The 72089-nt window shown below is 35.6% G+C and overlaps 3 protein-coding genes across 6 annotated transcripts; 1 reads left to right on the forward strand and 2 right to left on the reverse strand.

The window, feature by feature from the left end:
- Positions 1-14983: 14983 nt before the first annotated feature.
- klf2b (Kruppel like factor 2b) lies at positions 14984-17902 on the forward strand. Its single transcript, XM_067362638.1, has 3 exons — positions 14984-15338; positions 16199-17057; positions 17143-17902. Exons 1-3 carry the CDS (start codon positions 15270-15272, stop codon positions 17316-17318), a joined length of 1104 nt encoding a protein of 367 aa, XP_067218739.1. The 5' UTR covers positions 14984-15269; the 3' UTR covers positions 17319-17902.
- A 3093-nt stretch (positions 17903-20995) lies between these two features.
- Positions 20996-60568, reverse strand: eps15l1b (epidermal growth factor receptor pathway substrate 15-like 1b). Of its 4 annotated transcripts, none has more exons than XM_067362229.1 (24): positions 60533-60568; positions 59048-59089; positions 58748-58837; positions 58607-58654; positions 58251-58346; positions 57930-57995; positions 57692-57817; positions 56928-56987; positions 56299-56571; positions 52338-52498; positions 51968-52124; positions 50316-50378; positions 49594-49679; positions 49387-49459; positions 49004-49165; positions 48431-48628; positions 46988-47137; positions 44582-44696; positions 42803-42903; positions 42409-42469; positions 39710-39792; positions 37432-37525; positions 24766-24782; positions 20996-22288 (listed from the first exon to the last, which is right to left on the reverse strand). In XM_067362229.1, the coding sequence occupies exons 1-24, from the start codon at positions 60557-60559 to the stop codon at positions 22142-22144; spliced, it is 2496 nt and encodes an 831-aa protein (XP_067218330.1). In that variant the 5' UTR covers positions 60560-60568; the 3' UTR covers positions 20996-22141. The 4 variants fall into 4 exon arrangements, with proteins under 4 accessions (XP_067218330.1, XP_067218329.1, XP_067218328.1 ...); XM_067362228.1 differs by lacking the exon at positions 24766-24782 and adding an exon at positions 28936-29096 and having other exon boundaries at positions 20998-22288; positions 58281-58346; XM_067362227.1 differs by lacking the exon at positions 24766-24782 and adding an exon at positions 28936-29096 and having other exon boundaries at positions 20998-22288.
- A 1930-nt stretch (positions 60569-62498) lies between these two features.
- calr3b (calreticulin 3b) lies at positions 62499-71144 on the reverse strand. The gene is made up of 9 exons (XM_067363391.1): positions 70961-71144; positions 69700-69801; positions 69412-69615; positions 69232-69326; positions 66879-67088; positions 66677-66790; positions 66419-66562; positions 64094-64186; positions 62499-63877 (listed from the first exon to the last, which is right to left on the reverse strand). The coding sequence occupies exons 1-9, from the start codon at positions 71055-71057 to the stop codon at positions 63680-63682; spliced, it is 1257 nt and encodes a 418-aa protein (XP_067219492.1). The 5' UTR covers positions 71058-71144; the 3' UTR covers positions 62499-63679.
- Positions 71145-72089: the final 945 nt, after the last annotated feature.

The raw sequence follows: 72089 nt of genomic DNA on the forward strand, positions 1-72089 counted from the left end.
ATAACTCAAAATTCTGTCTTTTTTCCTCAGAATTGTGAGATTTAAACTCTCAATTGCAAGTTATAAAGTCAGAATTGCATGATAAAAACTCGCACCTGTGAGAAAAAATTCAGGATTGCGAGTAAAAAATTCAGAATAGGGTGATATAAAGTCAGAATTGCAAGTTATAAAGTCAGAATTGGGAGATATAAAGTCGCAATTGGATGCTATAAAGTCAGAATTGGGAGATATAAAGTCGCAATTGGATGCTATAAAGTCAGAATTGCGCGATATAAAGTCAGAATTGGGAGATATAAAGTCAGAATTGCAATTACAAGCAGCTTGTAGACCGAGAAGCTACAGTTTGAAAGCAAATAAGTTGTGACCGCATTCGGAAGCACTTTTTTGACCGCATAAACAGTGATTTAATCGAAATAGCTCTGTGTATTAAGTTCAAGAGTTGTTAAGGCGTTAATACAGCTCTTGTTGGATTATTCAGTGCAGGGCGTGTCGGCTGAAAGCGACCGTAGCCACAACCTGCACCAGCTTCCTGTTGGTGTGAACCCAAAGCAACGCTTCCTATCATTACCTGCACTAATCATGAAAGTGAAAAACTACATCAAGAGCAGCAATAGCAACCACACGACCACAGGAGCTCAGCGCCTGACCAATGAAAAACACAGCTTTGATGGAAGCGCTCGCGACGGCGCGTGTCAAGAGCTGATATCGCGTGCTCACACCTAAAAGTGCATCTCCAGATCTCCGTTAAATTAAGCGACTTTTCAACTGCTCTGTGGCCATCGTTACAGCCAAGCCCAAACTTCGTAATTAGTCAGTGGGGGTTACACCCTAAAACAGGTTCGCTAATTTACTCATGACTGTTGAACTGTTTAACAGCTGACCTAACAAGCGCTTCTACCTCTCGTGTAGTGATTCTCAGAGAACCTGGATGGATGTTCAGCACTAGTATGGGCCTGTTGGTATGAATAACACCATCATCAATATGATGGTCATTTGCACATGACAACTCTATGTGAACTCCCAAGTTAGTGTATTTTACTATACTGAGAATTGCTCCACTTTCCCATGATTCCTAACTGATTAAGATAAATGGAAAAGACAAGATGAGGCACATGACCTACTACAACGTACAAAAGTTATGTGATAATGTGATCCATCTCATCTGCTTAACGTTCATTTTCACTAACTTGCTGATAATGCAGTTGCTCTTAGGTTACTTCAGTTATGTCTCAGCTTCTCCTCAGATGTTTCTCCTACAAATACAGACAGACCCACATGAGTCAACAGTCATCATCCAGTAAGAGTATAGAGCTATAAAATGGTAAAACTGTGTAAAAAGGTTAAACATATTAACCAGTATGAACTAACTTTGAGCAAAATATTTTTACAATATTTATTAAATTTCTGTTCATGTTAATTAATAAAAAAATGCAATTGTTTATGGTTTGTAAGAGTGGCAGAGCGAGTTTTTACATTATTACATTAAAATGAAAACTAAAAGACTTTCAAATCACATGAGCCAATATTTTATTCACAACAGAACATAGATAACATAACAAATATTTAAACAGAGACATTTTACACTTTTATCCACTAAATGAGCTCATTTCAAATTTGATGCCTGCTACAGGTCTCAAAAAAGTTGGCAAAAAAGCTTCAGCTGGGAGAACATCTATCAACTAATTAAGTTAACTGATATCAGGTCTGTAACATGATTATCTATAAAAGGGATGTCTTAGAGAGGCAGAGTCTCTCAGAAGATGGGCAGAGCTGTGAAAGAGTGCCTAAAAAGATTGTGGAAAACAATGTTCCTCAATGTCAAATTGCAAAGGTTTTATAATCTCATCATCTACAGTGCATAACATCATCAAAAGATTCAGAGAAGCTGGAGAAATTTAGGTGCGTAAGGGACAAGGCCGAAGACCTTTATTGGATGCGACACTGCATCACTCATCAGCATGATTGTGTCAATGACGTTACTAAATGGGCCCAGGAATACTTCCAGAAACCACTGTCGGTAAACACAATCCGCCGTGCCATCTGCAGATGCCAACTAAAGCTCTATCATGCAAAAAGGAAGCCAAATGTGAACATGGTTCAGAAGTGCCGTCGTGTCCCGTTGGCCATGGCTCACTTAAAATGTACACTTTTCAAAGGTGAAAAGTGTTCTATGGTCAGACTAGTCCAAATTTGACATTCTTGTTGGAAATCACGGATGCCGTGTCCTCCGGGCTAAAGAGGAAGGAGGCCTTCCAGCGTGTTATCAGCGTTCAGTTCAAAAGCCAGCATCTCTGATGGTATGGGGGTGCGTAAGTGCATACGGTATGGGCAGCTTGCATGTTTTGGAAGGCACTATGAATGCTGAAAGGTATTTAAAGGTTTTATAGCAACAAATGCTCGTCTCCAGATGACGTCTATTTCAGGGAAGGCCTTGTGTATTTCAGCAGGACAATGCAAAACCACATACTGCAGCTATTACAACAGCATGGCTTCGTCGTAGGAGAGTCCATGTGCTGAATTGGCCTGTCTGCAGGCCATATCTTTCACCTATAGAGAACATTTGGCACACAATTAAATGAAAAATACATCAAAGATGACCACAAACTCTTCAGCAGCTGGAAACATATCTCAGGCAAGAATGGGACCAAATTCCAACACCAAAACTCCAGAAAGAAGAGGAGATGCTACACCATTGTAAACATGCTAACTATTAGCATGTCCCAACTATTTTGAGACCTGTAGCAGACATCAAATTTGAAATGAGCTCATTTTTGTGCATACAATTGTAAAAATGTCTCAGTTTAAACATTTGTTGTTATCTATGTTCTATTGTGAATAAAATATTGGCTCATGAGATTTGAAAGTCTTTTAGTTTTCATTTTATTCAAATTTGAAAAACGTCCCAACATTTCTGGAATTCGGGTTGTAGATTAGGATGGATAAAAGGATGGATGGATAAAAAACTAAGATAGATAGACAGACCCAGCTCTAACCAGCATGCATATTTCTAGTGGTAATTTCCAGTATGCAGCAGTCCGTACTTAAAAAATGAAACATCCTTTGAATGACACATACTACTGCTTTTGCAGAGTCACATGAACTGGTTCAAGCCGGTTTACCTCTATCAGCATTTTTAACCAGATGCATCCCACTTTTCCAGTCGGTAGCTCTTGACCAGCGTGACCTTAATGACGGAATCCACCGCGTGCTCAGGAAACTGTCCGAAGCGTAAAAGGCCCAGAGGGATATCATGATGATTGTTAATGGAGGAAAAACGCAACAAAGAAACGGGGCAGGTGTCACACCTTTGGCCTTTCTGTTACGTTATCATCAAAGGTGCAACACGTGCTCAGGTGGACCACAGATCATCTCCTGTAACATAACCAGGAGAAACAATAGATGCCTGGATCCAGAATCTGCATGTTTAGGAGTGTTAAGCGTGATTGTGCGTACCTGCGGTTGAAAAAATAATTTCAGGACTGGCGTGTGTTTGAATCACAGTAACGAATGATTATGTGTAATCTCCAAAAGAAACAGAAGAAGAGTCATGACAGCTTGCTTAAGAGGATGATATAATGAGAGTAGCTTCCCAGTTTATGCAAAGGTCAAAAGGTCATGATCTTCCTGAGAACGTTTGTATATTTAGTGAAATTAAAATGAAACACACCCAACAACCTCTAACCTCAGGTATAACAGATGGATATATAAAACACTTGATATTGAAATAAGATCCATATGTGCAACGGTACGTGTTTTGAGTGTTTATAAAGTCAAACTTCTTTTCCCCTTTGGGGTTTATGTAGGTAGATACTGATGGAGTGTGTGGATGTCTGTGGTTAACTGCTGAAGGATGTAGTAAGAGCGTTAGAGGCGTCTGAGTGTGAATGAAGAGATTGTGCGGGAGATTTCTGTTTAAGTGTAAGATGTTTACTCAGCTGCGAGAGTTGCTGGAATGTTGAAATTCACTTGCTTCTGTATCTTAGGTTCCAGAGAAGAAACACAGACATGCGTTTGATTCATCGACGACTGCTGTCCGAATGACCCTTTGAAATATCATTGTAAAACCCGATAAGTTACGGTAACTCAAAAAACCATTTGAGGAAGTTTTAAAACCAATAAATATGAGTACTGTAAACTCATATACATTAAGTTAAATCCACTTATATTTTAGTGTTGGTTTAGTCAATCATTAGAGTAAACTCAACTTAAAAATGTTAAGTTTATTCCACTTATTCAGTTTGACATTTAACTCAATCATATTAAGTTCAGCTTACTAAAATCAAATTTTAAGTTCACACAACTTGTTTCTATTAAGCACAATGAACTTTTTTATTATTATTTAAATGGATAATAAAAAATAAGAGTAGCAGAGCAAGTTTTGATTTTGATAAATAAATTGTTTGGAATAATATACATCAATAAATCATACAGAATAAGAGCAAGAACGTGTATGAAGAGAGTAAAAGTTTATTTATTGGAATCTGTAGATTTGGCTTAAATATCATAAAATATGGTTTAAAACACATTATTAGCCTGGATATTTTTTAAAGAAACATACAATTTACGCTTTAAAAAAAAAAAAAAGATTCCAAAAGTTTTTTTTTTTCTTTTTTCGCAGCAATGCCATAGAAGAACCACTTTTGGTTCCCCAAAGAACCTTTCAGTAAACAGTTCTTATTGTTTTACATTTTAATAATCTACAGAACCTTTATCCACTATAAAGAACCTTTTTGCACAATGAAAAGGTTCCATGGATGTTAAAAGTTCTTTAAGGAATCGTCGAGTCCAATAAAGAACTTTTATTTTTGTTGAATTCTATGGCCGTAGATGCAATGCCGACCACAGAAATCATTTTCAACAGCTGTGTTTTTAATGAAAGAAAGTCTGTTATACACTAAATTTCACAATTTTACTGCGAACCATTAGTGCTCACATAAAAACATAACATCTGCCTGAAAGTATTAGTGAGCATTGAAAAGAACAAAACAGAGTTATGAGGAATGAAACCAATAGCGCAGCGCTGTCTCTCTCCTTTACTGTTGACACAACCCACAGTCACGACGTTAAATGGCACGCAACTACACCATTCCGCTTCCCCTAATCACACAGAAAGCACCTTTCACGCTCTCATTTTGACAATGAAAACACTTTAGGAGGCCGTGCTGACATGGTTTCGCTGCGCAGCCTGAACACAGCCGTGATTAGGTGCGAACAGCTAATAAATGAGAACCACACTCCCCGCTAGAGTCCCAATTAGATCCTTATGGACCCAATATGACAAACCCAAGGCCTTCAGCCAGCGCTCTGTCATAACAGAGTTCAGAACCACTCATGAAAAGGTGTTAGTGGAATGCAACATGGTTAGCGTGACGCTCTGTTTGGAACAAATGCCTTATAGTTCTGTGCGCCATTCCTTTCGTTTTAATAGAAAGCAGAAAGTAATAAATGTTTTGATACGCCACAGGTGTTGATGCATGCTTCTGTGCATCCATTATTCTGTGCATATTTAAAGTCTACAACTAATGTAACTGATCAGGGTTATTATGGTTAATTAAAACTAAAATCTTTAAAAAAAATTATAAAATAAACATTAAGTGGAATTATATAAATAAATATATATTAAAATAAATATTACATTTATTTCAGCTAGTTGCAAATAGTGATTTAAATAAGTTTTGCATTTGCATGTTACTAAGTTTCCAAGCATAAATATACATAGCAAACACAAAGAGTATAATAGTCTATTTTTATTTTTTATCAATACTTTCTAAAATGCATTATAGGATTACGTTCTTCATGTAGAGTGCAAAGCAAAGGTACCTTAGAAGACAGCAATGCAAATGCACCTATTTTGCTTGCCATTTCTTGTTTTGTGATGAGACGTGCACTTCCTTTAAACGAACATGTTATATAATTAGTAACATGTTAGGTAGATTATGTAATTTGATGCTATAACAGTATTATGTAACAATGAGCCGAACCAAACAATCTTGTTTAATAGGCCTGTGACGAGCAGACAATAACTCATCAGATACTATCTGCTTCTGTTTGTGGTGCTTTGTTTTAATATGCGCATGTGTACACTGCTGAAAACGGCGGTGCTGTTCTCAGGTGCACGGGGTGGAAAAAGCCCATTCTTGTTCCCAAACTTTCCACAAATATTTCAAGTGCACTGAAATTAGAGCTGGAGTCTATCCAGGCCTTTGAATTCCTGCGAGCACGTCGCACGTGCCAGACTAACTCTGTTTTTAATTTTTCACCCTTCTTGTGTTTTCCTTACAGAGGCCGTGCGTCTCAATGCAATCATTCTCTGATTCCTCGCGAATCTGTCCGCGTGTGTGCAGGAAACGGGGCCAAACTGGCTTCCTGAGTGGCTCAGGAGGAAACACGGAAATAAGAAAGGGGTGTGTGTTTAAAAATAACTCGGTATAAAAGGTCCAGGCAGGATCCCACTCACTCTCAGACTCACACTCACATACTCACTGGCGGGATGTTTCTCCAGCGTTACACACTAAAGGATCCTGCTTTGGGCTTCAGGCACGCAGCCCTCTGTAGAGTCACGCTACGGATACTACATGAACGAATGGCAACAAATCACACACATTTGAATAAAAGAATCACATACAGCAAAAAATGGATCAAAACATATATAATATTTAAACTACAATGACGGTAGACGGTTACAATGATGATGTCAGATTCAATGTAAAATTTCCAAGACATAAACTGCGTCCCAATTCACATCCATCCTAAATAGTATTTGAAATTACACTCTAAAAAATGCTGGGTTAAAAACAATCCAAGTTGGGTTGAAAATGGACAAACCCAGCGAATGCGTTGTTTAACCAAGTGAAAGGGTTGTTTAACCCAGCGAATGGGTTGTTTAACCAAGCGAAAGGGTTGTTTAACCCAGCGAATGGGTTGTTTAACCAAGCGAATGGGTTGTTTTAACCCAGCGAAAGGGTTGTTTAACCCAGAGAATGCATTGTTTAACCAAGTGAATGGGTTGTTTAACCAAGTGAAAGGGTTGTTTAACCCAGCGAATGGGTTGTTTAACCAAGCGAATGGGTTGTTTAACCCAGCGAAAGGGTTGTTTAACCCAGCGAATGCATTGTTTAACCCAGCGAATGGGTTGTTTAACCAAGCGAATGTGTTGTTTAACCAAGCGAAAGGGTTGTTTAACCCAGCGAATGGGTTGTTTAACCCAGCGAAAGGGTTGTTTAACCCAGCGAATGGGTTGTTTAACCCAGCGAATGCGTTGTTTAACCCAGCGAATGGGTTGTTTAACCCAGCGAATGGGTTGTTTAACCCAGCGAATGCTTTTTTTAACCCAGCGAAAGGGTTGTTTAACCCAGCGAAAGAGTTGTTTAACCCAGGGAATGTGTGGTTTAACCCAGCGAATGGGTTGTTTAACCAAGCGAAAGGGTTGTTTAACCCAGCGAATGGGTTGTTTAACCAAGCGAAAGGGTTGTTTAACCCAGCAAATGGGTTGTTTAACCAAGCGAAAGGGTTGTTTAACCCAGCGAATGGGTTGTTTAACCCAGCGAATGGGTTGTTTAACCCAGCGAATGCGTTGTTTAACCCAGCGAATGGGTTGTTTAACCCAGCGAATGGGTTGTTTAACCCAGCGAATGCTTTTTTTAACCCAGCGAATGGGTTGTTTAACCCAGCGAAAGGGTTGTTTAACCCAGCGAAAGGGTTGTTTAACCCAGCGAATCGGTTGTTTAACCCAGCTAATGGGTTGTTTTAACCCAACAAATGTGTTGTTTTAACCCAGCGAAAGGGTTGTTTAACCAAGCGAAAGGGTTGTTTAACCCAGCGAATGGGTTGTTTAACCAAGCGAAAAGGTTGTTTAACCCAGCGAATGGGTTGTTTTAACCCAGCGAATGCATTGTTTAACCAAGCGAATGGGCCGTTTAACCCATGAAATGGTTTGTTTAACCCCGCGAATAGGTCATTTAACCCAGCTAATAAGTTATTTAACCCAGCAAATGGGTCATTTAACCCAGAGAATGGGCTTTTTGTTTGAGTATTCCGGATGGCCTACTTTTTCCAGTTAGAATCCGAAGTGCAGATCAGTGCACACTCTAATGACTAATATTGCCCACAACCCATTGTGTGTTGGACGAGGATTCCATTGGAAATACAAACATTAATAAAAAGTGATAAAAACTACAAACATGGTGGATGTTATAAACATTATAATTGATCTGGAACAACATTGTGAACTTTTATAATGATACGTTTGGTAACTTTTAAATGCATCATTATGCAAACACATGAGGAGAGTCTCCACATGAAAGACCCACAACTGGCAGACTGAAAGACTCCTATAACAGTAGGATATTAAATTAAATTTAATGTGGAGGATTCCAACTGTGACAAGAAGATCGACAGGGCCGTTTAAACAGTGACAGGATGAACGTAAGTAAGTGACAGAGCGGTCTGTTAAAGACACAATTATGTCCCAAAGCTTGCATACTATTCTGCTACATACTTTTAGGGCATAGTATAAGTAAACCTTGTTAATATCATGCTACTTTTTTGGCACTTAATACAAGAAAGCTTTCTAGACAAACTGGTCTATCTCAAAGGCCTAAAGTTGGATATATAACATTGTCAAACTAATACTCGCATATATTATCACCTAGCTCTAATTTGCTGAATGCAACTATAAGGCATGAAGATATTAAGATATGATAAACATTAAAATCAACTGCTTTGAAACAATGTGTATTGCGAAAAGCGCTATACAAATGAAACCGACTTGACAAAAACTGATGTGCCTGAATTCTGGGGAAGCATTTGTCTAGAGTTTAGATACATCATTTTAGGCCATAAATCATAATTACAAAACCAAGAATGTAAAGTGGGTGTAATGTATGAATTTCACACACACATATCACCTGAAACGTGACATGAGATTGACATGAGCTGCTGTTTGTAAAATTCCAGCTGGAAGAATAATAGGGTGTTGTAATGTAACGTTTGTCTCACATGCAAATCTAACATGAATGCAATTCATATACTGTAAGTCATAGCCTCTGCTATAACACAATGTTTTATTAAGACAGATCACAGATTCAGCCAATTACTGTGGTATCGCTGATTGTTCTTGCGTTTTCAGGACTGTTTCAGGACTGCTTATGTAAAAACATGTTTTGCAACTTTCACATGCGTTACCCAACCACTACAAAATTGTGCAAAAAAAGTCATTTTGAAAGATTAAGAAATCATTCTCCGAAGTAATTGCTCATTCTTAGAGGACACATGATTTGGCACGACTTAAAATCCAGCATTAAAGGATGCCCATCTCATAATAATTTCTTTTCGTATGAATCACTTGGATAGAATGAGAAGATTTTGGTTTCAATCCTTAATATAAGAACGGTGACTAACTCGAGCAATGAAAACAAGATTGTTTTTTTAAAATAAATCACACTCTCTATGTATCAAACAGAAAAAAGATTGCAAGTTTCATATCTACAGTAATTGTTTAAGTCAAATGAGGTCGTTTTCTGCCAAATACATTTTCCCGAGAGGCATAAACATACAGACAAGCCCCTACATGCAGGCTGGGATGGAAATAGCAATTCATTCATCACAACGGCATGAACACACTTGCACACTGACACATCATTTAGAAATGATGCATGTAATGCAGGCTGGAACGCTGCCATGACAGTCTGAACACATGTCAAACTCTTGCGCATACATGACGTCTGTAATTGCTTTCATTAGTGCAATGGAAAAAATGACCGATGTTCGTCTGCCTAAACATGGCGACTGTTACCACAAACATGTGCCGTTATGTATCGTTTACATCCAGGAGATGACATAACATGTGTAAAGACGAGAACGAGAACTGGTTTTTGAATAAACAAGCAATTTGAGGTGACATTATGCAAATTTGCATCGACTAGCAGTGTTGCCCGCTCCATGAAAAGCCCAAAACATCCATGACACACTTGCGAGTGCAAATGCTTCTAGTCATGCAAGCTCAATTTTCTGTGTTATTGTTCTGAAATGTGTCAGAATGCAATTTCAGGTCAAAGACTGCAATACCTGTATAACTACACGAACATTTTACTTTTTGAAAGAAGTCTCTTGTGAGCTCCAGAGCCAGTCTTCAGTGTCACATGATTTCCTTCAGAAATCATTCTAATATGCCGATTTGCTGCTCAAGAAACATTTATGATTATCATCAATGTTGTCACAGACACGTCAGGTTCCACCCCACTGCAGTACCCACGCACTCAATCACCAGCCTTCTAATCACCGCCACCTGCACGTCATTACTCTTCAATCACCAGTACCATAAAGCCACCACACTCACACACACTCACTGTCCGGTCTCGTTCGCACTACATGATATGTATGTTTACCTTAAGGACTCCCTAACTACTTACCCTTCCTGCTCCAGCGATCTCCTTCATCTCCTTCGTCTCCTGGTCTCCCCGTGTGCAAACCTACCTGTGTGTGTGAGTGTCTCCATCAACTGCATCTCTCATCCATCATCTGCAAGTTGAAAAGGACAGTATTATACCCTATTCATCTCTCATCACGCCATATCTGCCTGTTATCATTCTGTGCTCTACTGTTTGTAAATAAATACTTAACTGGATTGCTTCTACTTCAGTCTCCGTGTCTCTGTTGTAACAAATGTTTAAAACTTTAGATTTTTGTGGAAACCGTGATTCATTACCATTCAAAGTAAGCTTTGAATACGAGGACATATTAAATTGATCTATTCTATTCATCACAAAAACCTGCAAAAAATGTATCACGGTTTCCACAAAATTATGAAGCAGTGTTTTCAACATTGATAATAATCAGAAATGATTAGAATGATTTCTGAAGGATCATGTGACACTGAAGACTGAAGTAATGATGCTGAAAATTCAGCTTTGAATCACAGGAATACAAGTATATTACGATAGAAAACTGTTACTTTAAATTCTAATGATACTTTACAATATTACTGTTTTTACTGTATCATCGAGCCTTGGTGAGTGTGGAAACTTATTTCTGTCACTAAATAGAAAAATAAAAAATAATAATTGCAACTCTTTATCTCACAATTCTCACGTTTTTCTTAGAATTGCGTAATATAAACTCGCAATTATGTTTATAACTCGCAATTCTGACTTTATATCTCACAATTCTGACTTTAAACTCGCAATTCTGACTTTATATCTCGCATCTCTGACTTTATATCACACAATTCTGACTTTATATCTCGCAATTCTGACTTTATATCTCACAATTCTGACTTTATATCTCACAATTCTGACTTTATATCTCGCAATTCTGACTTTATATCTCGCAATTCTGACTTTAAACTCGCAATTCTGACTTTAAACTCGCAATTCTGACTTTATATCTCACAATTCTGACTTTGTATCTCACAATTCTGACTTTATATCTCGCAATTCTGACTTTAAACTCGCAATTCTGACTTTAAACTCGCAATTCTGACTTTATATCTCACAATTCTGACTTTATATCTCACAATTCTGACTTTGTATCTCACAATTCTGACTTTGTATCTCACAATTCTGACTTTAAACTCGCAATTCTGACTTTAAAACTCTCAATTCGGACTTTATAACTCGCAAGTCTGACTTTAAAACTCGCAATTCTGACTTTATATCTCGCAATTCTGACTTTATATCTCGCAATTCTGACTTTATATCTCGCAATTCTGACTTTAAAACTCGCAATTCTGACTTTATAACTCGCAATTCTGACTTTGTATCTCGCAATTCTGACTTTGTATCTCGCAATTCTGACTTTGTATCTCACAATTCTGACTTTGTATCTCACAATTCTGACTTTGTATCTCACAATTCTGACTTTGTATCTCACAATTCTGACTTTGTATCTCACAATTCTGACTTTGTATCTCACAATTCTGACTTTGTATCTCACAATTCTGACTTTAAACTCGCAATTCGGACTTTAAAACTCTCAATTCGGACTTTATAACTCGCAAGTCTGACTTTAAAACTCGCAATTCTGACTTTATAACTCGCAATTCTGACTTTATATCTCGCAATTCTGACTTTAAACTTGCAATTCTGACTTTATATCTCGCAATTCTGATTTTATAACTCAGTTATCTCACAATTATGAAAAGAGTCAGAAGTCACAGTTACCTTTTTTATGTTTTATTTCATGGCGGAAACAAGCTTACAAAGGTATGGAGACTTCTTTGTAAAAACATTTAAAAAATCTTAATTATTCCAAACCAGTTTGGATAAATTGCATTATGAAGCATTTCTGATTTCGCCAACTTCAAAGTTCACTTCACCTGAGCACACGGGGGAGGAAGCTCTATCAGTCCATCTGATCAAATGACACATGCAACGGACACACTTCCTGTACAGTTCTGTGAAACTCAGAATGACGGCATATTTCTCAGGCACAACCGTGCTCTTCCCAACATCTGTGATGACAGGGAAAGCTCATCAACTGCAATAATAGAAAAAGCTTCAATATCTCTAACAGCAATGAAATTAGATGGAGAGCACGTAGAGACGTTTTTAGTGTCTTTCATCTTTCATATCAGAACTGTGCTCAGATTTACATCAAAAGATCCCAATATGACCAAATTTTCCCAAGATCATCCAATCAGAGCTGCTCTTAAGGAATTTTAGGAGAAACTTTTGAGACAACGCTGATAATAAAACGACACATAACAGATTACGATTACACAATCTGATGCGACTTTCAATAGAAAGTTCTAGCATGCATGTAGATGAGCATGTCTTACTTTATTCTTAATTAATCAAAATTAATGAATCAAATCAAACCAGAAGCACAAGAAACTGTGGTTTGCAAAGAAAATCTAGTTTGCATAATAGATGACACGAAACGTATGAGCCAGAGTGAGTGAGCCTCCTTCAGTTCCATTGAAGATTTGTGACAAAAGAGATGAGAAACATCCCAAACGCATTCTTACTCAACACAAACAGCACATAGAAACTGAGGCAGAACATGCGTATCCAAGTGCTTTATCAGACTCATGACTGTTATGAGCTATAAAACTCCACTGAGGTTAAGAGGTCAACTCAATATGAGCAATTAAACATGCTTAAACTACTAAGCTTAAAACATTTTTTTGCAAATGTACTATATATAAATATGTTTGTGCGTGTGTGTGTGACCCCGGACCACAAAAGCAGTCATAAGTCACACAGATATATTTATAGCAATAGCCAACAATACATTATATGGGGTCAAAATTATTGATTTTTTTTTTTTTTTTTGTATGCCAAAAATCATTAGTATATTAAAAAAAAGATCATGTTCCATGAAGATATTTGGTAAATTTCCTACTGTAAATATATCAAAAATGTATTTTTGTGAGAGGATATGCATTGCTAAGGACTTCATTTGGACAACTTTAAAGGCGATTTTCTCAATATTTTGATTTTTTGCACCCTCATATTACAGATTTTCAAATAGTAGCAGACAAATATTGTCCTAACAAACCATACATCAATGTAAAGCTTATTTATTCAGCTTTCAGGTGATGTATAAATCTCAATTTCAAAAAATTGACCCTTATGACTGGTTTTGTGGTCCAGGGTCATATACATACATGCATACACACACATTATATATGGAGTGCCACTATATCAAGGTTTTGTATACTATATCTTGTATAGTATCTTGTACCATGCACATATCAAAGTACATAAACATTAAATCATTCGGTTTCAGTATCATGGTAAATATCTAAGTACTGCCGCTCATGGGAACCAAAGTGCAAAGTGCATTAACCATTGAAGCTGAATTGTGTATTTTTCAGGCGTGAACAAGTAACCTGTCCAGTTTTTCTTTTCCTGTCAGTTTCTTTAATGGCGGGTCTCGCGCAAACAGTCGCGGCGCGTCCTCGGGACATCATTAACGAAACTAATGGCTGTTAAAGCAAAGCCAATAATTCCCACACCATCGGCATTCCAGCCATTTAATCCCCCCCCCCCCCTCCATTTACACCTGAATGCGGCGAAAGGTAAGGCGAACATCTGAGAGGAGAGAGTCAGGGGATCAGGTGAGACTGGCGCCTGCTGTCCGCGTTTAGACAAACCCGCTGCGCGCTCACAATCATCATGATAAAGCGCCTTTGAGGGCTCACAATGTCTCGCGCTTTCACATTAATTACGCTTTACATGCATTCCTCGAGCAACAAGTCTCACTGAAACCATTTTCTACAGTAAACACGGTAAAACTCCAGTTCTCATGCTCAGTGATAATATCCGAGAGGAAAAAAAAAAGATTTTTTTTTTTCAAACATGAAAATTATTTAGAAATGTTTGTGATGTACATGCAACATACATAATAAATACAGATTTATAAGTCTATGGCAGTAACCATACCACAATACTTGTGTGCACACAACTTAATGCTTAACTTAAATAATCACTTCTAATCTAGTAATAATCACGTTTTTATTCAAACTTAAAAAAACCTGAAAAAATATTTTATCACCAATACCACTATTTTTAGTTACATTTGAACTGAAAACGTGCATTTTCATAAACAGGTCAAAATATGTAGTCATGAGGGTCATCTCTGTTTTATGGCTTTCTTGTCATGTGATTATATATACACATAATGACAGGGGACACTTGACTTTTGGATCACCTACTAATCTATTGTACAGAAAATTGCCATATCAGCATGCAAAAACAACTTTATTTGACTTCTAAAGTCTAAATGTAACCTTATTGTGTAGTCACTTGCTTTCATTGGAAAGCGCATATATTTGGAGTCTAAATTACGCATGGGTGAACGTAGGCTGTTTGAAGACTGGAATTACACTTGGATCAATTCGAGCTTTTGTTGAAACGCCTTGGTAACAGTTTTGTATGTGTAGTACACAGATGATAGTGACATTGCGAGGGACACGCCTCCTCTCGGCCGCGCCCCCGCGGGGGGACGGGCACGTGCGTCACCAGCGCTTAAATGAGAGAGCGAGAGCGCAGTCCAGCACTGAGACACTGTGGACCTTTGGAGAGAGCGCGCACGGTGCGTTATATAGCGACTATACTTGGGAGCTCTGAACGTTGTTTCCTTCACTCACACAATTGGTCCAGGAGCAGTATTCATTAGGTAGGAGGCGCTCCTGCCCGACACACTTTGTTCATGACTCTGGAAGCTCAATCGAGGAAAAAGCGCACCGACGATTGACATCGCTTCAGGAGCAAGTGCAACAAATACAGACGAAAACTACAACTCAACACGCGCATTGACTCTTGGAAATGGCTTTACCTTGCCTTTTGCCTTCGATTTCAACGTTTGCAAACCAGAAGGAAAAACTTTGGGAGGATGTAAGTATCTGACACTTTTGTGCACTTCTAAATTGGTGAAACTAGGGTGAATTAATTTGGGCGATGTGGGAAACCTAACCTCGGACGCGGTTAAAAATGTGGTAGAAACACATTCTAAGCGAGTATTTTGTTTTCCACGTTGTTTTTGCACAAGTTTGCAATAGACAAAATATTTTAAGTTGTGCTTATAAGGTACATTTATCTTGTTTATATATGTTTATATTATATATATATATATATATATATATATATATATATATATATATATATATGTGATAAATTCAGGTTGATTGGGACACTTTTTCCAAGTCACCCTGAATTTTATCCCTCTGTGGTAAAACAAGATGAATTTACCTCTATATGGTGAATTCAGGTTGATTGGGACACTTTTTCAAATTAATCTCAATGGCAAAAAGTGTCCTAATCATCTTGAATTCTCCACTATATAATAAAACAAGATAAATGTACCTCTATATGGTGAATTCAGGTTGATTGGGACACTTTTTCAAAGTAATCTCAATGGCAAAAAGTGTCCTAATCATCTTGAATTCTCCCCTATATAATAAAACAAGATACATGTTCCTATATTTGGTCATTTCAGGTTGATTAGGACACTTTTTCCAAATTATCTTAATAGGAAAAAGTGTCCAAATCACCCTGAATTCATCCCTATGTAGTAAAACAAGATAAATTTGTCATATGCATGCATGCTTATAAGGTATCTGTATTAAAAAGAGATGCAAGAACAGTTTTTAGCAGATTGTCTTGTGATTTAAGGAGCTGACGACTTTGATGGTTAACTGTCATAAAATGCTTTCAAATTGAAGTAGTTCTAAACACCCTCCGTTCTGTTTTTGCAGAGGTGGAAATGTGAGGAGGACAAACCACTGAGCGGCAGCTGCCCTCCGCTCAACGTGGCACAGAACATGGACATTTGTCGTGGCCGCAAGGATGACGAGGATCTGAGCAATTATTTGGACCTGGAGTTTATCCTGGCCAACACAACAGGACCTCTAGAGGCAGGAGCCGAATACGTCTCGCACGCAGAGCCGTGCGGCCTGTACTCGACGGGAGCGTATGGATCTCCGGAGCAGCCGCCTCCGCCGCCGTACGGGAACAGCCTCATGGCTGAGCTTCTGAGATCTGACATGGACAATGCCTACGACGGTGCAATTCAGGGAAGATTCGTCATCAACTCCACTGGGTTCCCCAGACAGGACTTTGTTGATATCAAAGTCGAGCCGCCGATGGACGGTTACGGGCCGGTGATGGGCATGGTGCCGCAAAGCTGCCAAAAAATCAAACAAGAGGGCAACGTTTCATGCATGATGTCTTTCGAGCAGCCCAGGCTGGCCGTTTCCCCGCAGGCGACGGGGAATATGACGCCCCCGTTGAGCCCGGACGACTCCCATCTGCGCCAAGCCGCGTTTCCGCAGGGCTTCCATCACTCGCCTCCGGCCTACGCTCAAATTCAACTGCCCTACACGGCGCCGCACCAGTACGGCATGTTCGAGGAGGCCATCGGGATGCAACCCAACATGCAAAGGGCTCTCCTGACTCCCCCGTCCTCCCCGCTGGAGCTAATGGAGTCCAAACCCAAGCGAGGGCGACGCACCTGGCCGAGGAAGCGCACGGCGACGCACACCTGCACCTTCGCTGGCTGCGGCAAGACGTACACCAAGAGCTCGCACTTGAAGGCGCATCACCGAACCCACACCGGTAAGAGCGTGTCTAACTTCCCCTCTAATCCCCGTTTGTGTTTTTTAAACCCCCTAAATGTGATCCTCTCGCTTTGATTCATCAGGTGAGAAGCCGTACCACTGCAACTGGGAAGGATGCGGATGGAAGTTCGCCCGCTCCGATGAGCTGACGCGTCATTTCCGCAAGCACACCGGCCACCGGCCGTTCCAGTGCCACCTGTGCGAACGCGCCTTCTCCCGCTCCGACCACCTGGCTCTGCATATGAAGAGACACCTGTGAGGACTGGATCCACATTAACTGCCTTATTTAATGACTTTAAGACAAGCGCCTGTTGTCGATAAAGAAATATATATCATCATACTTTTGTAACAAAGTAGCTGGTACTACATAGATTATGCAGAGCTCTTTTTAAAGGTCTGAAGGGCTGGTCCTATGAATCTGTGTCCAATTGGGAGACAGTACGGTGCCTTTCTGAAGCCACAACGAGTGCAAAGCCTGACGACTAGCAAACCTCCAGTGGAAAATGCACGATGACAATGTTTTGCTCTTGAAACTGCCTTGCTATCATGCAACAAACAGCTGTGTGTTTGTTTTTTTGTTCATTTTGATACACTCTTAATTGCATGTGTACTGAAAGAAGCAAACGTCGGTAACACTTTACAATAAAGTCCCATCAGTTGACGCATTTATTACTCGTTAATAACGTTAACTGAGATGAAGAAATGCTTTAGAATGGTTATTGTAAAGTGTTGCCCTGTTGTACACTAGCACCGTATGCACTGGGGCTTGAAGTCCTGGGTTTTTATAAGATTGTGTACATACATTTTATATTGTAAGTACTGTATTTATTGTAAATATTAAACTAAATTTGAATATATATATCTCTCGTGTCATTGCCTGTCATGTTCCGTCTGACCTATTGGATGTGGGTTGCTTAGTCTCTTATTATGGGCTCCTTTGAAGCGACTGGAAAACGAAGTCCCCAGAAACTGGAGACGCTTATGGCGAGCGAGGGCCGCTGCACGAGTGCTATTCTTGAACCCCCACTCAAGCTTATAGTTTAGACCAAGATGCTTTCCAGCTGCGTCAGGTTGAGGCCAGCAGCCTGTGGCTTCTGCCTATAAATACAAACACTACATTTACATAATTACAGAGAGAGAATTTAGATGCGTCTGGACGGAGGGGCGCTCGGCTCTCTGCTGAAGATCCCAGACTCCAGAGACGCAGAAAAGACACGGACATCAAAGAGACTCCAGTGGTGCTTTGATGTCAAACGTGAAGGATGAAATACAAAATCTGCATATTTTGTAAAAATATTTGTTCAGCATCAACTCATTTCGCTCTGGGGTGGAAAGAATGGAAAAAACATTTTGAGATTTATAAAAAAAAAAAAAAAAAAAAAATTCAAAAATATAAACAGTACTGGTCAAAAGTTTAGACACACATATTCATGGTATATTATATGTTTTATATTGTAGAATAAACAAAAAATGAAATGTATATATAAATATTTTAGATATGGTGCAGTTCATCAAAAAATAAAATGCTATATAAATTATTATTATTATTAAATTAAATTACTCAAACATGCATGCAGAATATATTAAAATACATATTTTTTTATGTGAATATATATAAAATAAAAAATATTAAATTATTCAAATATCATGTGCATGAAAATACATTAAAAAAATTGTGAAAAAATATATATAAAATAAAATGTATTAAATTATTTAAACGTGCATGCAAAATATATTAAAATATGTAACATTTTATGTGATTACATATATACATTGTATATAAAAAATTTATCAAATTATTCAAACATCCTGTGAATGCAAAATATATTAACTTTTTTATATACAGCTATGGAAAAAATTAAGAGACCACTCCAAGTTAAGAAATCAATGTTAAGTGGTCTCTTAATTTTTTCCATAGCTGTATATATATATATATATATATATATATATATATATATATATATATATATATATATATATATTTTGTATGCAGATTATATATATATATATATATTTTGTATGCAGATTATATATATATATATATATTTTGTATGCAGATTATATATATATATATATATTTTGTATGCAGATTATATATATATATATATATTTTGTATGCAGATTATATATATATATATATATATATATATATATATATATATATATATATATATATATATATATATATATAAAATCTGCATACAAAATATATTAAAGTATATTGCTTTATTGCTTTTGAAGACGTGTTGTTCTGCATGCAATATATATATATATATATATACATATATATATATATATATATATATACACATACACACACATACACACACATACACACACATACACACATATACACACACATACATAATGAAAATGCTAAATAAAAATATAATGATGCATCAAATATGTATTATGTGCATACAAAACATATTAAAGTATATTAAATTATTATTGAATGTTAAGATTGTAAATAAAGGATCCAACCCTGTTCTTTTGTTTTCTAAGAGTTGTACTTGTTCTGCATAAGTGAATAATGTGTGAAAACAGGATAAGAGTTCCCTTTTTACGCAAATTCAAGAAAAAAAAAAGAAGAAACGTGATCCTGACTATTATTAGCCGACTCAGTGAAGTGAAGCAGAAATCTCATTTCACTTTTGTGTGCCGATGATAGTAACTATTACTACCAATCTGACATGAACAGAAAACAAGCTTCTCCTTTTTCCCCTTCAAAGCAAAACGCATATAAAGACTGTGTGTTTACTGTGATTACTGTATTTAACAGATTCCAAAGTAGAAATAAAGATTCACGTCTGTACAAAAACTATCTATTAGAGATGTGATATACTGCCAACTGTTTAAAGAAATATTACGTGAAACAACACGCAATGGCACTTTTTAAACTATGCAAATAAATAGTGATTTTGAACGATTATAAAAATGTCTGAAACACACATCCGTAGAGTTGGTCGTTAATCCCTGACCCCACTATTCAACCACTCAGCACTAAAACCACAACTAAACCCAAAGACTGGACTAGAATGTCTGGCAAAGCTTCTGAATGAAGCGCACGTGTGGATGGTTAAGTGATCGAGCGCAAAGAAAAACACAAATGAGGAACGAGCTGGAGCCTTATGTTTCTGTCACCTGAGCCCTTCTCATTTGTCCATCTTAAAATCAGCCCTTTCAGCGGCCTTCAGTAAATAAAATCTCGCTCAGGAATTTCCTGTTATTCCAAATGGGGGTAATTAACATACCGAAGCTAAAATTCATGCAGCTGTTAAATTATTTTCACACTTAGATCTCAATCTTTCCAAGGACTCCATTTCAGTCCGGCTCGAGCTCGGACTTCATTCTTCCAGCTTGAGTTACTCGACGGATCCAGGAAAAACAGCAATTTGAAGCAGAAGCCGTTCACAGAGCATTTGCGAAAGACAAAGGTCTGATAGACGCACAAGAGCGAAGTGAATAAGAGCTCATTGATGCCGACTGTCACGACGTACAGGACGCTCGTCCATCACAGCGGGACAAGTACAACAGATTTTGCATTAGTAATAGTTAAACTCAACATCACTAACATGAACATGAGCAGATATGAAGTGTAGCAGGTGCACACAGATCTGATCTGAATGCTTCTCAAGCCGTCTGGTTTTGTCAACCGGTGGATCTGAGGGCGAACGGCCTAATGCAATTAACTTGGCAATTATAGGCTTATTGGCTTTAAAGTATAATTATAATAATATAATTAAAAGTTTATATATACACACCAATCAGGCATAACATTATGAGCACTGACAGGTGAAGTGAATAACACTGATCATAGAGGAGTACACCTCGACGAGTCAGGGCTGTTTTGGCAGCAAAAGTGGACCAACACAATATTAGGAAGGTGGTCATAATGTTATGCATGATTGGTGTACAAACTTTTGTTAGATGGGATTTGACAGCGATAATTTCTTTTGATTCTGAGAAGAAATGGTCTTGACACTCCAAGAAGAAGAAAAAAAAAAAAACAATTTCTAGTGGATCCAGATAAATATATGTTTGACATTTATTAAAACACTGAAAAGCAGCACATTGTGAAATCGTTTTCAACCCTTTTCCACAAAAGAAACAAAACATGTAAAAACAATGAAGGTCAGTAGAATCTTAGACTTGATAAAAGAGAGAAAATCAAAGCCATATAAACACCAAAAATTCCTTCTCTAGCATAAAAACAATCCATAACCTGCTGATTTTAGTGTTGAGTATCACAGTTGCAATAAATATATGAATATATAAGAATGAGCTCAATATACAGTATAAGGCTTCACTATGCTTCTCAAAACGATTTCAAAAACTAAATCAAAGTGGGCAGAGGTCCTTCTGTGTGCTGGTTTGTGTGATTTGGAGTCATCTAGAGTATCTGATTAAGATTTAAAGAGTTAAAAACAAATACAGCTCAAAGTGATTATTACAACATCTTTGAAGAAACATGAATAGTGCAAAACCCAAATAAAAGCATCACGGCAGATTCCTTCAAAAAGTATATATGCTTCATTTGATCTTGATGTGGCCAATGACACTTGTGTGATATTAAACAGTACGTGCAACCGGGATGGAAAATGGGATCCAGAAGGATTTGTTGGGAATGCATTGATTGCACAGGTTTATATGTAAATTTAGACATCAGATATGATCATATAATGCACTGACGGTGGGTAAATTTCACGGATTTAGTAATTCATCCATCTTATTTAAGCAAACATCTGATCGAGACTTGATGAAGCTGATTGTAACCAATGTATAAAGCACTTCGGATCAAATCTGACATACCGTCAGAGGCTGATATTTATTAGGATACTGATGATGTGCATAAATAAATGCACAAGAGACCTCGCTCATATGACCTACAGTATTTGGTAAAGCTGTATATAATCTTTGCAAAGCATAAGCACTTCATTGGTCCAGGGTTCTTCAAAGGTTGATGTGCTACAACAAATAGCAAACCTGAGTGATCTTCAGGAAGAGCTTGTGATGCAAAAACTTCATCTGAAAGTTTAAGGTGTTGTCTCGTTGAAGGATTGAATCCAAAGTGTAGCAGATTCACGTTCTGGGCATTTCAGATCGACTGAGGGCGAGAGCCAGTTCCAGGTCTTGTTGTTCCTGTAGGCGGAGCTTCCGGATACGCTCCGCCTCCTCTCTCTGGCTCTCACGTTTGGCCCACTCGAGCTGCTGCGTCTCATTTCCGAACTGAACCGGAAAATAAACGGCATTACAGAAGTTATAAATCATCACACAGCAGAATGCATCACTGTAGGGCTGGGCGAGATATCACAAAATATATATATATTAACATTTTTTAGGCTTGATGATCTCAATATTTTTGGCGTTTGCTCTGAAATGTTTTAAAAGAGCGATTATTTTTTTAAAAAACAAAATTTGCAAAAAAGTAAATTATGACAGCAATTTTAAAAGGCGATCAAAAAATTCTAGGTTTGCTGTGCTTGCTTGTAGGGCTGCACAATTTGGCCAAAATGTTGTTATTAAATATCAATATTATTATTATTATTATTATTACTAAATAAAAATATAAAATAAGAAATATTACTCTTGTAATATTTCACTGTAAATTTAAATAGAGTATACATTAAATCTGTAAAATTACACTTTAGTTTAGGGTCCAGTTCTCACTATTAACTTACTATTAACTATGACATTTGCCTCAAACTCCTAATTACTGCTTAATAACAGTTAGTAAGGTAGTTGTTGATTTTAGGCATTGTGTACGATTAAGAATGTAGAATATGGTCATAAAGCACATATTAATGCCTTATTCTGCATAAGTCCTAATAAACAGCCAATATCCTAGTAATATGTATGCTAATACGCTACTAGTTAAGTGAGAATTAGACCCTAAACTTAAGTATTTCCACTAATATTTATGGCTGTCTTTATTTCTTCATTTTTAAATGGTAAACCATGAAACCGCAGGGAGTTTAAAGGTCTGTTCACACCATGGATAATAACTATACCATTAACAATAAAGATATAGTTCTAAAAATCGTTCTGAATATAAAAGAATAGCAGAATCCACACAACTATAACAATATTGACGGCACAGAGAAACAATGTTTTTGGAATCACTTTAAGAGCGTTTTTTTTCCAGCTGATGAATAAAATAAAACCATCTCGAGATTAAAGTTGTTACATTTGAGAAAAAAATTGTTAAATTTCAAGAAAAAAGTCGAGATAAAATGTTGAGAATAAAGTCATTAAATTACGAGAAAACAATTGTTAAATTACAAGAATAAATTCGTTAAATTATGAGAAAAATGTCGTTAAATTGAGAAAAAAGTCAAGATAAAATGTTGAGAATAAACTCATTAAATTACAAGAATAGTCATTAAATTACGAGAAAAAAGTAGTTTGAGTTGTTCAAATGGAAAAAACTACTTTTTCAAGATTTGATCCAGTCCGATAGCCGAAATCCAATCAGATTACTTTTAAACAACCGGCCATTGGTGATCAAAGATGAGTTTTAAGGGATAAAATTATTGACTACAGGGGGACTTTAAAAGAATTAATATTCAGTAATATTATCGATTTTAGAGCACTAACCCTATCAGATGAGAAAAAAAACTAAACTTGAGCTGGATAATGTCAGCATGATTCGGAATAAATTGAGAATTAATTAGTTAAAATAGAGATCACAACTCTCCCACGATTCTGAATAAACAACGAAACAAATGTAATTTAATAACTCACTAAGCCATATCGCGATTTCAGTTTTATTTCGATTAATTGTGCAGCCCTACTTAATAGCTAAAATAAAAGCGCATTAAAATCACCACAGTATTCGTGATATTGCTTGATTTTACACCGCCAGTAAAAGCCTCATGAATACAGACTATTCAATATATCGCCCAGTCCTCATATCAATCACATAACAGGGTGAATTTAAAAAATAATTTGCACACAATTATGTAACATCTAATCTGATGTGACTTTTTCATTTTCATTTGTCAAAAACAGCATAATTTACATCATCTGTTGTGCAACCAGCGATTGAAAGCAAAGAAAGAAACCAAAGTCGTGAAGCCTTTGGTTTCCATCAAATGTAAGTTACCTGTGGCCCAACACACAGTGAATGAAGTCAAATCATCATCAACTAATTATGTTTATGAGATTCATTACAAAACAACATATATTAGAGGAAATATACAGAGGGCCTGGAAGTATTTGATCATTGAATGTGCTTGCATTAGACAGAATATCAAATCAAGTGTCATTTATTGAAAAGAAAGTGTACAAACACACTTTGCAATCAAAAGTAAATTCAACCAAGAGTTGTCAACATCACATATTGCTTAAAAAGTGTATTTACAATTATTTTAGTGATAAACAGCACAACTAATACTTGATCTAATGCAATGGCATTCAGATATTTTCAGTGCAATATCGGTGTGTAAATACTTTAAGAAAATATTTTCTAATGCCCAACATGAATGAAACTATGTCTTGTCTAGCCTAGTCTTTTCTCACTGTGGTTGGTCTACCCGTCTTACATTTGCTGCTGATGTTTTAAAGAGCTCCAATATGAGGTCTGATTTCTCAGGGTGATTTGTGACGGGATTTGTGTGCACGCAGGGTGGAGTAGGTGTTTCATGGTTGATACAAACACATGCAGAGCGCTCAGATGTGGTCAGCAGACCTGTGATTCACCTTACCTTCATGTGTTCAGTGCCTGGGAGAAAGACAAATTACAGCACATTTCTAAAGAGAAGCACGGCAAACAAAGCCTCATGCAACATGCAAACTGCTTCTGCACTGCATGGCACAGCACACAAAAACAAACACCGCACCGCAAGACAGCTAATGGAGCAAAGATGTGGTTTTAGGTCAGTTGAGCCACTTGTGGCCTGACCTGGATTCGCCCCTGATGATATTTCAAATTCAGATGTTGAAAATGCCCCAATTATGCTTTCTGGAATATTACCTTTCATGTAGTGTGTAATATAATGTAGCTGTTTGTGAACGTAAAAGGTCTGCAAAGTTTCAAAGATCAAAGTGCACAGCAAAAAAAGTTATCAGGCCCCATTTTAACGGTTTATGCGCATGAAGCGCATGGCACAGGTGCACTTAGGGTGTGTCTGAATCCACTTTTGCCAGTTTAACGATGGAAAAAATGGTCTGTGCACAAGATGGGCGTGAATGCACTTGCTACTTAAACAACGGGGGCACTGGACATGAAAATGATAACTGCGCCGGGCTGAAACTAGCAAAAAAAACGCCTAGCGTCGCATTGAGCCGGGTGTATGATAAGGCCCTGAATCTTCAATCGAACCATTTTCAGACTCTTTTAGAAATGAGGTGATGTTGCAATGTATATTATGAGAAAATTAAAGTGTTTTTGCCCTTTGATGCATGCAAATCTATTGTAGGGGACTCCAAAACAAATGTAGGACTCTTCAAAATAGTATAATGGGGCACTTTAACTATTAAAGATCTTTACTGTTTAATCCTCATATCGTCTAAGAAGTTGTGCAAAATAAATGCAGCAGTGATACTTGTGCACTTTTTTTTTTTTTAATTGTGGAGCAATGTTTTTGGCAAACATACTTAAGTCATTTGAAATTGATTTTATATTTTCACCCAAAAAGCGTTTAAAAAATTTGCAAAATGAACAAAGTAACTGTGACACTGTGGTGAAAACAGTTGCCACTGCATGTCAGAAAACAGGAAGTGTTTTGGTAAATGCTTCTCACTTTTCTAGACCAAAGTGTCATTCTGAGGTCATATTATCATGATGCGTTGGTAAGGTCACTTGTACGCATAGTGTAGTTCAGGCATATGAAAGGGCATTTAAAACCATCAAAAACATTTTTACCACAAGATTAATGATTATCCAAGTTTTTGGTGTCAAACATGCTAAAGTAGTTTTCATATATAGATTTCTGGATCAAAGTTGGAGAAAATAATATTGCACTGGCTAGAGTTGCTGCAGAAACCAGTGAAGAGCTAAAATGTTATTTTATTTCCTAGTAAAAACAAAAAAAATAAATTAAAACAAAATACATTTGCTTAAAAAAAATGTAAGATAACATAGACTTTCTTGTTTTTAGATTACATATCTGGAATTAAATGTATTTTTGTGCCTTATTAACAATTTTTTTGTCTTGTTCAAAGTATAAATTTATCAAAGGTTAATGAGATTTATGGTTAAAACAATTTTAAACTGATTTTAAACTTTGTTATGGATGAATATGATGTTGAGTGTGATGTATGACCTGTGTGAATATGATAATGAAGGATGCTTGTTAAACATCAAACAGCTGCTGCTTATGTGTCCTTCAAACCAGATTAGTGACTACCAATATAAATTGTATGGAAATTATTAAATTTTTTAACCAGGAATTGTGCATGGAAATATGCATTCAAATCAGAATGTAACAAAATTGTTATCTTCCACTATGTTGTCACAAAAACCAGAAATTATATTATGGTGAACTAACTTTAAAAAGTCTGACCCATGTGTGTTCATGAGTGAAATCAAAGGTTTGGTCCAATCTTCAACACCAGGTTTGTTTCACTACAGAACTTCCTCTTGTTGTTCCTGTTCAGCTGCATCTTCATCATTACGCACCAAAGACCTAGAGTAACCTAAACCTAGAGATCAGTGTTTTGCTTTCATGTCATTTCAAACATGTTTTAAACAAATCTTGGGGTTTAGAAGACCATTAATATTCAGTAATATTATCGATTTTAGAGCACTGACACTATCGTAGGGCCCTATGAAATCCGTTTTATTTTTTCCCAAATTCCGTTTTTTTCCGTTTTAATTTTTCTGGATTCCGTTTTTTCTGTTTTTATTTATTTTTTGACTCCATTTTAATGGTTAAATTAAATTTTAGTAATCAAAAAGCATGTCTAATTAATTGAAATAATGAATCTTGTCCAATTTACCAACAATTATATAAAAGTTTAACAAAAAAATTAAATTTTTTTTAGGGCCCTATGATAAACGTTTTATTGTTTCCCTTCAAATTTTATTTTTACCAAATTCTGTTTTTTGGATTCCATTTTAATGGTTTAATTCCATTTTAATAATCAAAACACATGTCTAATTAATTGAATTCTTAAAAACAACAATATTTATTAATTAAAAATACATTTTTATGATTTTTTTTCAGAAGTTCTGTTGTGTATTTAAATTTTTCTGGCAATCAAGTTATCTTTTAATCATGAAATTAATCTTTTTTGTCAAACAATGTGCTGCACAACAGAGCTTTACTGTTAAAATTAAAACATGGAAGAAACACTGAGATTATTGTTTAAAAATATATTTTAATAATTTATTGTTAAATTAATTTATCTAAATTCTACTGTACAACAGTAATATGTTTCTGTCGAGCTAAATCGAACTTGCCAACGATTTGCCAAGAGCTTTGAGTTTCTCTGTGTTTATGATGGCAGTTTTCTCAAATGAAGTGGTTAAATGCTGACGAAGTGACTTTCAGAGCAGCTCTGGAGATGAATTTGTGCATTCATAGTGAGGCGACAGAGGACGAAAACACAGCGAGCGTCACACGTGCTTCAGCGTGTGTGCGCCTGCACGATTGTGTGTGAGGTAGATGAAACCGCGCACACAGGCATGCAGGATTCATGTTTAAATAGTCTTTTTGCGGTTTAATATTCACAGACACTAGTCTATAGCGCAATTTAATTTAAGTGTACTGACCTGCTTTTAATTCATTAATCAAAAATTTGACAAATTCCGTGACATTCCGCATTTATTTTTTTCCATTATATAAATTCAGTTTTTATGAATGGATTCAGCGATTCCGTTATCGCGGAAATTATAGGGTCCTACTATCGGATGAGAACAAAAGTTACTAGAGGTTCCATTTAAAAATATTTTATTAATTTTAACTATTTATTTATTTTTTAAATCAGTTTGAATGAATGATTCAATGACTCTCATAAATATTTCTGGATGAATCAACTTTTTTGAACGAATCTCTTGAATGAATGATTCAATGACAAATAAAGTCACTTGTCGCCACCTACTGGTGTAACGATGTAATCATTGTTTGAAGCGTGAAGTTACTTTCAAACGGTGATTTACTCTATTTTGATCACTTCCGTAGACATCAGTGTTTATATGCAAACTATAAACATTTATCTCAGTACTTCTGTGATCATTTGAATTACTGTAACACAGAAATAACAATATTGTGTGGTTGAAAAGACTCTTGTGAAGCCGTTTCATACAGTTTCATGGCAATGGCTCTCTCTGGTTCAGAAAGCAAATATGAATGTTCACTGTGATCGTACTTATCAAAGGTTTGAGAGACATAGACGAACTGCTGTCATAGCTGAACTTAACTTTTTTCGTAATTGACGAACTTTGCAACAGACACTATTTTTGAACTTAAGTTGAATCAAAACTGAATTAAATTGAACTGAATAATGACTCTTCCGTAGAGCTTCTTTATAGCTGAAAATTAAGTTTGAAAACTTTGAAACAATATGTACTGTTTAAAGTGCGATATAAAAGTGTTCCTGGCAAAGACATTATAGTCGTATGGACTAATATTAAAGTACAAATACATATTTTGTGTTCCACAGAACAAAGAACGTCATACAGGTTTGGAACAACACAAGGGTGAATACATGATAACAGAATTATGTAAAGCGAGGCATGATTTTGGCATTAACATGTGCAGGATGATGCAGACAGGCAAAACGGCAGCGAAGGAAGCAGCGACGGCGAATATTGGCATGAAGCGGAAGCAAGTACAACTACAAGCTGAACAGAAATGGGGTGCTAAACGATGACAGCAGAAAGAGAAACTAGCTAGATGGAGACGATTTAGATGGCATGATGCTGGACTTACAGCTCTTAAGTCTGTAAACCCTGTGGACGGGTTAACTGCAGATCGTAACGAAGAGGACGAGGAGACGGGTCCTCTGTCCGTATGTGTCTTTCGAACAGCTGGAGCACCAAACCCTTGATTATGAACCACTGAACCGCTATGTGTGACGGCCGAATTCTTGCCTGAAATAGTGTCAAAGGAAACAAAGATGACTCCCAAAACACCAACAAAACAGTTCAGGTACAGGACAGATCAGTAAAAATTACAAAAAGTTCATTCAGTCCTGTAGAATTTGGTCAAAAGCAGCTGAACTTTATTTTTCTGATTACTTGACATTAAAATTGAATCTAATATAAGCACTAATAGGTGTGACTGACTGGCTATTTATATGCAGTTGCTTTAATAAAGTCCAGTTGCTTTCGTCTCAATTCTGCAATGACTTGAAAAAGACCTTCACAAACTGATTAAAAGGCTCTAGATGCAGGACACCCTTGATATGTGAGAGAAAGTGACAGCAATCAAGAAACAGAAGAAAGCAAAATGTAAAAGTCAGTCTGAGAACAATCACGTGTGACTTACTTTCACATGAATTCAGCGGCTTCATTTACCTCAAGAAAATATCTAGAGAAGAGGGCTGACGTATGCGCAAATCCAAATATTGAGAAAATGGTACATTACTGATTATATTAACTTAACTATAGAGGGTGTGTGTGACGTCACCGTTGGCCAGAATGACTGCGGTTACGCCCACTCTGTGGCAAAAAGACTCTGGCAGCATTGGTTTTCAAAGTGATTACCACAAAAAACACACAAAACACGTTTAAAATGGGAAAAAGCTTTGCGATTGACTGTACAAATAGATTTGACAAGAAATCTGAAGTATATTTTTACAGACTGCCGAAAGCTACAAAATAAGAAGCAATGGCTCGCTGCAATTGACAGAAACAACTGGACTCCAGGCAGCGAAATGTGGATTTGCAGTTATCATTTTGTGTCAATATGTTGAATTTTGGGGTAAAATCACACACATGTACTGTTATATATTGTATTGACAACTCATCAATCAAATATTTATTATCCTATATTCTGCATAACTGGATGTTTTTAAATAAATATTGACAAAAACTATACAAGTTTTAGGGTTGGACGATATGCCGATATATATAACATGGATTGCCTGGATTTAGACCTACCATATTGTATTCATATAACGTGTTCACAGGCAAATTTGCTTGATGTATTTCCCTGGCATCAAAATAAGGCACATATAAATGTCAGAAAACAAGATTCCTGGCTTCATGTCAATATCCAGGGATTACTGGATCTTTGGTAAGTTGTAACAGGAACACTATCGAATCCAGCTTTAGTTTACTTGTTTGTTTTACTCATGTTTTCGCAGTTTCCCCTATTAAATTCAGTCATGCAGCGGCTCTTTTGCCACTCAGTCCAACTGAGGGGGCGTGTTCTGGCAGGAAAGTGAGGTCAATGCATTCTGTGTTTTTCTCCACAAAGTACCCATGCAATGCTGATTTACAATTTTTACAAAATAATGCATCTTAAGCCCAAAGTATGCATCAGTTTTTACATGTACACAAGGATCCATGTATAAATTTCTTCACCAGAATAGCCATTATGTAATACAAAGACATTTTTATTGGTCGTAACTTCTGGAGAAAAATAGCGCAGACACTAGACAAAGATGAAACTTTCTAGAGCTCATGTGTCGACCGCCTGCATTCGCACACGCTATGAAATGGAGTATACTTTAAGAAGGCTACGCATTTGACTGTACGCATATGCTAGCGTTCGCGTTAAAAAACAAAGTATAATTTGGTCACTGTAAAATTCCAACCTACCTTTTGGAGCAGATGTTTAATTATCTTTGATTAAATGAGTGCTTTAGTTGCACAGAAGCCCATGAGCCCTGCAGCGACTGACATCTATTCTATTAGGCCCATATTCACCAGCGGTGCACCAACACAACTGCAACGGTTTCACTTCTTCAAAATATGAGCAATATTTACAAACCATTAAAAACAGCCAACAGCAACCACAACCCACTACACTATCCAGCCAGATTTAAATGAACTTAAATGTGATTAAAAGTGAATCTTACAAAACCTGTCAAGAGCGAGAAGCAAAGAAAAAAACAAAACAATATATATGCAATTTACATTCTCATTTATGCATTTGGCAGATGCTTTTATCCAAAAAGACTTACATTGCATTATACTATACATTTGTATCTGAGTATGTGCAATCCCTGGGATCGAACCTATGACCTTGGCATTGCTAGTGTCATGCTCTAACCACTGATATATCTGATATATACACATATATCATATGTGTGTGTGATAAAAAATGTTTAATTATCAGCATAAAAACATTACAACAGGTATTTTTCAATTAATATATAACGATTTTATGCTGATTAACTTTTACATTGTGACATTATGGCAATTAAATGCATTTTATATTATATTATATACATTTAAAATGTAAAGAAACTATTTTAGGGGTTAACATATTTAAAAAAGTTTAAATGTCACAAACCAAAACAATCTTAATGGCAATAAAATGATTTGTCTTTGGTGTGATTTTCATGAGATTCACCTGAAAAGAAATGAAAGAAAAACTGAAATAGCTCACAAAGGAATGATAGTAACATTTCTATCCTCCAAATCTGCACTATTAATATGTTGAAAGTGTTCAACAGGATCATTCAAAGTGAAAATGCAAAAAAGTCTAAACTGAGAAGCTACAAAGGGTCATATAGATTAGAACTGTTCTGTATTTACAGTTCCAGAGGGGTGTGAGAACCTGGCATAAACATATTTAGCCAACCGTGGGAACACTGGTGCTGAGTTTAAGGGTGTGAACCGCGAACTTTAGAGGAACTCACTTCTCTACATCTCTCACACCACTACACAGGCTTCTTATGCCATGGAGAGGAAGGGCTTTTTTCTTTCTTAACTCAAGAGATAGTAGCGAAACTACCAACGCCGCACCCATGCCCTTTCTGTGCTGTTATAGTAGAAAACAAACCACAAACAACACTAAACAATCCCCTGCATTAAACACAAGAAAGAATTATTAGTGTAAACACCTCGTAGTAAAGGTTAAGCATCGGAATATTCTTAACCTAAAAGCGCTGAATAGAGAGTGTAAACATGTATGTTGGTGTTAGAGGTGACTTTATGAGACTTCTGCACCATGTTCAAAACAAACTGAACAAGTCAGATCTCCATCTTAAGATGTATTTGTGCCTGAAACATATGAGTGTGTGAACACAGACACTTCTAATGACTTTAATTAAATTAATAACAACTACTATATCCATCTTTATCTTTATGTAAAACTTGATTTCATTCACAGCTATATTCATAATTTTATTGCATAATCAACATTGCAAGGGGCGAAGATGTAAATCTTCGATGAATATTCTGTTAAATGAATAAAAGATCTAACCTACCCACCGTCAGGTAACCACTACACCACTGATTACGCTGCAGCAAACAGAGATTGACAATGTGGACTAAAACAGCAGCTGAGAACAGACTTTGATAATGCGATGCATTAAGATGAATGGGTGATTCGCCTTTTATACATGTGGATGCAGGTCAACAGCTGAGTTTAAGGCGGACTACACAAACATAGACATGTGAACACATATGAATGTGTGACAACAGACTTTCTCACCAATGCACACCTTGCAAATACACACAAACACAGAGTGTAATCATTTACTCTATCAGTTAGTTAGCCTCAAAATGAACATTTTGTCATTATTTACTCACCCTAATGTCATTCTAATCCTGTATTTGTATTGCTACACTACTGTTCAAAAGTTTGGGGTCTGTACGATTTTTTATTTTCTGTTTTTGAAAGTCCCTTCTGCTCACCAAAGCTGCATTTATTTGATAAAATCAAGTACGAAAAAATATTGTAAAAATTGTGAAATATTATTACAGTTTTCTATGTGAATATATTGTAAACTGTAATTTATTTCTGTGATGCAAAGCTGAATTTTCAGCATCATTACTCCAGTCTTCAGTGTCACATGATCCTTCAGAAATCATTCTAATTGATGATTTGCCGCTCAAGAAACATTTCTGATCATTATCAGTGTTGAAAACAGTTGTGCTACTTCATATTTTTGTGGAAACCATGATATATTTTTTCAGGATTCTTTGATGGATGTCTTTACTATCACTTTAGATCAATTTTATGTGTCGTTGCTGAATAAAAGTAAAAAAAAAAAAAAAAAAAAAAAAAACGACCCCAAACTTTTGAATGGCAGTGTATATGCTTTCATTGTATGGAAAAGAGCAGCGTGAACATTCTGCCAAACATCTTTTGTTTTCCACAGAGGAAAGAAAGTCATACAGGTTTGAAACCAACACAAGGGTGAGAAAATCTTCATTCTGGGGTGAAATATAAATATAAACCAGCTGTCTGTTCTTTGACTACATAACGCTGCAGTGGCTGATTATCTCGTGCCAAGGCCACTCTTATCTTCCCTGTCACAGCTGCCCTATGATGATCACAACACACTGATGCGTTTCGATATCGCCAAAATGGGGAAGCATTTGTCTTTCCATTATCAGACTCACAGTGCATGATCTGTCATATTATTGAGTTTGTTGCCGCATTATGAAATATGATGTGGGTTGTGAAATGCGGTCCAGGTCTGAAGGTGTTTATAATTAAAACTTTAATTATTAATTGTAAGAACACTCCAGGTTCAATATAAATCATGCTTTACCACAGAAAATCATTTTATCACTACAAGTTGTACAAGCAAAAATTGTGCACTTACAACAGAGCTAGTCTAGACATTAAACTAGAATCTGAAAGTATCGCCAATCGACATTGTATGAGTTAACTAGTAGTTGGACCAGTGTGATAAAATCACTAAATAATCTGGTTTGCACAAAGTTATTAACTAAAACTATTAAAAAATAGTTTTGGTCATTGAAATAAAATAAAATAAAATAAAATAAAATAAAATAAAATAAAATAAAATAAAATAAAATAAAATAAAATAAAATAAAATAAAATAAAATAAAATAAAATAAAAAACAAATCTTAAATTAAACATGCTGTATATAAAAAATTAAAGCTAATTCAAAATATTAATAAATACTATAATAGTATAGAAATAATAGTAAAACAACACTAACATTACATTAACCAAATAATATATTTTTAGGAAGAATTATTAGAAGGACATTACAAACATATTTGTGTTTTAAAACTGAAGGACAAGTTTTCTGAATATTGAGTTTAGATCTGAATTAACCTGTAATGTTTTTGATGGTTAGCATATAGTTCGTGTCTGCAGAGGTGGGTAGTAACGAAGTACATTTACTTCGTTACATGTACTTGAGTAGTTTTTTGGAAAATTTTTACTTTTTAGAGTAGATTAAAATGTGGGTACTTTTACTTTAACTTGAGTACATTTGTAATGAAAAATCTGTACTTTTACTTCGCTACAATGGACAACGTTCCTGTCGTTACTTTATTTTAATTCAATACTGTAAATGTTAAGAAATGCGTAGTTTATTCCATGTGCGCTGTCTCTTTTTTCATGAACGATGCCCCATTCAGAAATGAATCACTCTTTTGAGTCGATTCTGTTCAAAGACTTGATCAAACAAGTTGGTAAAGCTGTCTAAGTTGATTCGCGAATCAGTTTGAATGATTTGTTCAGTTCCTGCACGCGCTGAATCGTTTGAAGCGGTTTCTCACTCGGAGCGGATGAAGTGGCAGTGGACCTAGTCAATTAAAAGCAAATCTGCAAATGCATCCAATTGTTTGCCAGCGATGAAGACCTTTATTAGTTGAGCTGCGTATGCTGTCTGTGAACAATTCCACAGGTAGGCCTATCGATTTCATTTGATTTTACTTCATGATACAGCCAATAGCCGACATTTTACAACCAAACAGATTAATACGTCACTATAACAAAAGTATATTTCTTTACCGTTTTTATGGGCATATATCTTAATTTATACATTAATTTATACATTTACTATTGCGCAATGGCGGCGCCAGCGACCTGTTCGTCTTGAAATTTAACGCTTTGCGTTGACACAGTTAAAGGGATAGTTCACCCAAAAATGAAAATTTGATGTTTATCTGCTTACCCCCAGTGCATCCAAGATGTAGGTGACATTTTTTCTTCAGGCGATCACAAATGATGATTTTTAACTGCAACCGCTGCCCTCTGTCATTCAAATAATTGCAGTAGATGGGAACTTCATCTATAAGAGTGCATAAACCTTGCTTAGACAAATCCAAATGAAACCCTGCGGCTCGTGACGACACATTAATGTCCTAAGACACGAAACGATCGGTTTGTGTGAGAAACCGAACAGTATTTATATCATTTTTTACCTCTAATACACCACTATGTCCAACTCCGTTCAGCTTCCGGCTAGTGAGGTCTGATCGCGCTCTGACAACGGAAGTGATGTCTCGCGCTCATTGAAGTATATGGGCGAGACATCACTTCAGTCATCACAACACGTTTTTTGACCTCACTAGCAGGAAGCTGAACGGAGTTGGACATAGTGGTGTATTAGAGGTAAAAAATTATATAAATACTTTTCGGTTTCTCTCACAAACCGATCGTTTCGTGTCTTAGGACATTAATGTGTCGTCACGAGCCGCAGGGTTTAATTTGGATTTGTCTAAGAAAGTTTTATTCACTGTTATAGATGAAGTTCCCATCTACTGCAATTATTTGAATGACAGAGGGCAGCGGTTGCAGTTAAAAATCATCATTTGTGATCGACTGAAGAAAAAAATGTCACCTACATCTTGGATGCACTGGGGGTAAGCTGATAAACATCAAATTTTCATTTTTGGGTGAACTATCCCTTTAAGCAGTTTACACGCACCTGCTGAAATATACATTTGATTACATTTTGTAGAAGAGACCGAAGAAGATCCGTCAATGTGTATTTGATCATTGTTTGTGTCTAGTTCAGATATGAGCGCGAGCACATGTAAAGAGTTTTCTCGCTTCTTTAAAATGTAACGTTAGCTGTATACGTTATTAAAGGGATAGTTCACCCAAAAATGAAAATTTGATGTTAATCTGCTTACCCCCAGTGCATCAAACATGTAGGTGACTTTTTTTCTTCAGTCGAACGCAAATTATGATTTTTAACTGCAACCGCTGCCCTCTGTCAGTCAAATAATAATAGTGGATGGGAACTTCAACTATAACAGTAAATAAAACTTGCTTAGACAAATCAAAATTAAAACCTGCGGCTCGTGACGACACATTAATGTCCTAAGAGACGAAACGATCGGTTTGTGCAAGAAACCGAACAGTATTTATATAATTTTTACCTCTAATACACCATTATGTCCAACCTCGTTCAGCTTCCTGTTAGTGAGGTCAAAAAACGCGTTCTGTTGACGGAAGTGATGTCTCGCCCATATACATCAATGAGCGCGAGACATCACTTCTGTTGTCAGAGCACGATCAGACCTCACTAGCCGGAAGCTGAACGGGGTTGGACATAGTGGTGTATTAGAGGTAAAAAATTATCGCACAAACCGATCGTTTCGTGTCTTAGGACATCAATGTGCCGTCACGAGCTGCAGGTTTTAATTTTGATTTGTCTATGGAAGTTTTTTCGACTCTTATTGTTCAAGTTCCCAATCACTGCTATTATTTGACTGACAGACGGCAGCGGTTGCAGTTAAAAATCATAATTTGCGTTCGACTGAAGAAAAAAAGTCATCTACATCTTGGATGCCCTGGGGGTAAGCAGATAAACGTCAAATTTTAATTTTTGGGTGAACTATCCTTTTAATATAGTAACGATACATTCGGGTTACAGATGCTAGAAATAATGCTTGTCTCTTCTATGTTTGTTTGTTGCAAAGATATCTAATTATGATAATAAATTAAATATCTATTTAAATAATAAACATTAAATAATAACATGCTATTGTGTGTGTGTGTGTATATATAATAAAAGTAACTAGTAACAAGCTACTTGAGTAAGATTTTTATTGGATACTTTTTTACTCTTACTCAAGTAACTATTAGGATTATTACTTTCACTTTTACTTTGAGTAAATATTTCTATAAGTACTTGTACTTTTACTTGAGTACAGATTTTGGATACTCTACCCACCTCTAAAACCTTCTGACATTTCGTCTCTGTCTAGAAATAATAACAAATCAAGCATATATCAAAACATCCAAAACCCATTCTAAGGATTTCATTTAAAATAAAGATTTTCATCTAGACATTACAGTTATTAAATGCAGTTAGTTGTTAATGTGCTGCTCACAACAAGCACTTATTATAATGAAATTACTGTACCATATAAAAATGTCATTCTTTGTTAACCACATAAGATAAACGTCATAATGCATGTTTTATATAATTAAAACTCACACGCTCACACTCTCACATGCTTATCTGATGAACTAGATAATTAAATCACTAAATCACAAACACACTTTCATGTTGGCTGAGATTTTCTCACCGTAAGGAGGCGGCGCTGGTCTCTGTGGTCCGGGTTTTTTTGGAGGGGGCAGTGGGTACGTCGGCTTTCGGCTTGTCGGCTCTGAGGTTGAACTCTGAGGATGATTTTTGGATCATGCAAAAAAGGAAATGCTTATTGCATGTTGAAAGTATATATTGCCTATATTTTTTAGTAAAACAGTATGTAGCATTGGACCCTTTTCACATTTCCATGGTTCTCGAAACGGAAAAGGACAATATTATATATATATATATATAAACGTAACATAGAAATGCATCATCACAAATCTGTCAAAAGGGTCCATGTTTCCTTTGAGTTTTCACATATAAATCAACATCTGCGCATGTACAGAGCATTTTCAATCTCCTCGCCCATGCTACGCTACGCTACACTCACCGGTCTCCATCGTCTTTATGGATTTTTACCCTAGTGCTCGATCTTTTGACCAAAGCAGATGTGCTCAAATTCTACATTGTGGTCGACAAAAATCTCATACTTCGAGTCAACTTCTATTGAAAATGTCCATGCCTACAGATTATTTGACAAAGCATCTCAACATGAATGGATATTAACAAGGACAACTTAAGGAAGGTTGTATTTTTCTTTTTGTTATATATATATATATTACATAGATGTCCTATGGATTCATTTTTCTACAGTGTTTCAAAAAATGAACTTGTTAAGATGTTATTGCGTTGGAGACTAAGAGCTGTTTTATTCATTTGTATGTTTGATATATTAAAATTTCAATAAAATGTTCAAATAAATTCATAGTCTATTGGTTTTCCAAACATGTCTATAGGTTTATGTTTTAAATTTTATCTGCATTCCTATTTTAAAATAACTATTTACAATATTTTCATTAAATCAACATTAAATAAATACACTGGGTGTGTGGGATTAATCACCATAAAGTGTTAAATGTGTATACTTATGAGTAATAATTTCTCAACACCTTGAGTGATTAAAATAAAACACTAACACAGCGTTTGTATGATAAACACTTTCGTCAGTGTTGTTTTAACACTAGCAAAGATGGACCCCCAGAAAGTGATCATTTTAACACCCATGGTGTCAAATCTCCCAACATATTTTTGCTGTGTACTGTTGTATGCTAGACTGCCATGTGAACTCAGTACATTGCTTGTTTAAGTGACATCAGTATTGGAAATGAATGTTTATTTTGCATATTTAAGGTACTCTTAATCATGGTTGTCAAAAATTGTATGCATTGCATTGTGGGATACTCTAATCGAATGCAGTATGCTCTAGTTGTATACTGCACATTTTGATAAATGTAGCAGATGATCCAGATTTTCCATGAATATAAAGTTTACATACTGCTCAGTGTGTGCATAATTTGTACTACAAAATAGTATGCCATTCAGTTAAAGGGTTAGTTCACCCAAAAATGGAAATAATGTCATTTATTACTCACCCTCATGTCGTTCCACACCCGTAAGACCTTCGTTAATCTTCGGAACACAAATTAAGATATTTTTGATGAAATCCGATGGCTCAGTGAGGCCTGCATAGCCAACGATGACATTTCCTCTCTCAAGATCCATTAATGTACTAAAAACATATTTAAATCAGTTCATGTGAGTACAGTGGTTCAATATTAATATTATAAAGCCACGAGAATATTTTTGGAGCGCCAAAAACAACAAAATAACGAATAATTTAGTGATGGCCGATTTCAAAACACTGCTTCAGGAAGCATCGGAGCACAAATGAATCAGTGTGTCGAATCACGATTCGGATCGCGTGTCAAACCGCAAAACTGCTGAAATCACATGACTTTGGCGCTCCTAACAGCAGACTCGATACACTGATTCATTTACGCTCCGAAGCTTCATGAAGCAGTGTTTTGAAATCGGCCATCACTAAATAAGTCGTTATTTTGTTTTTTTTGCCGCACCAAAAATATTCTCGTGGCTTTATAATATTATTATTGAACCACTGTACTCACATGAACTGATTTAAATATGTTTTTAGTACATTAATGGATCTTGAGAGAGGAAATGCCATTGCTGGCTATGCAGATTTCATCAAAAATATCTTAATTTGAGTTCCGAAGATTAACAAAGGTCTTACAGGTGTGGAACGACATGAGGGTGAGTAATAAATGACAGAGTTTTCATTTTTGGGTGAACTAACCCTTTAACAAACTGAGTATCTCAACTTCAATGTCCCAAATTCAGTGTAAACTTGTTGAGCTTACATTGATCAGAATTAACTACTGTAGGTTTCTCTTTTGAAAAACTCTTGAACATACCTTTGACATTTGAGAAAAATCAGCAAAACCACCTTTCCCTCCAAAAGAGTCGCCACTGAACGGGTCTGACGCAGCAAACGGATCTGTTTATGAAAGAGAGAAAGCACAAGCAAATTGATGGATTTGATGGAAACATCCAGTAACACGGCCGTAATAACCCACAACGTTTCAACCCACTGCAAATACTCAGTTATGTCCTTTTACTGAAGAGATGGGGCACAACACAGGTGCTATTTTAAGAGAGCGGCTTGTATGTGGCCAGTGTTTCTCATTTTCCATGACTTTTCAGCTCCTGAAAAGTGCACATTTTGTTTTCCATCTGCAGCGTGACGTATGTTTCTGATTAACTGAGGACGATGTTATGAAGGTTTACTGTGCATGAAAGAATTGTATACTTGGGCCATTCCTACTCTGAAGCACATTTGCTCGTCACCGTCTAAATATAGAGTTAAAATAAATAAAAAAAATCACAGGTGCAACTTATATATATATATATATATATATAAACTATTTGTTCAAAATATAGAAATATTCAAGATATTTTTTCATTTGTTTCTTTTCACTTTCACAAAATGTTTCCAAATTTTCTTGGAAATAGTGTTTTAACAAAAGCCAGTTCCTTAATGACATCATCCTCTAGCAGGAAGTGACATCATTTTAGAGGGTAATCAACAGCACAAACATCAGTGCTTTTAGTGCAGTCAATAGATCTGATGAATTATGGGATGTTTTGTGTTGTTAGCCGATTTGTGTCTCTAAAACATTCATCATGTTTGATCAAACTACCCCAGTTAGTTTCATTTTCATCCTGAAAATAATCTAATAAATCTAATAGGAACCAAAAGTTTCAAAAGTTTGGGGTCAGTGAGATTTTTAATGCTCAATGTCACCAAGGACGCATTCACTGAATCAAAAATACAGTAATATTGTGAAATATGACTGCAATTTAAATAAACTGAATTTTCAGCATCATTACTCCAATCTTCAGTGTCACATGATCCTTCAGAAATCATTCTAATATGCTGCTCAAGAAACACTTCTGATTATTATCAGTGTTTTTTTTCTGGATTCTTTGATGAAAATAAAGATCAAAAGAACAGCAATAATTTTAAATCATAAATGTCTTTACTGTCACTTTTGATCAATTTAAAAGCCACAACAGTAATGACCCAATTATGAACACAGACAACAATGTTAATTTAAGACGCGTGTAATGAAGAGTGAAAAAAGACGAGCTATTGTAAGTCAGTTTGTTTGCTGTGAGAAAGCTGAGCTAGTAAAATGCGTGTGAGTTTCCTGCATGCATCTGTAAGTGTGAGACCACTAACAGCTTAGAACACACTCTCTAGTGTTCCCGTAAAAAGAGTTATTTCAGGAGCACGTCAGTCTGCATGTTTCCCATAAATGAACCCCGCTTCCTCCGACGGGACGCGCAGAAAGAGCTTACCTGTTCACCATGTGGGGTGGACATGAGAAAAACAAGACCAGGGCATAGAGAAACACAGAGAGAGAGAGAAGACCGCTGTCTGATTCCATCCTGACACTCGGACTTTTCCGTTACATTCAGCATACAAAGCATTCCCTGTTCGGACAGGACTATTTTCGGAATGCCTGTAGCTAAACGTGTACGTAAACGAGCTATTAATAGAATCACTCCTCTAGTGCCTCAAAAGAAAAACAAAAACGCTGACCGCTACCTTTTAAAAATAAAATTATGAAACATGTAGCTGTTTTTCATTAGTTAATACATTCTGTATGGTTTAGTAAAGCCTTCAGTGTAAATGTAAGAGCTTTTACTGCCACGATTCCTCTGAATGTAACAGTTATTTCAGTGTTCAATCAGAAAGTGGCTTTATCGTTTGTTGTTAAAAACTAGTTAAAGGGACATCATGACACTGTATAGTTATAATTAGTAATGCACAGACAGAATTAGTTTACAGTCTTCATTTACTTTAGCATTACTAAAGCATTTGTGTTTTTGCATGTTCTTACAGCTCTATCTTTGATCTACTCACTGAAACATGTATCACTCCATTACTAAGAAGACCTGCTAGCTTCCTTTAACCGATGAAGATACAAAAAGATAAGGAGAAGATGAACAACAAAAAAACAAAGAGATGTGGTGCAACATTTCCACTTACAATATTTTATCTTTAAAACAGATACATAAATTGTTGATGCTTCAAATAACATTTTGACACTACTGGTCAAAAAAGTTAGAATAATTGTATTTATTTATTTATTTACGCTCACCAAGGCTGTATTCATTTGATCAAAAATACAGTAAAAATTGTGAAATATTATTACAATTTGAAATAACTGTTTTCTATGTGAATATATTGTAAAATGTAATTTATATCCTGTGATCAAAGCTGAATTTTCAGCATCTTTACTCCAGTCTTCAGTGTCACATTTAGCTTTGATCACAGGAATAAATCATATTTTAAAATATATTCAAAGAGAATTTTTACTGTATTTTTGATCAAATAAATATAGTGTTGGTGATCATAAGAGACTTCTTTCAAAACCATTAAAAACAATTTTTATTCCAAACTTATAGTATAGTAGACCAGTATAGTAGTCTAGTTTAATGAGTCCTCTATAATTAATCTGACTTCTTGAACACTGTGATCTGTTTGATGAAGGATGAAAGATCTGGCTGAACATCCAGAACCAACCGAACGAACACCATGCCGTACCTGAATCTTTAGGTTTGGGACTCTTTGACTTCTGGCTGATTCTTCTGCTGAAGGGACTGGCCTGTGGGGAAGAGAGAAAGAGTGAGATGGAAACCACAGGGCATTATGGGAATGACAGTGCACTAACTGTAAGATGTAAAGTATCTGGCAAAATACAACATGACATGCTTCTCACCACATGCCAGCTCTCCAGGATAAGAATTTACTCTGGGAATTATTTAATCTTTTAAATGCAAAAAAATCCTAAACCTGAAAATGTACATTTACATCTACATATGCTTTTTTGATTGACTTTTTATTTAGGGGCACGTAAAAAAAAAAAAAAAAAAAAAAAAGAGTAAAATAGTTTCCATCTATATGGACCAGGTTTTTTTTTTTTTTTTTTTTTTTTTACCTTGAATTGACTTGAGGAACTTTCACCAAAGGGATCAGAGTTAGCGAACGGGTCTTTGAAGGGGTCGTTCTGGTGGAATGGATCTCCTCCAAACGGATCAGCTAGAGAACAATAATTCACACAAATGTCAAAACACAGAAACCCTACAACTTTTTGTTCTTTCTAAACACTTCATAAAAGTTACAAATGTATTGCTGAAACGCATTACAAAGACTGTGAATTGTGTAATGCTTAGTTGTGAAGTTAGAGCGTTAAACAGTTTTTCACCAAGTCTCTGCTCAGGATTTTTTGGGCGGAGCTAAAATGGGGGTCTGATGACGCACTTGGACCCCCGAGCATAGCTCCTCCCCTAACACTATATAACTGTCGATTAAGCACCGAGCGTGGCGCCGCCCCTAACGCTACAGCGGTTCACTCGCTCAATCTCGAGTGTCATTACCGTTATACAGCCCTTTGCACATTTAGCTAGTAATGCCTTCGTCATGCAAATGCATATTACATGGTTGTTATATACAATACGCTTGGTCTCCTTTTTTAAATTTTCTAAAACAATGATATGAAGGATTCTAAAGTGATCGGCTGCAGCTCTCGCGAGTGGGCGTGGTTTCAGCGCTGACAGCGGACACGCCCCCAGCGTTTGAGAGCAGAGAGCGATGCCTATTTTTCGATATTTTGATAACTTATTTCATTTACTTGCAGATTCTTTTAATCATTCAAATTTGCCTGGGTGGTTAATAACAAATTTTTCTGCGGTGTGACAAACTCAGAACACATACTTTAAAATGACTTTACAGGGACTTTAAGTACTTCTTTTTTACATCCAGTGGCCTAAACAAGGCAAGTCATGCATTTAGATAAAATATCAAAGCAAGTTCAATCTGCAAACAAATAATGCTAGAGCAAATTATGCTAGCAGTTTATTACTATGGATGAGGGATTTGTTCAAATCCATAAGTCTAAACTATAGTAATAGAGATTCTTGTCTTAGCAAACACTACTAATTATAAATAAATAAATAATAAATTAATGAATTTATAAATAAAATTATTAAATACAAAATAAATCTAATTATAAAAATAAATAATAATAAATGAAAATAATTATAAATATATGAATGAATAAATAAATATATAGTTTGTTTGTTATTTAACTATATAAAATAACTAAATAATAAATTAATTAATTAATTATAAAATAAATTAAATTATCAATAATAAATAAATGAATTAATTAAAAATAAATTAAATTATTAAATATAAATATATTAATGATTAAATAAATATATGTATAAATAAATAAGTTTGTCATTTAACTGTATAAAATAACTAAATAAATAAATTAATTTATTATAAATAAATTAAATTATCAATAATACATTAACTCATTACAAAAATAAATTAAAAAGAAATCAAATTATTATTAATAAATTATAAAAATAAATAAAAAAAATAAATATTAGTAATAAATAAATTAATTAAGTTAATGAAGTTTGTTACTTAAGTGTATAAAATATCATTTTAAACAGCAGGATTTAATTAAACACTTTGTTTAATAAATAAATAAATAAATAAATAAAATGCTACACAGACACTTCAAGGAACATTTTCAATGAATCAGTTAATAATTTTGGAACTTGTTGAATTAAATGAACCATATGAAAAAAAAAAAAAAAGTCTAACTAGTTAGTTAAGTTAGAAACAGAAACTACTGAACACTGAATATAACACACACTGAGCATGCACTGAATTGCTAGATGTATTAAGGTAGAGAAAAGCCCACCTTTACTGAAGGGGTCACTTTTGAAGGGGTCTTCGCTCTGGAAGGGGTCTGCGTTCAGGCCTTGAGAGGTGGAACTGTTAAACATGGCCATCCTGGACTTAACCAACGAATCCTCCTGAAACACACACAGCATTCAGCTCGTGTTTGCTCTCCTCCTCTGACTGCGGGGAAAATATTATCATTGTAATGAGTATGAAGAGGGCATCGTTCAGCTCTGTAGGCCACCGGGCCGCGTCCTCATTTCCTGTCCTGGATCTTCTGATGTCAGACGTCAGAGACGGCTCTCTTTTGAGGAAAGAGTGAGCTGTTTGACTGTTTGACAGGGGGCCAGTGTGTGGCATAATTACGTTAACAATAACAAGAGTAAATGCACTCTGACGGATGTGTGCGCGGTGTCATGTGGTTCCTCTTTAACCTTTCGATGGAAGGCCAAGCTAAAGTTACTTTAAATGAATGGACTGAAAAAGTAATAAGACCTTTTTTTTCATAATTTAAAGATTATTCAAGGCTTAATACAACTTGCAAAGCCAATAGACCCCTTAAAAGTTTGTAAACATTGCAACGTTTCCTGGTGGGCGGGGCTTAGCTGGAGGCAAAAAGAGACGCTGGACCTATGCGCTGGACTCAATGTTGACAAGCGTAAGCTAGCATGTTTTAGGAGGGATTTATTAAACATAGATGCAGAAGAAGGTTCAGAACTGTCCGAATATGTACAGTCACTGACTCTGCAGGACCATGACAGCTATTTTTGCAAATTAACTTAAGTTTTGGATATTTCCTAGACAACATACAAATTACTTTCGGGTGGTTCGGGGAATTTTGTCAAGGCTTATTGTCTAATGTAACCTAACGCTGGGCTAACTATGATTATGGCTAGCAATGTAGATTATTTTAAGAGAACATTCAAAGGATGGCACACACATCTATCGCTGTATGTTTGTTTAACATTTAAGCTAGCTAGTGCGCTGAAAGTTGGCAACTTTTCACCTATAAAACAGAAACGTGCTGATTTGTACTAGATAAAACCAACTCACCATTACATATGCATCGATTATTTTACCTGATATGAAGTGTGCACTGCAAACACGAGCATTATTTATGATCGTCTCCGTCCAGTCTGTACGCCGTATTGCTTTCAACCACAATTATCTTTTTGATTTCTGTGAAGGAATGTCTGCCGGGATCTGGTAAAACTTTAGTTTTGAACCAAAAGTCCTGTTCCTTCTATTCTGGCAGCCAAAAACACAACAAGACGACATTTTAAAGTCAAAACATCAAACTTTTAGCGCGCCCGCTATTATTCTTATTTATGTTTTGCCTCCAGCTAGAGCGGTGACGTCACAGTGACGTAGGCGATTAAGGGGTCTATTTAGCCTTTGTTTTTACCAAGGCACTTAGTAAATGACTTTTTGTTTGTTTTAACCTCTCGATTTGTAAAAACAAACGAGAAATGTGTTTACAGTAAATACACAGATAAACAAACCAAACTGTTTCCAAGTTTCCAAACCTTTTGACTATGACTTTACCAGCCATTCATTATTAGCGGATGAGGAAAAATCATTTAACAAAGAGATTTTTAGCCAATTAGATATTTTATAGTTTTCCTGATTTTTCATGTTTCTTGTCCATGACTGGAAATCGCAATTTAAAAATTCTAGGTTTTCCATGATAATTTTTTCCATTTTCTTCATTATTCATTACATTTATTCCAAAATGGCATATAATTAGTTAGTTGAAAAAAAGCGGAAATAAAATAAAATATAAATATTAGATGAAAAACTTTTTTTTTACAAAATCAGAAATATTGCCGGCAACTAACTTAAATGAAATAAGCTGAAGTTTAAATAATAAAATTACTAATTCTGAAATAAAAATAAGTGAAAGATACTTAAAAATGATAATGAAAACAGCACATATAAAATGCCAGTGGGCGGGGCCTATGATGCAATGATGTAAAACTATTCGTTGATGTCTTGCTCTGTAAGCAGACATATGCAAATGCATTTGCCCATGTGACGTCAAATATCACCTAATATCAAAATGGGCCATTTTTGGAGCTTGTTTAAATAAATGCTTTGATTATAACGAGGAGGACATTTTAAGCACTGAAACTTACAAGATGTTTTAATGATACCTCTTATATGTCATATGAAGACCTCTTATATGTCAAAAGATCAAGGAAATTTTTGATTTCACCCCTTTAAACTAATTTCACGACCAGCAAAAAAAAAAAAAAAAAAAAGCAAACCTGTTTCAAGACCAACAGGAGGAGACAATCTGAAGTTGAAAATCTACTTCAACCTCTGCGCACAGATCCGCACACCTGTATCTCTCAAAATCACATGCACTTAAAAACCACAAGACAACACGATCAAGACATTTCTGAAACGTGCCGTGACTCCTGACCTTGCCATCGATGCTGGCGCTCTCCTCAGCGATGAGCTGGTCCAGTTCGGCCAGGCTGGTCACACTTTCGTTGAGAGCTTTGCTGTAGCGCTCGATTGTCTTATTAAGTTCCCGCTGGGTGTCCTGTATCTCGCTGAGCTCAATGCGCGTCTGAGGGAACATGATCACAACTGAAATGTCAAGTACTGCCAATAAGAAGTTTAGAACATTACACACACATCAGTAAATCACATGTCTCTAGGCCCTGGGGCAGCAAAAATTATGTTCTTCAGATTTCACTGATAGGGAATTTTTTACACCATGCAATGCAAGGTGTATTTTGATATGCAAAAATGGGACAAAAAATAATTCTAAAATACATTCAGGTGATACTTTTTTTTAATAGTATTATAGTATATTATATAAAAACGTATTTAATTGTTTTTCATGAATGTATTTCTCAACAATAAAGAGCAATGTGTAACATTTTAACCAGATTTAGTGCTACACATTCACTTTTAGTTGTTCCCCACTAAATTATGTTTTTTTCACTAAATGTTTAGATTTTATACAATTATTGTGTACTGATGATTTTTCTACAGTAACTTTTGTTGCTGAATTACCCACTAACCTAGTTTAATAGTATTTTTGTCATAGATTATGATTTTCATTTGTTGTTTTTCTTTATAATGACATTGTGTTTAACAGTGATTATCAGAGGTATAGAAATTCTACACTGATTTAACAAAAAAAATAAAATTTATTTTTATGGATGAGGGATTTGTTCAAATCCATAAGTCTAAACTATAGTAATAGAGATTCTTGTCTTAGCAAACACTACTAATTATACATAAATAAATAATAAATTAATGAATTAATTATAAATAAATTATTAATTATTAATTAAATAAAAAATAAATCTAATTATAAAAATAAATAATAATAATACATGAAAATAATTATAAATATATGAATGAATAAATAAATATATAGTTTGTTTGTTATTTAACTATATAAAATAACTAAATAAATGAATTAATTCATTATAATTAAATTATCAACAATAAATGAATTCATTAAAAATAAATAAAATATAAATATATTAATGATTAAATAATTATATATGAATGAATAAAGTTTGTCATTTAACTGTATAAAATAACTAAATAATAAATAAATGATAAATTAATGAATTAATTATAAATAAACAAATAAAAATATCTAATTATAAAAATAAATAATAATACATTAAAATAATTATAAATATATTAATGAATAAATATAAGAATAAATAAATAAGTTTAACAAAAAAAAAAAAAAATTGCTGGCATCGGATGGGTTCTAAAAAAAATGGTATCGGTGCAACCCTAGACGCAACTCACATGTAAACCTTGAATGACCTAAACGGCACCTAGTAAAAACAACTTGATTAATATGCAACGGATGCATGATGGTGTTTGTGACCTGGTCAATCTCGTCCTGAGATGTTTTGAGCAGTTTGAGGATGCTGTCTAGCTTGGCTTTTCCAGCAAGCAGACTCTCTTCCAGACGCTGCTCCTCTTGTTCAAGACAGTACAGGTCCGTCTTCGTTCTGCTCATCTCCTTCTCCTGCGTCTGCATGTCTGACTCCTGAGACAAGATCTGAGTCTGCAGCGATGTGATCTAAACACACACAGAGTCAAAAGATGACAATTATTCAGTCATTTATATAAAAGAATCATCATGCAAGTTTCAGAATCAGAGTCAGACTTTGGATTTTCAGCATAAAAAGTGGTTCAGGTCATAAATTGATAAACTTCTAGACTGTCTAGTCAAGTCTATAGATAGTGAAAATATTTTGGCTGCCACCAAAATGAATCTTTGTCCCGCCAAAGCTTTAGTTTTGTTCTCATCCAGCAGTGTGAGTGCGGTCAAATCAATAAGCAGTCTGATTGACAGTATACTTTTTTTAATGTTAATTTAGATTATATCGAATATGCGTCAACATTACAGTATATTTGCTAATGATTGTCTTCTATGCCAATTTAAATCAGAAACCTTAGCGTTCTCCTCCTGCCGTTTGCTCTTGGTCTCATCCAGCGTTGTTTCCAGCTTGGCTCTCTGTTGCTCCATCTCACTGAGTCGATCCTGAGCGCCCCGTTTCTGGTGCTCCAACTCCTGAAGACCGACATTTTCACGCTCCAGGTCTCTTTGCACCTCCTGCACAGAACCATTATTTTATCCACCTTATTTTTAACGTAAGAGCTATTGTACGAGCGAATGTACGAGGCTTAGGTTGTCATTCACTTAGTTATTTTAGCTGTATAAAAACATATTGCAAAGTGGCATTTGTTATCATATCATTTTAATATATTGTCGTAATTATAACTGTACAATGTTATTTGTTATATGTAAAAATAAAAATATGTACAAGTCCTTACCTGGGCTTCACTGTTCTTCTGTCGCAGGACTTCCTCTTTCTGTCTGATTTCTGTCTCTAATAAGCGTTTCTCACTATGAAGCAAGCAGTGCACAAAAAAAAAGAAAATAGTTAAAAGCAAAAAGAGTAAACCGCAATAAGTAATTAATAGAATGCAAGATATGTGGTTATGTGTAGCATATAATTCTCCATCTATAAACTCTCTGACCTCTGCAGCTGGGAGATTTCCTGGTTGATGTCATCAAGATCCTTGCTTCCCGTCAGCTCAACCAACCCAACAGAACTGCTGCTGTCCTGGAAAAATCACAGTATGTAAGAGACAGTCATATTCTGTCATCTAGTGTTTGACTGTGTGTAATTATGCAGTGCTCATCCATGAGCACTAGGTGGCGTTCTCATTGCCTGAACATAAAGACAGACCTCACAGCAACATAAAGACTAAATTTACCTTCTGAATAAATGTTTTTGGTCTGTAAATTATGCGTCAGTGCATGTGACTTTAAAGAAAATTAAAATTTGTTTGTATAATATTTTTAAAAATTATTTTCTAAAAGATGTAACCAAGACCATGCAGGCAAGGAAAAATAATATAAACCAGTAATATTACAGCCCACTTTTCATGAACCATTCAAATCCTATTGGATAAAACATATTCTGTTGTAATTTGAAAAACAAGTAAGTATAAAATATATACAAAACAAGTATAAAATATATTAACGGTGTGTTTTTGCCTTGATTAATGGGACAGTATGAAGTTGACAGGTATGTAGAGAGAGAGGAAGAATGCAAATGTGTCATCAGAAATCAAACCAGATTATTAAATTAAAAGGAACCTAAGAACACAATTTATTCTCACAGCTTTTCATGCATGTCAATCAATAAAGCTTCTCCCCACAGGAAACGCATCACAGTTTTGTCTGACTCACTTACCCTTCTCAGACTGGTCAACGGGGTCAATTCGGACATGACTGACGGTGTGAATCCAGAGAGGTTCTGGATTATAAAGTAACAAATAAAATAATCCAATCAGATAAAGTACCTTTCATTTGTAAAGCAGTGAATAATCTGGATTACCAAAAATGTGCATTATGTGCACATGTTATGCTATATTTTAAAAATGTAAAATGTTTCAAAATTTATGTAAAATGTAACATTTTCACGTTATGCAATAAATCATTTGTAAAAAAAAAAAAAAATTATTTTATTATGCGACGGATGTTGGTAGGTTTACGTAAATCGCAGCCACCGCACTAACCATTACTTTTAATCAAAGGAGACGTAGGCGTAGGTTATCCAAGTATTGATGGGAAGGAAAGCCCCTTACTTGGGAGCGACCAAGTATGAGGTGTTTCTGGGAGTTTATTGTACGCGATATCACAGAGGAACTGTGGATTCAGAACATCCGAATGAACAGATCAACCTTTTTTGAGTTGTGCAATGCAAATAGGGCCTCTAGTAGCACCTGCTGCATCATGCATCATGCTCAAGGAAGCCAGTTTCTACAAATAAACGCATAGCCATAGCCTTTTATAAACTGGCTACCTGTGCAGAGTACAGGGCAGTGGCTGAGACATTTGGGGTTAGCAAAACAGGCTGCGTAATATCATTGCACTGCTGCAGCCATGGAACGGCAGCAAAGTTCCTTGATTATTACGCCTGAATGAGAGTATAGTTCCTAGCCATATCAGCCTAGAAAATCGCAACTTTTTATTTTCCGTCGGTCTTAGTACACGATTTAACTACAGAAGAGTCAAGTTTTAAATATGAAAAATATCGAAACTCTTTGGTCATTTTTAAGCGCGATGCTAACGGTCTAATCAGATTCAATGAACTATGCTAAGCTATGCTAAAAGTGGTACCGCCAGAACCGGAGATCGGCTGAATGGATTCGAAAACGGTAAAACTCAACTGTTTAACTCTAGGGGAGTTGGAAAATGAGCCTATTTTCAAAAAAAGTGGAGTGTTCCTTTAAACATCAATCATTTTAAAAAGTTAAACATTTTAAATACAACAGTCTCCGTGCTTGCAGCGTCACAGATATTAATATTGTAACGATTTATAAAAGATGAATCTCTGTCTGGCCATCTGGAATTTTGGTATGGAGATAAAGGTTATAATTATATATTTTTTGTAGTATTACACCACATCGTGTATGTATATTACCACCATTTGTTGTTTTCTTGTGGTATGAGATAGAGCGTTAGGACCCGGAAGCGCTGCCACGTGACGTCAGACTTAACAACCGAATATGCACCAAACTTATGAAAAAGTACATTGCTTTGCCAAATGTTCATAACTTTTATGTATGTCATGCGAAAAAAACAGTTGCAGTTTTGTGAAATATTCCTTTTTAGAATTGCCTGAAAGACCACCTCATGAGAGCGTAAAATGTTTTTGCGACATATGGGAGTTTTCGTGAAATTGGGCGTATTTTCAATTTGTGCAATTTGAAGGGTAATGGAAACGCAGCTTTTGTAAGTGTTAGAAAAATATTGTTATAACAAATGAGGAGCGCTTGATGCTGCTTTTGATTCATATACATGCAACGCGAGAGGATGCATGTGTGCGTTTTGTCCACTCACAGGTGTGCTGGTGGCGCCTCTCTCTGACGGTGGTATCATGTCAGGGGTCAGACTCTGAGGAGGGTCCACTCCTTTAACTTTCTCCTGAATCAGGTGCATCGCCAGACAGAACTGCTCTTTGGTGAGTTTGCCGGTACGTTGAGTGTCCGCCAGCGACCTGCAGGCCAAAACAACAGACAACGATATGCTTCCACTGTATGAAGACAAACATGAAAGACAGATATTGTGCAACACATTATCATAAATCCTACAGCTGTTGGACTAATGGAAGAACACAAAAGGTTCATTTTGCAAGCTCAAGCATGGTTTTAAAAAACGCTGTGGGTGACTTTACTAAGAAATACCATTGCATTTCACTGTTTAATCTCACCATATGTGTGCCAGGACGCTCTGAGGCAGCCGAGAGTTCATGAAGATATCCTTCACCTCACCTCCTCCAACCATCCCATCAAAATCAGAGTCTGCCAGATCAAAGATCTCCTCGTACTGCTCTCTGTCATCCGCCGGCACCACCCAGTGATCTGAGGATGGCTGCAAAACACATTTATGAAATAGTTAGAATTGCATTTGATTCATCTTATTTTTTGCAAAGTGCATTATGTGCATTTTCTATATGCGTCAGCCAAAATTTGCATTATACAATGCAATGTCCTTTGGGTGCGTTCAAGTTGCATCAGAAAGATTGTAATTACGAATTAAATGTATACTGTATGTATGATCCCACAAAGTCATAATTACAAGTGGGAAACGCTGGAAGTTTCCAAGTTGGGGGTGTCAATGAGAAAACATGTCGGAATGCATCAGTATTAATGATAAATTTGTTAAATAAATTATTATTTTTTGATTTACAATAAAACTATCTGAGTTGCATGTACAAACTGCCATAGTATTGTACAATTATGATAGAATATATTCAATTTACACTCATTTATAAAAGTAAAAACATACCCAATGCACATTATTTATCATTTTGTAGATGTAGAAATAAAAAATCTTGTTGAATTTTAGAAAAACGTACCATCTTGCTCCAACCAAAGTAATTTTAACACATCTAACGTCATAATTATGACTTCACATAAGTACAAACTTCCCAGTAGCACTTGAATGTGCCGTTCGCTTCGACTACGTTGAATGAAATGGCATTAATATGCAAATATATGCAATTATTTTGATGCAAAATAAAGATAAAAATGCAAAATAATTAGATTTATTTACACAATCAAAGTTTTTTTATGCAGTCAGTCAATTTCAGGGTTGTACAGTACGACAGTTTTGCATGTGTGTGAGACGGAGCTATTTGTTTATGTGAAGTGAAAGTTTGTTTTGTGTAATATTGCAGCGCTCTGCTTCCACTCCCTGCAGGCACACTTTTTTCCCCCAATCATACGCTGCAGCTTTCATGGTGTCAAAACGACAGCCAGTTAATGCATATCGGGTTGTGTAAATACAAGTAGCTACTGCTTAAAGTCTGACACACTAGAGTGATGAAGAAACATGCATGAATGAGAAAAAGCACAGAACACTATGAAGCGCAATATGCTGCGAAAAAGAACTCAATGCGCCGCTCGTGCGCTGACTCAAGCCTTTTCACTTTCGCACCATGACCGTCCGCTGAAATACGCATCAGATGTGTTTATAGTTGATGCTCTCCATTTTACTATTTTCTGAAAGGGGGTTATTTGAAGAAAGAATCCTCTAGTCTAAACCAATTGAAAGTAGTGGTGAGAAGTATTTAGACGGAACAATGTCATATCATACTGTCAAACGTTAAATTTAGTTTTGGCTTTGAAGTCAATCATGTCCCGGGTAAAAAAGTAATATAATTAAAATATATTGGTGACACTTTACAATAAGGTTCATTATTTAACATTAGTTAACTACATTAGTTAACATGAACTAATGATGAACTGCACTTATACAGCATTTATTAATCTTTGGTTATTTCAATATTCACTAATATGTTATTAAAATCTTGTTAACATTAGTTAATTCACTGTGAACTAATGTGATCAAACAATGAACAACTGTATTTTCATTAACACGAACTTAGTAAATACAGTAACAAATGTATCGCTCATAGTTAGTTCATGTTAGTTAACTAATGTTTAACTAATGAACCTTATTGTGAAGTGTTGCCAATATATTTATAATAAATAAAGTTTAAATCTATTTACATATTTACTGACATATCGCTTGAGGCTTACTGATATAAAAATTATAATTAAACTTTAGAATTTAACTTGTGGACAATGCAAATTTCTTAATATTAAGTCTAAAATGTGTGTTTATGTCACTATTGATAAGGATTGTATGATCTTTGAATAAAATCAGTCTTTAAATGCAAGATATTTAAAGTATATCTAAAGTATACATGCAATAGTTCCACTTTAGCACAATCAAATATACTTTAGTATACCTTTATTTGAACCTCAGCACTACTTCTGCACAATTAAAGTGCATTAAACAAAAAAATGAGTTGTTCCAATTTAGCAGACTTTTAAGTATACCAAAAGTACAACTGTAGGGTATTTTTAAGTACATAAATATTTAAATGTATTTGTAGTATGATTGGCATGAAATAAACGTATTTTAAATACATTTTAGTATGTTAGGGTAATAGTGCAATATATAGCGCAGTTAATAATTTTCCTAGGAAAATACAACATGCACAAGAAAAATAGGCTCTTTATTAACCATAATTTAATGAGACTTCTATTAATATATATTTCGGTTCATAAACTCAACAAAAATGCAATAAGATAATAAATTAGTATTTAAAATACAAAATACGGCCTGCATTTTGGTAACACAGTGCCTATTTAAAGTAAATAATCAGGTCATATCTCTATAAAAATGTGTTAACTACAGCTGTCATACTGAATATTTTAATTCCTCCCACTGATTTTTATTTACAGTACAGTCCAAAAGTTTGGAACCATTAAGATTTTTAATGTTTTTAAAAGAAGTTTCGTCTGCTCACCAAGGCTACATTTATTTAATTAAAAATACAGTAAAAACAGTAATATTGTGAAATATTATTACAATTTAAAATAACTGTTTTCTATTTGAATATATTTGACAAAGTAATTTATACCTGTGATGCAAAGCTGAATTTTCAGCATCATTACTCCAGTCTTCAGTGTCACATGATCCTTCTGAAATCATTCTGATATGCTGATCTGCTGCTCAAGAAACATTTAATGTGTACAATTGTACAAAATATTTGTGTACAATATTTTTTTCAGGATTATTTGATGAATAGAAAGTTCAAAAGAACAGTGTTTATCTGAAATCTAATCTTTTGTAACATTATAAATGTTTTTACTGCCACTTTTGGTTGATTTAATGCATCCTTGCTGAATAAAAGTATTCATTTCTTTAATTTCTTTTCAAAAAAATTAAAATAAAAATTCTTACTGACCCCAAACTTTTGAACGGTAGTGTATAATGCTACAGAAGCTTTGTATTTCAGATAAATGCTGTTCTTTTGAACTTTCTATTCATCAAGGAATCCTGAAAAACTGTTTTCAACACTGAAAATAATCATAAATGTTTCTTGAGCAGCAAATCAGCATATTAGAATGATTTCTGAAGGATCATGTGACACTGAAGACTGGAGTAATGATGCTGAAAATTCAGCTTTGCATCACAGGAATAAATTACTTTGTCAAATATATTTAAATAGTACACAGTTATTTTAAATTGTAATAATATTTCACAATATTACTGTTTTTACTGTATTTTTAATTTAATAAATGTAGCCTTGGTGAGCAGACGAAACTTCTTTTAAAAACATTAAAAATCTTAGTGGTTCCAAACTTTTGGACTGTACTGTATGTGCATCGTATTCTTTAATTGCTAAATTAAACATACAGCGTTGTTACGCCATTTGATATCAAGGTTGCTTCACAAACTATTATTTCAAAAGTACATGCAATACATGAATATTCCTTTCAAAACACATGCACACTTTTGCACAAATGGTTTGAAGACAAGAACTTCACAGTCTATAAATCTCAAAATGTTCACTATTTTTTGGTACCTGGCAGGTCATGGAGTTTAAACTCAAAGTCATGTGTGAATGAGAACGTTTGAGATTATATCTTGGGTTCTGGTACAGGTTTAGTCACTGTGAAACTAACTCACTTGGTGAAAGAACTGTAGGTTTTTTACGGTTTCTAAAAAATGTAGCAAATCAAGCACAATCAACCAAACTTTCACTTTTAAAATCTGTGCATTATCTTGTAGTAAACTTTACTCTCCAGGAGCTGCTAATAATGTGGTTGGACAGGTATGTTGTGTTACACAAGCACATCCGACTTGGTGTTCACCTGTGTGAGCGTTTGAGGCTGCGGTGGTGTCGGGGTGGAGCGCTTGAACGAGTTTGATGGAGACAGATTTGTGCTGCTGCCCAGAGGACTCTTGGAAAGCGACGGCACGGGTCGCAGGTTCTCCATCAGGAGGAACGGACTAGTGGGAAGAACAGGAACTGATCCCGGGAGAGCGCCTGGAATCTTCTTACGTTTGGATGGAGGGATGAGAGTTGTAGGGAGGGTGGATGGCATAGGCTCCTTCTCTCTGGCTGCATAAACCAGATGCATTGCCTGCAAAAAAAAAATGATGTGAGCTTTTTTTCTTCCAGTCGACAAAAAAAGCATTGGAATTTCTCTTTCTGATTTATAGTTTATAATATTTATAGTTATTATAATATATTATAAGATTATAATATCCACAAATACTTACTCTATAATCTACTTTGAGACATATATATTGCATATTAAGCAGAGTGCATGATATAAAAATTAGTTTAGTAAAGTAACAGCACAGCTCTCCTCAACTCAAACGCTGCAGGACGATGCACACACTGAACTATAATACTTAGTGTTAAAGGTTTGATCACTTCACTAACCCTAAAGTACTACTAATAAATATAATTTGTTTGATGCATCATTTGACTCACCACTGAAAACTCATCTTTATCCAAGTGCCCATCTTTGTCAATGTCACTGAGATCCCAAATCTACAAAACAGAGAGATAAAAGTTGACAAAACATTCACTAATATAATAAAGATCTAAACAACATTATAAAGTATTTCAAATATTAGCAATATTAGCATGTTTATATTCTGCATAGGTCTGAATTGTTTATTTTTGGAACAAACAATCAGACCTTTTATTAATATACTTTTATTTATGTATATACACACTACTGTTTAAACGTCAGTGTCACATGATCCTTCCGAAATTATTCTAATATGCTGATTTGATGCTCAAGAAACATTTATGATTAATATTAATTTTGAAAACAGTTTTCAATTTTGAAACTATGATAAATTTTTTTCAGGATTTAACATTATAAATGCCATTACTGTCACTTTTGATCAATTTAATGCATATATTCATAAAATATTATTTCTTAAAAAATAAAAAATAAAAAAAAAACACAGTGACCCCAAACTTTTCAACTTTAGTGTATGTTTTTAAAGTAAAAAGTGCATTCTTTTTCTAAACAATTACCCTTATCTTTTCTACAGGATATTTTGATGTTTATATGCCTGATTTCACTTGAATCCAATTCTAGATTTATAAACAGCATCTACAGTTTCTAATTAAACCAACAAGACTTCTAAAACAATGGCCATAATATCAGTACAATATCAGTAAAAAATAAGAGGCTATTGGTCTAAAATGCATGCCTATTACAAAGTAATGCTGACATTCACCTTTCCAAGCACATCGAGAGGCAGGTTTGAGTTCATGAGGACCGGTTTCACTTTATCACCTGACAGCAGCCCACCAACTGGAGAGAGACTCTCAAATATCCCATCATACTTTGCTTTATCTTCCGGCTGGTGAAGCCAAGCACAATGGAGAAGAGACAATGAAGTATGGTGAGAGAATCTGCAACTGCATAAATGAGTTTTCCATCACAAATTGCATTTTATTCCAGTAATTCTGCACCTTCAACGTCCAGCTGGAATCAGCCGCAGAGGTTGTGATGTTCAGGGACGGGCTGCCCGTGTCTCTCTGCAAATCACAAACAGCAACACGGACATTTTGATTTAGCATGTGTTTTTATCCAGAAATCAGCATGCAAACACATTAACTGCGATTAACATCAGCAATTCAACTGGCAAGATATTTTAAGCATGTGACACTTATTTTTCACAAAGTAAATGTTCACACATCTTTCATTTTACACATGCTATTCCGATCAAATCTACTGATGAACAAAATGTGCATCGCTGAATTTCATTTCAGATATCCAGTGCCAACACTCACAAATTTCGGGATGGGTGCGTTCTGGCTTACACTGTTTAGACTGACATCACTTCCTCCTTGAGCAGAAGCCACCAGCCTCAGTGCAGTAAAGAAACCCTTAATAGAGATTGCAGTTAAACTCAAAACACCACAAATCAACTGCATTCATACAGATTCATCTCCAACTAATAATGAAGGCAGGGCCTGAGAATATTTTGAATGTGAATTTATTTGTTACAAATTTAAATAACTTATCTCCATTAAAGCCAACTTGTGTTGCTTTTTTAATTCAGCAAATGCTTTCATTTCCATAGCCAACACATTTTCCCAGATCATTTGCAAACGCCTATTCTGACAAGAAAAAAAATGTTATTTACCTTTTTATCCAAGTAACCTTTTCTCTCAGGGTCTGACAGATCCCAGATCTGTAAAGAGAGGCAAAGACACACAGTCATTTCCTACCAACAGCTCCAGCGCTGCATCTCAAGACGTTCAGTGATGTGATTATTTTCTCTCACCTGACCCAATGTGCTGTCTGAAAGCCCAGATTTCTTCAAGAACTGAGCGGCATCTGCAGCGCCCACTTTCCCTGTGTTTCCTGGATCCACCTGCAACAAACACGACAGGCCATCAGGGTCACTTACAATGGCAGGAAATAAAGATGAACAACACAATATCAATATCATCAGCCAATATATTGATATTATACTGATTACTGAAATTGGGAGCACACAATATTATTGATTCCATTTCAAAAAGCATTTGGTATTTCTGGGAATTTCCTGGTTCATCCCTTTCAGGAAGTTTAATGAATTTACCTGTCTGTAGAAGCTCTCATATGCAGCGTTTCCACTTGATAGCTGCAAAAATATGAATTAAAATTAATAAAAGAACTGCAAAATATATGGTAACATTTTACAATAAGGTTCCATTTGTTAAAAACATCATTAACTAAGATTAATAAAGGCTTTATACATATTTTCATTGCTACTTAAAGTGATAGTTCACCCAAAAATCATCATTTACTCAGCCTCAGGTTATTCCAAACATGTAAACATTTCTTTGTACTGCTAAATGCAAAAGAAGATATTTTGAAGAAATTTTGTAACCAGACTGCTTTGGGCTACCATTGACTTCCATAGTAGGAAAAAATATACTATGGTATTCAATGGTGGCCCAAATTCATAATGCTCCGAAACTTCCTGAAGCAGTGTTTTGAAATCGTCCATCACTATATAAGTCGTTATTTTGTTTTTTTTTGGTGCAAAAAAATTCTCGTGGCTTTATAATATTAATATTGAACCACTGTACTCAGATGAACTGATTTAAATATGTTTTTAGTACATTAATGGATCTTGAGAGAGGAAATGTCATTGCTGGCTATGCAGGCCTCACTGAGCCATCGGATTTCATCAAAAATATCTTAATTTGTGTTCTGAAGATGAATGAAGGTCTTACGGGTGTGGAACGGCACTATTTAATTACATTATTTTCATTTTTGGGTGAGAAAAGTGTTGGTAAAGTGTTACCAATATAATGAACTTGCAAGTTTGGGTGAATAGCATAAAGCTTGTCAAAAAAAAGGGAGGAAAAAAGTATTTGTATATATAACTAAGAACCATTTATATGTTTATTGAGGCATTATTTTCATAAAAAAAAGAGCACATTACTGATTACTGCAACTATTAATTTTGATTGCAATTATTATTATTCACATTGATTATTCTCAATAGATCACGGTCATGTGATTTTTGCAATAAATAGCATTATGTATAAATTAAGAATACTTTTTGATATTACAGTAATGGAAGGGCAGGGCAATGATGACGTCACAAGATGAAAACACAGCTTTCTCTCTTTAAAGAAGCTGTAAACAAAAAGACTGCTGACATAACACACCAGACTAATGTTTCTGAACAAAATTCTGAACAATTCACTGCTGTCACTGAATATAATCACATAAACATTGAGCAGTTTCGTATCAGTTTCGTATGTTACAGCTGTCATGGCATAAAGCAAGTCAAAAAGTTGCAAAACAGCGTCATTGAAAGCGCAAATCGGTCAGTGGTCAATCACTGGACATCGTTAAAATATATTACTAGACAAAATTGAAAAAATAAATAAGAAATATTGGCTAACAACAATCGATAATTGCGCGCGCTTCATATGAGAAGCCAGCGTTCACGCGTTTGAACTTAAACTAGTCGTAACGGTCTTTTATATAACCAGAGAACTTAAGTTAAATAAACCCTCTGAAAATGTATTTTACATTTTGATTTTAATCAAACTTTTAAAGTCATTACCTGACTGAGTGGAGTGAGCGCCGCCATATTTCCTGATTCACAAGGACGCGCACGGGAGTCTCGCGAGCGCGTACAGACAATGTCAAATCGTGGGGAAAAAAATAAATAAATAATTTATTAAAGTTAATAATTGGTTAAAGATTATATCATAAAGAAGTAATAATAATTTCCTTTTTTTTAGGAAAAGAAAATTCAGTTCAAGTATCAGAAGTGCTGCCCATTACTTAAGAAAACCAGTCAAACCAGTTCACTTCTTCTGTAAAATGTCTCCATCTTGTGAATCAGTTTTGGAAATGCAAGACATGAAAGGGGGTGAATGATGTGATTTTGCCATTATGGAAAACATGTGGTGTGAAAATACAACCTGAAAAGTTGGGACGTTTTTTAAATTTGAATAAAATGCAAACTAAAAGACTTTCAAATCACATGAGCCAATATTTTATTCACAATAGAACATGGATAACAAATGTGTAATCAGATACATTTTGCAATTTTATGCACAAAATAAATTCATTTCAAATTTAAACAGTTTGTGGTCAACTTTGACATATTTTTCGTTTAATGATGTGCCAAATGTTCTCTATAGATGAAAGATCTGGACTGCAGGCAGGCCAATTCAGCACATGGACTCTTCTACGATGAAGCTATGCTGTTGTAATAGCTGCAGTATGTGGTTTTGCATTGTCCTGCTGAAATACACAAGGCCTTCCCTGAAATAGATGTCGTCTGGAAACCTTTATATACCTTTCAGCATTCATAGTGCCTTCCAAAACATGCAAGCTGCCCATACCGTATGCACTTATGCACCTCCATACCATCAGAGATGCTGGCTTTTGAACTGAACGCTGATAACACACTGGAAGGCGAAGGCCTCCTTCCTCTTTAGCCCGGAAGACACGGCATCCGTGAAGCAGCCTTAACTGGCACAAAATAAAGTGTATTACAGATCACATCAGGACATCTGTAATGTATCTGCTTGTTTTACACTGTTTGACCACCAGGTGTTATTGTGAGCAAATGAAGTCTGGAGAAATGTACCCTTTTGTGAACCACTTGGCTGAAAAGCTTCAATGCTTCATGAGACTTCACTATCACCATCACTAATGCACTGTAGATGATGAGATTTGCAAAGCCTTTGCAATTTGACGTTGAGGAACAGTATTTTCCACAATCTTTTTATGCACTCTTTCACAGCTCTGCCCATCTTTACTTCTGTCTCTGTAATGCATCCCTTTTATAGCTAATCATGTTAAAGACCTGATATCAATTAACTTAATTAGATGTTCTCCCAGCTGAATCTTTTCAAAAGTTCTTGCTTTTTCAGCCATTTGTTGCCTGTAGCAGGCATCAAATTTGAAATGAGCTTTTGATAAAAGTGTAAAATTTCTCCGTTTAAACATGTTATATTATCCATGTTCTATTGTGAATAAAATATTGGCTCATGTGATTTAAAAAAAAAAAATCATTTTCATTTTATTCAAATTTAAAAAAAAAAAAAAAAAAACGTCCCAACTTTTCCGGAATTCGGGTTGTAATGCAAGCAACAACCTAAACATGTATTAGTCTGTTACTGCCTATTTTACCAGCTTTGGTGCAGTTCAAATGATGAAAAAGGGGATTGAATAATGTTTTGAAACATCTGTGAAACCCTCGATTTACTTCACTTTAGTGAGATGTTCACAAACCACTGCTTCAAGAGTTTGTGTTGGTTTGAAACAGGAACATTTTCTCATAAAGCTTAACATTTTTTAAATGCAACTCATATTATGAACCACAAATATTTAGAGTAAAGCTACATTCACTGATAAATTCACAAAAAGGCATATGGGAAATATGTGTTAGTAACCATGGACAAATGTTCTGATATCATCTTCATCTTTCTTCTGTGCGAATAACTTGAACTACATCAAAAGTTCTGGAGTATGAAACCAATGTGCTCAATATCACAAAATATTACAACTGCATGTACAATAAAGTTATTTATTAAAACTTTGGCATTAATTACAACTCTCAACATGTAAAAAGGTGGTTTAACATCACTAAACAGGATTTTCAGTACTAATCCAATTCGAACATCACAGTGTGTAGACAACTAGTTTATTTTAACGCGGTCTTGAAATTGCTGCAAATATTACCACATCCCTTATTGTAGCTAATTTAGTTTCAAGTAACAAAAGGTTGTTGTTTTTTTTAAACAAAACAAAAGATTTACATCAGCTACAAACTGAACATCACAAATGTTACTGCCACTGAAATCTAAGGTAAAACAAGCTCAAACTGCAACCTTCCTGTTGTAATAAATAGAGCTGGAAAATAAAAGGAATTTTACTGAATATCTTGTTTAGGAGATTAATAACATCCACAGCACATATTCTGTGGTAACAGAAAACAAAAGAACAAAATCATCAGTGCCAAAGGAACATTATGCCATTGTAAATTTTTTGCACTACAGTACAAACATTCATTGGTCCTTATTCATGAAAAACAAGCAAAATGAATTAATGTAGATTGTTCATAAATATTGTTTAGAAACTCATTCTGCAACAATTTACACTATTTTGTTCTGCTTATGTTTCAGAAACAAGGTCCACTGTTTGGAACCCAGCCTGTGATCGGATTAATCTCTTATCCATAAAAATAGGGCGAAAAATCACCATCCTCTTCTATTTTGTTTCATTGCACTTTGTGTTCATCACATTTTTGCAACTGTGAACTGTGTAACATCCCAGTAACATTATTTACTATAATTGTTATTCATGTAAACTTCATGAATTCAGTCCAATTCCTTCAAATCAACTGAATATAATTGACACCAACACCATGAACTAACATTGGGCATCGATTTTGCAGACATGAAAGGCACAATAAACTGATCATAGATCAGCGCTCAAAGATGTTACACATATCAGACTCCTGGTACCATAGAAGAAAAGACAATTCTTAAAAAAAACAAACAAACAAACAAAAACAGATTTAATTGGCTCATTAATGGTCGCAAATTAAATGTATGGGTTGAGAACATCCAGTCGCCCTTTTGACCCTGTATGACATCATGAGTTCCGTCTCTAAGAGCGACACGTTTAGAATGAATGCACTGCAGTCGTTTCCCTGGCAACCACGGAATGTGGACGTAATCTGCTTCCCCATTTACAGTTCGTCTTTAGGAAGCGTGTCCTCCTCTCCCTCCTCCTCCTCCGGAGGCTCGTCTGTCTCGTCCTCCTCCTCTTCCTCCTCTCCTTCATCTTCCTCATCCTCATCAGCTTCTGTGCTCTGCTCCTTGTTCTTCTCCTCCTCCTCTTTGCGTTTCTTCTCATCCTGTTCATCCTTCATTTTCTTCTCGGGACCCTGTGGCACGACAGACAGTTCACTAATTTAGTGACATGCAAAAATCAAACTCTTTTGCAATCATTTGCGAATCTATAACTGCTGGGTATCAAGGTAGCCGCCAATTTTGACACCTCACTAGGTTTGGAACAGAGAATTATTTTTTCGAAATCTTAATGCTTTTAGTATATGACAATCTCTGGCCTTTATACAGCGGTTAGTGTATGCATCTCGTACCTTTGTAGCACCCCACGTTTCATTTCCGAAATCCTCTGCTTCCTTCACATCATCGGTGATGAGGAAGTTGTCAAAAATAGTGCCAGACTTCACCTGGATTGACAAAACAGAAACAAAACATGATTAACAAGTGCTTTGTATACATACAGCTCTAAAGCTCTCTTTCCTAATTGAACCAACTGTAATAACATTGTAATAATAATTCAGTTGTAATTGCTGCCTAACACATTCATGGTGTTTTTTTTACTTGAAATGCACTATACAAATTGACTTGAATTTGAGGGAGGGTGAAAAGTGCCTCTTAGGGTTACAGTTTACACGACAACGATGTACTAAAAACAGAAAAGTTTTTTCTCAGTACAGATGAGAACGTTATCAAAACTATCCCCGTTCACACAGATCAGCCAAAATGACTAAAAACACTGCATTACTCATGCCAGACAAGTAGGTGGCGATGTCACTTTGTAAAGAAAGATTGCGCATTACCAAACGTGCATGCCTGTCCACTTCATTTTTAGAGTTTAATGCACTTTGATATTCTTCACATTATTTCCCTATAGCGGCTAATAAATCGGAAGTCTCACACATTCACAGAAATACATTAATTTCCGTGTTAACAAAAGTGGATAGACTAAAAACGTAATATGCATATGCATGCAGTCACTGTTTTCACAGATTCACGTTTTTGCGCTTTGATTCAAAAGTTTGCGTTTTCAAGCCACCAACACGCCGTTGTCATCTAAATGAACGGCCAAAACGCGTAAAAGGTTTTCCATTTTAGGTTGAAAATGGGGTCGTGTAAACAGTGGTTCAATGCACAAACACCATGTTAAAGGGATAGTTCAACCAAAAATGAAAAGTATCCTATGATTTTCTTTCCCTCAAACCATCCTAGATGTATATGACCATCTTCTTTCAGCCCAAACACAATCGGAAATATATTAAATAATACCCTGGATCTTCTAAGCTTCATAATGTGAATGAAGTCCAAAAAAGCACATCCATCCATGATAAAAGTAATCCATATGTCTTAATAAATGCCTTCTGAAGCAAAGCCATGGGTTTTTGTGAGAAAAATATCCATATTTTTAACTTTATAAGCTATAATTACTGGTTTCCGGCATTGGCCGTATGCGCGTTCATGAGAGAGTCAAGTTCCTTAGGTGAGAATTGACGAATGTGGAAGTGCAGAGCATAGAGCAAAACAAAACAGCAGCCACGAATTAGAAGTCTAAAACTAGAAATGAGAGAAAAAAAGAAAAGAAAAAAAAAAACTTCAGATGGAAGCCAGTGAATATAGTTTATAAAGTTTTAAATATGGATATTTTTCTTACAAAAACCCATCGCTTCTCTTCAGAAGGCCTTTATTAACCTGCTGGAGTCGTATGGATTACTTTTATGCCATTTTGGAGCTTCAAAAACTATTCACTGCCATTACAAAGCTGGGAAGAGCCAGGATATTATTTAATATAACACTGATTGTGTTCAGCTAAAAGAAGAAAGTCATACACACACCTAGGATGGCTTGAGGGTGATTCAATTATGGGATCATTTTCATTTTTGGCTGAACTATTCCTTAAAGCATGATGACGTACTTCACAAACACATTGACACGTTGGCATGTCCTGATTAACAGTCATAATAACACTTCTAAAATGGATTTCCTTTTCCCTAACACTTGCAAGAGTGTTTAATTTTTAGTTAATTTTTTTATGTTGCCCTTTTTTTTTTTGTTTTTTTTTTTAATGTCTCTACATGTTTATATTTTAGTTTTAGTCGTTTTAATACATGAAATTAAACTAAATGGAAATGAGAAATGTTTCCTTAGTGTTTAATTTTGTTTTTAGTCAATGATTATTTTACTTGAAGTAACAAAAACGCTTATGGTTTTAGTTTGTCAACTATAATAACCCTAATATTTAGTAATTCCTCTGAAAGTGCTTAAAGATGTGAGAGGAACTGCAATTTAGTCATTGATGCAAAATAGACAGAAAATGTTTCATTCAAGAATTACAATTCAGTAAGAATCTAGTTAACTGGTGCCACAGTTCAAAAGTAGTAAATATATAATAAAAACAGCACATTACGCTCAACACATTATACACAATTTGCTTGTCAAAATCACTCAAAATAGTGAATATTCAGTAAATCACGTATAAATCGAATAAATGCATTCCTTAAAAAGGACTTTAAAGGAGTCATGAATTGCATTTTGTGTTATAAAGCTTCCTGAGGTGCACTTATAATGTTAGTTAAATACAGCAAAAACTCTCATAATAAAGAAAATAGTGGCCATTTCATGGAAACACTAAGGCACTCTCCTACCTGCCAGAGATCCAGCCCAAGTACGCCAATGTTGTCGAATTTGTAGATCTGGGAGTCAGGAGAGTATTCAGGGTTGTCGATTTCAGGATGCACCCAGACGCCCTTATAGTTCGGGTTGTCGATCTGCTTGGGTTTCCACTCACCCTGCACCATAACAGAATGATAAATTAAGATCAGAGGCCTAAAACATTAGGAAGTAACAACAGTTTACAGAGCAGAAATCCCGTTTGGAGCATCTTTTAGTATGTAAATCTGAACCTTGTACTCCGGGTTTGGGATCATGGCAGGTTCCCACTCTCCATCCATATCCTCATCCCAGTCCTCTGGCTTCTTGGCATCAGGATCGGGAATATTCTCAGGCTTATCCCAGTCCTGACAACATCAGACAGCGGAGTTCATGAAACTGACCAGGCTGTGTGTCATTGGTGATATGAAGCAGGAGCATTAAACACAATCAAACCTCAGGTTTGGTGTCCGTCTCGTCGTCGATCTTGGCGCGGTCGTCCCAGTCCTCAGGTTTCTTGGCTTCGGGGTCCTTGATCTTCTTTGGGGGTAGGAAGTCCCAGTCCTCCTCCAGAGAGCCGGACTCCACCTTCTCATTGTCGATCTTCACCTCGTATGTCTGATCCGGATTCAGGATCAATGTGTACAAGTGAGTCAATTCATCATCCTGGAGAGAAAGATGGAGTTAGTTTAGGGAGCTTGTTTTAAAAATGACTTCAAATGTAAATTTCATTCTATGACACAGGGCTGCACGATTAATCATATTTTAATCATGATAATTTATGCTTCTCATGATTATTAAAAATAACCATTGTGTATTGGCCCAATATTTACACTGAAATTCTGTTCAAATTTTATTTGATCCAAGCCTGCAATAGTTTTTATGCTTGAGGTTGCCAGATGTCAAGATCTTAAATCAGAGCTTTTCTCTTAAAAAGGATACATTTCTGCTGGGTGTTTTACTTGATCTTTGCAATCTGGCAAACACGTGCATGCACTCAAAAAAATACACACTGATGATCTGAAAACTGTGGGGTTTTTTTCCCTGCATGTCATGTGCGGGGCTACAATGTGCGTACAATTATTATTTTGTTTCCTCGATTTGCTAAATCGTGAGCTCGACTTACGATTCGACTTACCCTTGATTTATAAAACATGCACACAATTTACCATTTCATTCCCTTGATTTGCTAAATTATGCGCACAATTTAGTACTTCGTTGCCTCGATTTATAAAACATGCCCATGATTTACCATTTCATTCCCTCAATTTGCTAAATCGTGAACAATTTACTATTTCCTTCCCTTGATTTGCTAAATTATGCACACAATTTACTATTTTGTTCCATCGATTTGCTAAATTATGCTCACAATTTACTATTTCATTCCCTCGATTTGCTAAATTATGCTCACAATTTACTATTTCATTCCCTCGATTTGCTAAATTATGCTCACAATTTACTATTTTGTTCCATCGATTTGCTAAATTATGCTCACAATTTACTATTTTGTTCCATCGATTTGCTAAATTATGCTCACAATTTACTATTTTGTTCCCTCGACTTATAAAACATGCCCATGATTTACTATTTCATTCCCTCGATTTGCTAAATCGTGAACACAATTTACTATTTTGTTCCCTTGATTTGCAAAATTATGCTCACAATTTACTATTTCATTCCCTCGATTTGCTAAATCGTGAACAATTTACTATTTCATTCCATCGATTTGCTAAATCGTGAACACAATTTACTATTTTGTTCCCTTGATTTGCAAAATTCTGCTCACAATTTACTATTTCATTCCCTCGATTTGCTAAATTATGCTCACAATTTACTATTTCATTCCCTCGATTTGCTAAATCGTGAACACAATTTACTATTTTGTTCCCTTGATTTGCTAAATTATCCTCACGATTTACTATTTCATTCCCTCGATTTGCTAAATCGTGAACAATTTACTATTTCGTTCCCTCGATTTATAAAACATGCCCATGATTTACTATTTCATTCCCTCGATTTGCTAAATCGTGAACAATGTACCATTTTGTTCACTCGATTTATAAAACATGCCCATGATTTACTATTTCATTCCCTCGATTTGCTAAATCGTGAACAATTTACTATTTCGTTCCCTCGATTTATAAAACATGCCCATGATTTACTATTTCATTCCCTTGATTTGCTAAATTAAGTGCACAATTTACAATTTTGTTCCTTCGATTTATAAAACATGCTGATGATTTACTATTTCATTCCCTCGATTTGCTAAATCGTGAACACAATTTACTATTTCATTCCCTCGATTTGCTAAATTCTGCTCACAATTTACCATTTTGTTCCCTCGATTTATAAAACATGCCCATGATTTACTATTTCATTCCCTCGATTTGCTAAATTCTGCTCACAATTTACTATTTTGTTCCCTCGATTTATAAAACATGCCCATGATTTACTATTTCATTCAAGACAATACTATTTCTTCACGAGTCGCTTGTGACACTAAATCTGCCTTCAAACCTTCGGTGATGAACTGTAATTAATCCATACATGGATCTCCAACATACACAACCAAATTGTCTCTATTAGAATATCTAATGCGAAGACAAATTCAGTGTCAGATATAAGCAGATCTACAGTGTCATTATTCGGCTCAATTTAGTCAGTGTTGCAAAGTTGGTGTCATTATCTAGATCAATTCAGTTCAAAAGTTGTTTTCATCTGATTGTGTAAGTGCATTAAGTGATAATATTACTGAATATGAATTGTCTTATAAACCCTTGATATTCTGGATTTAATATCACTAACTCACCTTGCATTTGATCTCTTTCTTGATGAGGTGGTTCTTGCCTTTGTAGTTGAAGATGACGTGAACTTTCTTGGTGCTGTAGCCGCAGATATCAGGCCCTGTTGAGATGATTAAATAAATTAATTAAGACTATATACTTTCACAGACACATAGGCGTTAACTAGAGAATCTTGGTCGACGTACCGAACATGAGGTAATACTGGGAGTCTCCGTGCATGTCAGCCTGGTTGAGATCAGCTGGGAAGACTTTAACGTATCCACCTCCGCAGTCGATCTTCTGCTCGTGTTTGACGGTAAATTGGATCACCAGAGGTTTGTCCTCATTGCTAAAGGAGTCGAAGCGGGCTGAGGTGGCGTAGAAACGGGCATCCTGACTGGTCTGCAGCCCTGTTGGTGAAGCAAACTCATAATTAATATCATCTTTACTGAACCAAAGTAGTTGTTTTTAGAGGTCGAGCGAACCACTCCTACCCTTGTCTTTCTCAGCATCTCCGTAGAAGTTTCCAGCGGTCAGTTTAAGCTGCCCGTAGTCAGACTTGTGCTCCGAGTTCACCCATCGACTCTTCCAGGCATCTGAGAATTCAGATAATAAAGTTAGAAACACAGAAAAAACAACACCGGGTAACGCAACTGTGACCAAGGATGAGTTGGGAACATGATTTCCATTCAAAAAAGGAGATTTCATCTCATCGCCAACTAAGTTACCCAACCCAAATTGTACAAGAAGGCATTTATCTAGCTCTTTATCTATGAGCTTGAAGAGGAAATGAGAGGAGTTTATGCGGGTGACACATTCCTCACGCATTTAATGAATGATATTTAAGGAAGTTGGCTGTTCTTGCAAACCCATTTGATAGACAGACAGTTTACATGTCCAAATGCAAGTTTTGCTTTCATTTTCACTAACAAATCCTGATATACTGGAATAAAATTTGTTCAATTAAGCAATTTGACAAGACCTTGAATGATGATGACCTATTAAATGCAGTGTGCATAATTTGATACTTTCTATTGCTGTCCGGCTGCAGGGGGTCTCAGTGGGTGTGGCCTTCTCATTCAAGAAACCTTTTTATTGGCCAAACATTTGGATACGCCCCTGGGTGCAAGACGAGTCATCAGAACCTTTGGTCCATTGTAGCGGGATATAAAAATGTGTATATATGCAAAATGCTTATTTTGTCAACTTTTTAGGAGTATATTGGGCATATAGATGAGCTCAAAACTAACATAATTCTTGATTTTATGAGGAAATACAACCAACTACATGATAACTAGTTACATTTAATATAAAAACTGTATATTTTAACCTAAAATATTGATTTTTTTCTTAAAAGTAAATTAACAACCCATCTACTGTAATGCACTTCTTCAGTACTGAAAGAAAGAAAGAAAGAAAGAAAGAAAGAAAGAAAAAAAGAAAGAAAGAAAGAAAGAAAGAAAGAAAGAAAGAAAGAAAGAAAGAAAGAAAGAAAGAAAGAAAGAAAGAAAGAAAGAAAGAAAGAAAGAAAGAAAGAAAGAAAGAAAGAATTTTTCAAGGTTTCATTTTTGCTCTGGCAAACTATGCATGAACCAATAATGCTGATAAGTAATAAGATTGACTTTCCTAGCATAACAAAAGTATAATTAAACATCATAATCTATTAATTTTTCATTCAACAACCCATTTTAATGTCACTGATTAATGTTGTGACCTACAAATCAACCATGACATGCAAGTTATCGATTCACTCACCCCCATCCAGAAACTGCTCTTTAAAGTACACCTCTGCATTGGCTGCCAATGCCAATAATGCAGCAGAAACAAACGGGAATAATGTAATAATCTGCATTTTGTTAATTTGTGGAATTAAGCCCGCACACTCCCTCTCTCCCTCTCGTGCTCGCGCTCTGCTGCTCTCGGGGTTTATCCGTGTCTCTGGAGAAGCGCGTGGCTGCACAGATGTCTGCCGTTCATTGGTCCACAGCTGACGCCCTCGACCAATCACAAGAGACCACGAAGTGAATGGCTCGCCTTCACACCGGATATTGTATCCGCCTCTTGTGCTGTTCTCCGACCAGTTGTTAGTGTACACGATGACCTGCGGTCTCGTCATATGACAGGACAATACAGACTCAGGATCAGTTTCTAGGACAACATCAGCGGGGTTTGAATGTGAGAATCTCACTCGACCGGCCAAGACGTGTACGCGGAAAACGGTGCTTAAATAAATATGGGGGTGTGTTTTCCTCTAAATACAGCCTACTCTTCTGTGTTTTATCTGTAGACTTTGATATGATGAAACTGTACAAGACAATACTATTGTGTTTAAGAGAACTTGTGTAAAGATACAAACCTTTTTTTACAGTCTATGATACAAACCCAAACAATTACTTCAAACCATGTGATATAGTCCATTAGGTTTAAGATTATACAAAATAAGAGTTATATATATATATATATATATATATATATATATATATATATATATATATATATATATATATATATATATATATATATATATATAATTCCTTTATTTATCCAGGAAGATCCCACTGAGATATCATAATCTCTTATTCCAGGGAGTCCTGGGGCCTGTACCATGAAGGTAGCTGAACAAACTCGGGGTTACAGGATTAGTTTTGAGTTGACAAAACCAAACCGATGCAATCAGGCTTTATTGGTACCATGATGCAGCTCATCAACTTTCTCTGTCAACTCAGGCTTTGATCCTGAGTTTGTGAAGTGTGTGCACATGAATCTGTGACATCAGTGGTGAACAGCCAATCACATGCCTTGCAACAGAAATAAACTGTGATTCACTTCTCACGAGAGAGCCAGTGAGATTCAATTAGCTGAAAATTAAGAATTTAAACGCATT

This window comes from Chanodichthys erythropterus, chromosome 16 (genome assembly GCF_024489055.1).
Source record: "Chanodichthys erythropterus isolate Z2021 chromosome 16, ASM2448905v1, whole genome shotgun sequence".
In the NCBI taxonomy this organism is placed as follows: Eukaryota; Metazoa; Chordata; class Actinopteri; order Cypriniformes; family Xenocyprididae; genus Chanodichthys; species Chanodichthys erythropterus.

Bases quoted from the DNA above. Each gene is read 5' to 3' on its own strand.
- calr3b (XM_067363391.1), bottom strand. From the start codon at position 71,057: ATGCAGATTATTACATTATTCCCGTTTGTTTCTGCTGCATTATTGGCA. The intron at 66,791-66,878 runs GTTTGATTGTGT...TGATGTTGTCAG, and splicing joins AGACGGACACCAAACCTGAG to GACTGGGATAAGCCTGAGAA. The intron at 63,878-64,093 runs GTACGAGATGCA...GTCGTGCCACAG, and splicing joins AAACGTGGGGTGCTACAAAG to GGTCCCGAGAAGAAAATGAA.
- eps15l1b (XM_067362227.1), bottom strand. From the start codon at position 60,559: ATGGCGGCGCTCACTCCACTCAGTCAG. The intron at 49,460-49,593 runs GTCAGAGAGTTT...CTTGCTTCATAG, and splicing joins GAAATCTCCCAGCTGCAGAG to TGAGAAACGCTTATTAGAGA. The intron at 49,166-49,386 runs GTAAGGACTTGT...GGTTCTGTGCAG, and splicing joins AGAAGAACAGTGAAGCCCAG to GAGGTGCAAAGAGACCTGGA.
- klf2b (XM_067362638.1), top strand. From the start codon at position 15,270: ATGGCTTTACCTTGCCTTTTGCCTTCGATTTCAACGTTTGCAAACCAG. The intron at 15,339-16,198 runs GTAAGTATCTGA...CTGTTTTTGCAG, and splicing joins AGGAAAAACTTTGGGAGGAT to AGGTGGAAATGTGAGGAGGA. The intron at 17,058-17,142 runs GTAAGAGCGTGT...TTGATTCATCAG, and splicing joins GCATCACCGAACCCACACCG to GTGAGAAGCCGTACCACTGC.